At 40.7% G+C, this 72089-nt stretch overlaps 1 protein-coding gene across 1 annotated transcript; it reads left to right on the top strand.

Annotated features, from left to right (window-relative positions):
• The first annotated feature begins 45741 nt into the window (after window positions 1-45741).
• On the top strand, window positions 45742-55885 carry LOC129626943 (nonsense-mediated mRNA decay factor SMG5-like). Its single transcript, XM_055546410.1, has 2 exons — window positions 45742-46026; window positions 52419-55885. Exon 2 carries the CDS (start codon window positions 52456-52458, stop codon window positions 55405-55407), a length of 2952 nt encoding a protein of 983 aa, XP_055402385.1. The 5' UTR covers window positions 45742-46026; window positions 52419-52455; the 3' UTR covers window positions 55408-55885.
• Window positions 55886-72089: the final 16204 nt, after the last annotated feature.

Here is a 72089-nt window from a genome sequence, read left to right as displayed (position 1 = left end):
GTGTGGCTGTCTTATTCTGAGTCAAGGTTAATTATAAAACTCCTGAGTTCGGGATTCAAAGGGTAGGCAGTATAGACAGAAATTACTGATGACACAGAACACTCAGGGTTCGTGCAACACAAGCATTGATTTCCTTTATTGTTGAAGCAGGCAGCGAAGTGGTGGGGAGGGAAGGCTGATGGAGACACTCTGTTCAGGGAGATGGATCAGCATCTCATTACCTTGGCTGCTGTGGACTCTCAGCTGGTGTGTCAGGGACCTCAGCTAGCAAGCTCCCCTTCTGCCTAGGAAAAAAAAAATGTGTTAGTAGCTCTGTCGTGCCCAGCTCTTTGTGACCCTGTGGGCTGTAGCCTGCCAGATTCCTCTGTTCATGCAATTCTCCAAGAAAGAATACTGGAGTGGGTTGCCATTCCGTTCTCCAGGGGATCTTCCCAACCCAGGAATTAAACCCGGGTCTCCTTCATTGCAGGCAGATTTTTAACCATCTGAGCCACTAAGAAAACCCTCTACCTAGGAGGCATTGCACAAAACACACAAAAAAACCCAACCCAGTGTTCTCCTTTGGAAATACAAGGGGGTGGGGGCTCAGGCTCAGGGATGGTGTGGCGACCCAGCTTTTTTTTTTTTTCCAGTAAAAAGATGGTAGTCTGTTTATTCACAACTTCTAAAATTCTGGGTTATATCATTTAACATTGGCTAAGCATTTTCTTAATTTCTTTTTACTTTTAAAACATTTATTTTTAATGGGAGGATAATTGTTTTATGATATTGTGTTGGTTTCTGCCATACATCAACATGGATCAGCCATAGGTATACTATGTCCCCTTGTGACCCAGCTTTTATGGTAGCATTTCTCCTAGGGGACCAGGACTATAGCAAGAAGTGTTCACTCCATTAGGTTTTATTTAAATGCAAACGACTTTTTAGATTATTTACTTTTCTCATACAATCATGCTTTCCCGTTTTCAAAAATGTTTCTCAAACACATCATGTTCAAAACCAAGTTTTATAGAAATATATATAATGTGTTTGTATTTAGCAAAGTGGGGTCAAAACACGTCAAAACAAGCCCATTTGAGAAGAGCGCAGAATGTATCTATGAAAAATCCTCAAACCACACAAGTCACAATTGTACATAATCAAACGGTAGAAATGCAGGCAGAGCATTCCTAGCTCAGAGGTAAACCTTGTGAATGGTGAATAATTTCAGTCGTCTATTTATGCTTTTTAACAGACATATCTAATATATTTATTTTCAGTAAGTGGGGTCATATTTTGGCTACTTGCTCTTTAAAGTTGACAATGAACCTTGGAGGTATCTATAGGTTGAGTGAGTGAATGATAGTTGCTCAGTCGTGTCCGACCGTTTGCAACCCCATGGACTGTAGCCTGCCAGGCTCCTCTGTTCATGGAATTCTCCAGGCAAGAATAATGGAGTGGGTTGCCATTTCCTTCTCCAATCTACAGGTTAGAACCTATGAAAGTTGTATAGTATCCCAAAGCATGGGTGTATAATATCATAATTTCTTTACTCCCTTATTGGGCACTTAAATGTTGCTTATGTGTTATTGTAACAATACTATAAAGAGCAAAAATGTAGCTTGAGTGTTCATGCAACTATAAATTTAGGAGATGATTTTTTTAAAGGGGCACACTTTTTCTACTACACCAAAAATGGAAAAATTGGCGCCAATCAAAGGAGGGATACTCTGAGATCTTAAAAATTTCAACTCTGCATCATAATGTGAAATAAAAGAGGTCTCCTGGTAGCTGTAGTTTATAAAGAGGTTCTTTGAGGAGCATCTCCCAGAATTACCTTTACAGTCCTTGCATGTGTGTGGCTGTCCTTCAAGCTGATTGTGCTATTTCTCACGTTCCAGGGATAGCTTCATATTTCTGTAGTTTCCTTTCATGCTGTAACAATTATGGTTTTGCTTGGCTTCATAACTGTAGGACCTTACCCAAATATGTTCAATTTGCTTACTTAACTAGTCCAGAGGCCATCCTCCAGGGCAGGCGGATGAGTACCATGATATCTTTAAAGACCTGGGCTCCCCTTGTCTTCCTGCTGTATTATCCTTTTCACGTCTCTTTCATCCTCTTGGCTACAAAATGACTGCTCAGTCTACAGACATGGCATCTGCATTCTAGACTAGAACCTGGAGAAGGCTGAGGGCAAAGGACTAAGACAGAAGGTGGATGCCAGCTGAGGCTGTTGCTTTGTAAAGCATTGCCCCAGGAGTCCCAGCCAGTGGCCTCTGCTTACATCTTATTTTCCAGAACTGGAATAGATGGTTGTTCATAGTTGCAAAGATTTTAGGGAAGGTGAGCATATTTAACAGGGTCCTTTGTGACCAGAGTGTGAGTTTGGTTAGTGAAGATGGAGGGAAAATGGAGATTAAGTAGAAACTAGCCATGTCTGCCATTCTTGGCAATTCATGTGAAAATGTCTTGAAGAAAACCCTAAAAATGTGGAATATTCAACACTGATTCTGTTGAATATTCAGAAGGGCTAAAATAAATGGCATACATGACACTGTAAATAATACTGCAAATAAGAAATTACCTATAATTCTGCCTTCCTAAAAAAAGGATGGTTTTCATTTTCCTTCAGCTCATTCTGGTACCACTGAATATGCAATCATGATTTTTACATACCTTCAACCCAGAATAAATTAGACTTTATATTCTTTGCTTTTTGCTTAATCTAGCATAAGTATGTTAATACCTTAGTTGTCTAAATATTCATAAAACAGCTGCAGTGTATTCCACTAGCTAGATATTTATTTATTTCATTAAGTCTACAAAGACATTTAGATGATTTCCACTTTAAAAAGATAGTGTAGGATATGTTACAAAGACCATTTTTTTGTGTATTCCTTTTTATTTTTTTTTAAAGGATTCCTACTTTATGGAAACATTTTAATAAGATGAATTACATATGAACATTTTCATGACTCTTGCAAAAGGAACATGTTATTTTTGAAAACAATTTTTACCAATTTATGCTATTGTCTACACTGCCACTGTTGTACCCCTTTTAACGCCTTAAAAAAGAAAAAAAAAAAAAAAAAAAAAAAGAATGAGACATCCAGGATTGAATCAGCCCTGCCCTCTTGTGGTAAATCTTAAAATTTCAGGGCAAGCTTGTGCTCGCCCCAGGGCTATTTTTAGAGTGTTGCAGCAGAAAGCTGTTCTCATCAGCCACTGGTCTTTACAAACAGAATGTATGGATTTTGATAGCACTTGTACCGACTCAAAGAATGAGAATGGTCTGGACTTGAAGTCCATCCACATCGTTAACAAAGGAATCACCTTAAAAAAGATCTGTTTAGGAGCAGGCCTGGAGAACGCAATGGCACCCCACTCCAGTACTCTTGCCTGGAAAATCCCATGGACGGAGGAGCCTGCAGTCCATGGGGTCCCTAAGAGTCGGACACAACTGAGCGACTTCACTTTCACTTTTCACTTTCATGCATTGGAGAAGGAAATGGCAACCCACTCCAGTGTTCTTGCCTGGGGAATCCCAGGGACGGGGGAGCCTGGTGGGCTGCCGTCTATGAGGTCTCACAGAGTCAGACACGACTGAAGCGACTTAGCAGTGGCAGCAGCAGCATAGGAGCAGGCCAATTCTTATTCTATATGATTAGGTAATTGGTGGTATGACCTGGGGGGCAATCTTCTGAAAGGCTTGGTCCATAATGATGATTTAAGGAGTGACAATATGTGGTTGAGCACTGAGAAAAAAAAATTTTTTTCAGTCCAGAAGAAGCAGCAGGGATTGTCTAGCCCAATTATTTTAGTTTACAATTGAGGACATTAAGGATCAGGGCACTTAAATAGCTTTCCCCCCCAAAAAACACGTAGTGCCTATGGGCATCCGGTCAGCCCTGGCCTTTGGATCTTCACTGCACGGCCTTACCATCAGGCGTCTTCAAAAAGAGTTGTGAGTGAGCATCAAATGGGGAAATACACAGGACATGCTTTGAGAAATAATCAGTACAAACACAAGGAAGCAGAATTATTAGGGGAAATAATAGAGAGACAGTGCAATTTGAGCTAAGAAAGCTATCTTGCATTCATAACCCTGGGTTCGGGACTTCACCATTTTGTGTCTTGGACAAGTCACATAACTTCCTGAAGTGTCGATTTTTCTCATCTTTAAACTAGAGATGAAAATAAAATCATGAGTTCTTATTGTCTGTAATCTCAATTAGTCTACTTAAAATCACTGGAAATGGTGGAACTCAAAAGGCTCTTTAAAATTATCTTGTTTAGTCTATTCAACTTACAGGCCTCACTTAGCTAACATATATGAAGTGCTTGGCGCAGTGCTGAAGCTATAACTGTTACCATTATGTGCCTGTTACCCTACCTAAGTGCTTAACATATACTAACTCTTTCGGTTCCCATAACTACCCTAATGAAGTAGATTCTATTCATCGTTTTAATCTAATTTTACAGATGAGGAACCTGAGGCCTAGGGAGGTTAAGTAACTTGCTGTGGTCATAAAGATGTAAATGGCAGATCCAGGGTTTGACCCCAGGCCACCTGGCTGTCATCTGACTGTTTATCGTTTCCTAGTGCCGCGCTGAGTTGCTTCAGTCGTTTTGTACTCTTTGTGACCCCAAGCACTGTAGCCCACCAGGCCCCTTAAACCACTGTCTCTTTAAACCACTGTCTCCTTAAGCCACTTTTAATGGCTCACTCAGTGCTCAGGATAGAAGCCCATTTTCTGGCTACTATGCAACACACAATGTCATCTCTCTTTTGTATTTGTCTGTCTTTTACTGGAAACCAGGAGAAGGTCTCTCCAGAGCTTCCTAGACAAGCTACAGTGTGACTTCACTGAGAGTCCAAGATTTTCAAAAGGAAGTAATTGTTGCAACAGAAGAGTAAATATTTAATTTGCTTTCTACTTAGTCCTAGTGGTGGTGAAAGAGATTATCTTTCCTTTCTCAATAGTGGAGATTCCTTTTTCATTCAAAAGTCAACTAATACTTGCTGAGTGTCTTTTTAGCACAGAGACTGAGATTACTTTGATGAACAAGGCCCATGGGATCCTTGATATTAAGATGCTTAAACTGTTAAAGAGGAAATGAATATTAATTAGTTGACCACAATGTGATAATTGCTGTAAAAAAAAAAAAGCATATATGAGAGTATAGTTGTGATTCATCTTAATATGGAATGTTGGATAAGGTTTTCTGAGGAAGTAACATTTCAAAGGGAAGGAATAGCAAAACTGTCCCAGAAAGGACTATGTATCCATTAAGGGTCTGAAAGAAGATGACTGTGTCTGGAGCAGTACAGGGTAGGAGGGTGCAGGTGAGATGGAGTGTAGGTGATGGCCAGATCATACAAACAGCAGTGAAGAATGATCGGAGTGCTTCAAGCTCCAGGGTGTGTGTGTGTGTGTGTGTGTGTGTGAATTTTTTCAACAGTTGGAAGAATGGATTGGAAAGGAGCATTTACAGTGTAAATGCTAGGTAACTAATTTCCAGCATGAAGCAAACTCCACGCTTCCTTTTTTGAATTTTAGAATGATTATTTTTTGGATATTTTCAATATTCAGTTAGTTGAATTCCCAGATGTGAAACACATGGATACAGAGGCCTGACTGGTTGTACAGTGAAATATTCAGCCATGAGAAAGAAAGAAATCCTCTGTTTGTGTCAACTTATATGGATCTTGAGGACATTTTGCTAAGTAAAATAAAAGTCAAATAGAGACAGAGAGCATGGTGACTATAGTTAACAGTACTGTATTATATACTTGAATGTTACTGAGAGTAAATCTAAGTGTTCTAAACCACACACACAAAATAATAGTGATTACATCAGGTAATGGAGGTGTCATCCAGCCCTATGGTGATAATCATTTCACAATATATACATATACTGAATCATCAAATTATATACTTATACAGTGTTGTATATCAATTATATCTCAATAAAGCTGAAAAAATCCCTGCAAAGAAGATGCTTCTTTGTTTAGCAGGGCCTGTTGATAACTTTCTGGGTCTACAAAGATTGACCTGGATGGTGAGAGGAGTGAACTTAAAATGCTACTGTTCTGAATAAAGATGAGGAATTGGGAAGTGTGTACATAAATGGGAGGGTAATGGTGAAGGGGGAGGGGTAGATAGGCACCTAAGATGAATCATACTGTAGAGACGACAGAAGGTCAAGACCAGAGAAGAATTCCCTATGGAGATGGGTAATGGCAGATACATTCTGGGAACTCCAATATCCACTTTAAGTTGAAGCTCATTTATCTTCTATGGTATCTTCTACTCACAGGGCTTCCCTGGTGGCTCAGAAGTTAAGGAATCTGCCTGCAAGGCAGAAAACCTGGGTTCAATCCCTGAGTTGGGAAGATTCCCCTGGAGAAGGGGATGGCTTCCCACACTAGTACTCTTGCCTGGGAAATCCATAGACAGAGAACCTGGTGGACTATGGGTGGTGTACAGAGTAGAGGGAGCAAAGATCCCAAGTAGCAGGAGAGCTTTACTTGCAGTCCTACACAGGTCACACAGGAGGAGCAGTAAGCTTGGCCCACCAACCCAGTGTGCCAGGAGATATATCCAGCCTATGTGCTCTGAGGGTGGACCACATGCCAGGCTCTGAACCACACGTTTTACACATGTTTTTTATTCTCGTCCCCTCCCCAGTCACGCAGGGAGCTGAGGATATTATTATCCTCTTTTTACAGATGAGGAGATTAAGGCTCAGGGATGCCTAAAAAGAAAGTTTTCCAAATCACACAGCTGGTAATTACTCAGTTCAGTTCAGTTCAGTCGCTCAGTAGTGTTCGACTCTTTGCGACCCCATGAATCATGGTACGCCAGGCCTCCCTGTCCATCACCAACTCCCGGAGTTCACTCAGATTCACGTCCATCGAGTCAGTGATGCCATTCAGCCATCTCATCCTCCGTTATCCCCTTCTCCTCCTGCCCCCAATCCCTCCCAGCATCAGAGTCTTTTCCAATGAGTCAACTCTTCGCATGAGGTGGCCAAAGTACTGGAGTTTCAGCTTCAGCATCATTCCCTCCAAAGAAATCGCAGGGCTGATCTCCTTCAGAATGGACTGGTTGGATCTCCTTACAGTCCAAGAGACTCTCAAGAGTCTTCTCCAACACCACAGATTGAAAGCATCAATTCTTCGGTTCTCAGCCTTCTTCACAGTCCGACTCTCACATCCATACATGACCACTGGAAAAACCATAGCCTTGACTAGATGGACCTGTGTTGGCAAAGTAATATCTCTGCTTTTCAATATGCTATCTAGGTTGGTCATAACTTTCCTTCCAAGGAGTAAGTGTCTTTTAATTTCATGGCTGCAGTCACCATCTGCAGTGATTTTGGAGCCCCTGAAAATAAAGTCTGACACTGTTTCCACTGTTTCCCCATCTATTTCCCATGAAGTGATGGGACCAGATGCCATTATCTTTGTTTTCTGAATGTTGAACTTTAAGCCAACTTTAAGTTTTTAATCCCCAATCATGTTCAACCCAAAGCTTGCTCCTAGAGCCCCCATACCAGTGAGATGAGGCAACCCAAGACAGGGGAACAACCATGCCTCTGAAGCACCCAAAAGGTACGTGTCAATCTACTGGGCTCACAGTTAATTCTGTCAACTCCTATATGAGGTACAGAAGACTGTGTATGTCAAGTCATTCTCATTTAGTAGTTTGGAAGGCTGGGGGACAAAATGTTCTGCCTCTGTTGTAAAGAAATTGAGCAGCGAAGCCGATATTATCATGTTGTTCATTTCTAGGGTAGATTATTTATTTCTGCTGCATACTCCGCAGAATTGAGTTTCTACATACTTAATTGTTTTGGTCTCAGAAGAAACTAATCTGTGAATAATGACTATGTATTGCCATTCCTGAATAATAAAGTGAGAGATTCATTTTCCTGTTGTTTTATTCCATTGCTGTTAAGTTTACATAGAGATCAAGGGAACAAGGGTTTCAGATTAATTATGATAGAGCACTTTGAATAATGCAAGTCAGATGCTTCTTTATTCATGGGAAAACACCTTCATTGGGTCCTTTCAAAAGTAGGTTTTAAACAATACCCTCAAGGATTTATTTCCAGACTAAAAGAAAATGCATTTAATAATGCTAGTTGGGATTTTTTTTTTATCATTCAGTAATAGCCACAGAAGTGTCTTTTAGTGATGGCTCAGTGTTTGAGTATATCTCACACCCACAAGACTGGTGCATTAAAATCCGAATGTACACTGCCAGTCTGGTGCAAGAAGTCTGGGACTGATTGAGGCTGCTTCTAAGATCATATTTTAATTGTTGTGTCTGAGAACATGGCTCATTACCACTGCTTTCAGAATCTCCAGAAACTTGTTTCTTTTCTCATCCAGGTTTTCTAGATCTCTTCCTGGGCTTCATAACATCTGCTAAAATGTACACAGGAGTGCTTGTATATAGGGGCTAATCACTCTTATTTTTAGTAAGAAAATCTTACATTTCTTCTACAGCTAGCATATGAAAGAAACCTTGTGACTTTATGGTAAAATAATGAAGAAAAAGATTAAATCTATTATGAGGTGAATGAACACAAGTAATTAAAAGTGAATTTTCTTTCATTGCTCAGCCTCTGTTAGATCAGAATTCCAGCATTTGGAGAGATTTAATGATTGAGAAGGAGAAGCCTTATTTTATAAATACATACATACATAATACATGTATATATAGACAGACAAAGAGCAGATAAACAGGAGAAAAACAAATTTTACACAAGCAGGCGTTCAAAAGATATGACTCAAGGACAAGCTGGGCAGTTGAAGCGTGTTTGCTCTCCCGAGTTAGGGAATGGTAAGGGGCCTGGTGAAAGTGAGAGACGAGAGTGAAAACGTTGGCTTAAAGCTCAGCATTCAGAAAATGAAGATCATGGCATCTGGTCCCATCACTTCATGGGAAATAGATGGGGAAACAGTGGAAACAGTGTCAGACTTTATTTTCAGGGGCTCCAAAATCACTGCAGATGGTGACTGCAGCCATAAGATTAAAAGACGCTTACTCCTTGGAAGGAAAGTTATGACCAACCTAGACAGCATATTCAAAAGCAGAGACATTACTTTGCCAACAAAGGTCCGTCTAGTCAAGGCTATGGTTTTTCCAGTGGTCATGTATGGATGTGAGAGTTGGACTGTGAAGAAAGCTGAGCGCCAAAGAATTGATGCTTTTGAATTGTGGTGTTGGAGAAGACTCTTGAGCGTCCCTTGGACTGCCAGGAGATCCAACCAGTCCATTCTAAAGGAGGTCAGCCCTGGGTGTTCTTTGGAAGAAATGATGCTGAAGCTGAAACTCCACTTTGGCCACCTCATGCGAAGAGTTGACTCATTGGAAAAGATTCTGATGCTGGGAGGGATTGGAGGCAGGAGGAGAAGGGGACGACAGAGGATGAGATGGCCGGATGGCATCACTGACTCGATGGACGTGAGTCTGAGTGAACTCCGGGAGTTGGTGAAGGACAGGGAGGCCTGGCGTGCTGCGATTCATGGGGTCACAAAGAGTCAGACACGACTGAGCGACTGAATTGAACTGAACTTAAAGGGCCTGGGGCCTCAAAGGGGTGGAGGGTAACTCACAGATGAAAAGACCAGATGTTTGGTAATCAGAAGCTTACCCTGCTAGACATATAAGTCTTTTTGGGGAAAAGAAAGCTACTTTAATAGCTCTTTTTCTGGTCTAGGATTCCTGTCTAATTATTATTATTATTATTATTAATTAAAAAAATTTTTTGGCTGTGCTGGGTCTTTGTCGTGGTGCACGGTGCTTCCTTGTTGCACACGGGCTTTCCCTACTTTCAGCAAGCAGCAGCTACTCTCTAGTTGCAATGCGTAGGCTTCTCATCGCAGTGGCTTCTCTTCATTGCAGAGCACAGGCTCTAGAGCCTGGGCTCAGTAGTTGTGGCACACGGGCTTAGTTGCCCTGCAGCATGTGGGATCTTCCTGGATCAGGGATTGTACTGGTGTCCTCTGCATTGGCAGACAGATTCTTAACCACTGGCCCATCAGGGAAGTCCCTGAAATCTTTTAGGCAGTTAAGCAAGAGATAAACGCTTTCCCTGAGTCTGCTGGGTCAATTGCCTTCAGCTCAAAGTAATTCATGTGCCAAGGTGACATATTTTGGGGTGGCCTATTCTGCTCCCCTTAGATTGCTATCACTTAAGATGGACTCTGTGTACCTTACCTTATATCCCCAGGCCAAGATTTATAGCAAGGCCAAAGTTTATAAGCAAAGAATGCTGTCAACCATTCCAGTTCTACAAGGATCAGGTTGTTAGCTACTACAGTCCTGACCTACAAGTACACCTTGAAAAGAATTCAAGATGAAGCATTCTGTTTTGGATATATGGGCCCCTTGATGGCTAAAGTGTATATATAAGGATGAATTTCAACGAACTCAGATTCCTGTATCTTCCCTTACCTAGAAAAGCACTAAAATTGTTGACTAAGCATGTCTAGTTATGACTAGCAATAACTCTTCACCAAGATCTTGACAGTATGTTCCCCATAGCCAAAATTCACACACATATACATATATATATATATATATATATATATATATGCGCACGTGTGTGTGTGTGTGTGTGTGTGTGTGTGTGTGCATGAGCTCAGTCACTTCAATTGTGTCTGACTCTGACCCCATGAACTGTAGTCTGCTGAGCTCCTCTGTCCATGGGATTATTCTGGCAAGAATACTTGAGTGAGTTGCCATTTCCTCCTCTAGGGGATCTTCCCAACCCAGGGATTGAACCTGCTTCTCCTGTGGCTCCTGCATTGGCAGGAAGATTCCAGGGACAGGACCTATACCTTGGCACTTCCCTGATGGCTCAAGACGGGTAAAGAATGTGCCTCCAATGCAGGAGACTCAGCTATACATATATATACTGGCTTCTCCTCTACCATTTCAGAGCAGTTCCTAGGAGCTCTCTGAGAGGTTGCCTCCTGGGCTAGAGTCCTCAGTGAGACACTGAAAAACAACCAGCTCACAGTTCTTACATTGTGCATTTTTTAAAAAGCCGATAGATTATAGGAAAAAGAACAATTGTTTTAGAAACAGTTTGATTATTTAGGTGTCATTTCTCTAGGTATATTAACCTGACAGATTTTCCAGTTTCTTGACTTTTTTCTCCTTTCACTTTCCTGCTTTATTTCATTTTTGCCTTGCAGACTAAAATACTTGGTTTAAAACTCTCACAAGAGTAGGCAATTACTGCGAAAATGGAATAACAATTCATTAAAACTCTTGATCAGAATTAAGTCTTTCTTTAAACTCTGTCAGCCTTATCTCCCACATCTTTTAAAGGAATTTTGTATCTAAAATTTTCCTTTCTTTTTTTTCCCCCTCTATGTCTGGCCAGCCATATGACCTTGGGCAAGACACTTAACTTTGCTAAGGCAATTTCCCCTCATCTATAAAATAAGAACATAGTTTGTCATCTGCTCAGAGACTTTGAGGTTGAATGAGGAAGTGCATGCAAAGCTCTTTGTGAGCTGTGAAGCCTTATATAGGTGCCTATGAAATATTAATAAACTGCCTGCTCTGTTTTCTAATGTATGCACCTTTACTTCTTCCAATTTTGATGCCAAAAACATTATATCTCAGATAGGCTTCCATTAGTCAGTGTTGCTAAGAAAGTTCTCTAAAATGGTCTTGCGAAGCTACTGAGGAAATGGGACTTTGGCACACCTCAGCTGGTTGGAATCTGAATTTTGACCACCTCTGGTCTTAACCCAGCCATCCAGAATATGTATCCAATTTTTTAGAACTCAAATTACTTATTGGTCCCCTTGTTGTGTGTGTGTATGTTAGATGTTCAGTCATTTCCAGCTTTTTGCAAGCCCATGGATGGTAGCCCGTCAGGCTCCCCTGTCATGGAATTCTCCAGGCAAGAATACTGGAGTGGGTAGCCATTCCAGGGGATCTTCCTGACCCAGGGATAGAACCTGGGTCTCCCACATTGCAGGCAGATTCTTTACTATCTGAGCCACCAGAGAAGTCCTTAACCCTAAATAACTTGTGACAGCCTTTTCCTTAAGGACAAGCATTTTCTTTCTTGAGCCAGAATCAGTCATAATTCCTGCCAGAAGCTTTAACAACCTTGTGGTCTTTGCCTTTATAAACCTCTGCCGCTTTCCCTTCCCTGAACACTCTGGGTTTTACCGGAATCTGTGTCTCCCGAATTGCAATTCCTAAGACTCCAAATAAACTCTTATTTGCAGCCTTCTGGGTTTCTTGGTTGACAACATCTTAAGTCAAACATCCCTGAACCCCTCCCCAAATTCTCTCTGTAAAAATGTGCCTTGAGCTTCTCTGGTTCAGCCTGTCACTTTCCATCTCTGTGCTTGTCATCCACATGTCTAAACCTGGGACTGGTTTATGCCTTTTCAAAACTCTTTCAGAGAGCGAGTCAGTCATGCTTGCAGCTCATTACTTCTCAGTCTAGCTTTCCTTGTGTTTTTTTCCCCCTTAAAAAGGTAGAAACAGTGTTTCTAGTACCTTGTTTGCAAAGATCAGGCTCCTCACCAGGGGTATCCAATTCTTTTAAGACTATCTCATGGCCCTTCAGCCGTTTCTGCAGTGTGCTCACTATCTTCACAGAGCTACTCAAGCCTCAACAAAGCAGCTGAGTCTGCACATCTGACTTTGCGACAGAACCTCCTACAATGGCCTTATGACCACTAATGTGGTGGAAGGGAGCAAAATACACCACACCCCTAAATAGATCCCTGTAGTAGATGGATTACTTTGAGTTGGTTATTTTTAAGAAACAGCAGACACAAGTGAAGCTCAGCAACCTGAGTAGAAATTAACCTTTTGTAGGAGACATTTACATCTCTATGGGAAATGTCCATTTTAAGAATATCTCCCTCTTTCTGGGGCTTCCCTAGTGGCTCAGATGGTAAAGAATCTGCCTGCAATGCAGGAGACCCAGGTTCAGTTTCTGGGTCACAAAGATCCCCTGGAGAAGGGTATGGCAACCCACTCCACTATTCTTGCCTGGAGAATCCCATGGACAGAGGAACCTGGAAGGCTACAGTCCATGGGGTTGCAAAGAGTCAGACTGGATTGAGTGACTAACACTTTCACTCTCACTTCCCTCTTTCTACCAGGAAGAGAAAAAGGAAAGAACGTGAAGTCGCTCAGTTGTGTCCGACTCTTTGCAACACCATGGACTGTAGCCTACCAGGCTTCTCCGTCTTGGAATTTTCCATGCAAGAATAGTGGAATGGGTTGCCATTTCCTCCAGGAGACCTTCCTGACCTAGGGATTGAACCTGGGTCTCCCGTATTGAAGACAGATGCTTTACTGTCTAAGCCACTAGGGAAATCCACCAGGAAGAGAAGATGATCTAAATCTCCAGAAACTCTTATCAGTGGAGAAGGCAACAACTTAAGTCTGCATAACAAATTTATCCTTGTTTGTTGTGCTTTTCCTAGTAATCTCCCATAACTACACCCTACCCTAAGCTCTTCTTTTGTCTTTAGCTAGAGGTGGCATTTAAGGTGTTAGCTTGGGCCATTTTGGGGAGTTACTGTTTTCCTGAGGTCTTCCCAGGTGGCTCAGATGGTAAAGAATCTGCCTGCAATGCAGGAGACCTGAGTTTGATCCCTGGGTTGGGAAGATCCCCTGGAGAAGGAAACAGCAACCCACTCCAGTATTCTTGCTTGGATAACCCCATGGACAGAGGAATGGGGCTACAGTCCATGGGGTTGCAAAGAGTTGGACACGACTTAGCACAGCACAGCATGTTCTTCTTTTATTAACCTGTCTTTTATTACAGGTTTGGGTGGGTAGGGAGTGTCTCAGCCAAGAGCCTCAAAAGGCAGAGGACAGAGGAGCCTCTCCTGCAATGGAAAAGGCTTGACCTCCACAACAAAGTTTTGAAGCAAGATTATTAAAAAGAAGACTTGAAAAAAAAAATTAAAAGTAAAGATGATAACATGTACTATTGAGGTATTTTTTTCTATCAAGCATGAAAAACGCAGGGGTTATTTTTGATTACTGAATCAGTGACTAGAAACTACAGTTCTGTTTTATTAGTGTATTTTCTCTTGAGCTTAATATTATCTTGTAAGGAATGGAGTTTTATTGGTTCATTCAGTATTTAGAAAAAGGAACTTGTTGACATCCTGGAATTCCAGAATGTAACTTTTCTGGGAACTTGCTCAATGTGAGACACTGGGTAAGTGGAAATCATGAAACTTCTTAGAATTTATTTCATCTTTGGAGCCTTGGCTCTGTAGTGAAATGCAGTGGACGTTCACAGACACAGACCATTCACAGTCATGTCTAGACTGGAGAAAGGGATGGAACTTCTCACAGAGGTTGGGTGAAAAACTTATCACGTTTTTATTTCAGAAGTTCTATTGTTTTGTGATTTCACACATCTGATGCAAGCATTACTGCATAGTAACCACGAGATGGCAGGAGAGAACAACAGAAAAAGTACAACCTGCCTTAAGAACTTGTTCTCCATTGCCGCTCCCTCTCTCCCTTTTTATAATCTCTTGCCTTCCATCATTCCTCTCCTTTCCTTCTATTTTATTGTATTTGTATTTCTAGTTACAATTTTAACTAACGGATTCTCGAGTCATGTAACTGATTCTAAAGAATCAGATCTGAAAAGCAGGCTGCCCCCATGTACTTATAATTTGAGCACTAAAGCAAAAACTATTTTTTTCTAATTCAAGAGGTCTTTTATAACTGCTTCCACTTGAGCTGAGGATAAAGAGGTTTCAGAAATCCTCCTGTTTCAGTTGGATCCTCTCACCCTGGCAGGCGGAGGGAGTAGTGGTGTGCAGAAAAACAAGGCTGAAAGAATAGAAGGGAGGGGCCCTAAGACCTTTGGAGCATTGTGTAAACCAATAAGCTGTATTACTTTTCTGTGATACTATCAAAGGGGTGGTTTGATATGATCAAAGTGCTGTGCTGAAGCTATTCCAAGCGCGTGCACACATGCACACACACACACACACAATCCCAAACCCCCAAACATGGCCATAGGCAGGACTTGAGAAATGACCTAGTTTTACTAATACATTGGTGGCGCTAGTGGTAAAGAACCCACCTGCCAAAGCAGGAGACACAAGAGATGCTGGTTCAATCCCTGGGTTGGGAAGATCCCCTGGAGAAGGTCATGGCAACCCACTGCAGTATTCTTTCCTGGAGAATCCCATGGACTGAGGAGTATGGTGGGCTGCAGTCCACAGGGTCCCAAAGAGTCAGACACGACTAAAGTGGCTCAGCACTCACAGCGCTCGATGGAGGAAAGTTCATCGGTTTGAATTAACCGCCAGGCAACTGAGTTGCATGTTTGAGAGATGTGATTAGGTTCTCTCTCTCTCTTTCTTGGAGTCATTGTTCTTTGCTCAGCAAATCTTCCTTTCATTTTAAATTTTTTCTCTTCTCAAAGGCATCCCCTTTTGAAGACTAGGGTTCTGATTTCTTAAGTGCAGAATTTGAATTTTGTCCCCCAGTCTCTCAATCAGTCAGAAATAGGCTTCAGAGAGCCTCCTGAAGCAACACCTCATGGGGTGCTCCTTGTCCGTCACCATACTGGTAAGTCAGGGCTTTACAAGGTCTGTTGTTGTTATGTAGCGATTAAGTCATGTCTTTGTGACCTCATGGACTATAGCTTGCCAGGCTCCTCTGTCCATGGGATTCTCCAGGCAAGAATACTGGAGTGGGTTGCCATTTCCTCCTCCAGGGGATCTTCCCAACCCTGGGATCGAACCCAAGTTCCCTGCACTGGCAGGCAGATTCTTTACCACTGAGCCAATTTCAGATTTGGAAATTAAGAAACTGAACAGGAGCCAACCCTCCATCTCTCCGTCCTTCTCTCTGTTTCTCTCTCCCTCTCTCACATACACACAAAATACCACAAACATACAAAGGAGAGAAGGAAACACACTTCTTCTAGTGGAAAATTAAACCTTGCCAAAATAAATGGGATTATAAAAATCTCCTTTGAGATTGTCATCACCCTGTTGATTCATTTTCTCCTGTTGCAGAAGTTAAATGCCAGGAGTGGATAAAAGATTAAGAGACAGGAATAGGTTACAGAGTCAGGCAATTTCTGGGATTACTGGAAATTACTGATAGGAGCTACATAAGCTCCAACAAACCCCTGAGAATTCAGGATGCAATTCTTCCTTCCAACTCTTGTACGTCCAAATGGCAAAGCAGCACCTGCATAATTGATAAGATTATTTTAGTTGAGTTGACTAGTTAGCACTGTCATACTGTCACTTAAGGTAGGTTCTTAGTCAAGGCGCTTAACACGCTGAGCTACAGTTTTCTCATTTGTGAGACAAGGTTGATAATATCTACCCCATGGTGCTGTTTTGAGAGTGAAGTGAGAAGACATGTGTAGTGTCTGGCATTGTACTTGGTTCACAGTAGTGCTTAACGAACAGAAGTTACTAATTTGGGAGAAGTGATGGAGCAGGACTAGAAGGTGGCAGAGGAGTTAAACAGAACTAGGGTTAGGTCCTGTACTTTGCTCATCTCCCACAGACTGAGGATTTTGGGCCAGCCACTCAATTCTCACCTGTAAAATGGTGATAATGCCGCATTGTTCCCTCAGTTACTCTGCCTGCCATGTGGTAATAATTCTGTAACTGGTAATCAGCATTATTCACAGTATCTATTCTTTCCTTAAAGTGTTTATTGCCACTAAACCATGATATCTGTTTAGGACTGTATTGAATGGTAAGAGAGACTCTACAAAGAATCATCTGATGGTGTTTGCTTTCAAGGGACTAACAGCTCTGCTGAAGCGGAAAAAACAAGTGAAAACCTGGTCACTTAGTGTAGCAATGTGTCTGTAACTGAGTGTCTGTAAAAAAAAATGATAGAGTACATAGTCAAGTCTGAGAGATTTCAGAAACTGGAGAGAACGTTGGAGGTCACCATTGTTCGGGAGGACTTATAGTAAAGTTCTGGAGGGTTTTGCAGGATGAATAGGATTTGCAGATGTAGGGATTGAAATGGACAAATATAAAGGATGTCAGCTATATTTAAAATGGAGAACCAACAAGGACCTACTGTATAGCACAGGGAACTCTGCTCGATATTATGTAACAACCTAAATGGGAAAATAATGTAAATAAATAGATACACCTATCTGTATAACTGAATCACTTTTGCTGTACACCTGAAACCAATACAACGCTGTTAATCAACTATACTCCAATATAAAATAAAAAGTTTTTTTAAAAAGAAAAAAGTATGTTAAATAATGAAATGTGCTATGGAGAAAAATAAGAGAGAGGGAGCAGAGGGAGTGCTGGGTAGATGACAATTTTAAATGGGGGTGAAAGGGAAGACTTCACTGAGAAGTCCTCAGGAGAAGTCACCAATTGAGCAAAGGAGATGAGGGAGTGAACCAGGTGGACATCTGGGAAGAGAGAATTCCAGGCTGGGGAAACTTCAAGTGCAGAGTTCCTGAAGCAGAAGCATGCTTGGAATGTTGGCGAAATAACAAGGAGGTCAGTGGGACTGGAAGAGAGAGACAGCAGTGGGGAAAGGTGAAGGAGATGAGGATGGAGACGCAGTATTTTGGGGTGGGGTTTGAGAAGAGTGGGAAATGAGGTAGGGCATTGTGTTCCACTTTAAAGACTTTGGCTTAACGTTCAGTGAGATGGGAAATCATTGAAGGGTTTGAATGGAGGAATGGGAAGAGCTGACTTCTGTTTGCAAGGGACCATTCTGGATGCTGTTTTGAGAAAGAGCCTACAGAGAGCCAAGGGTAGAAGCAGAGAAGTCATGTAGGGGAAATTTGCAACAACTCAGGTGAGGGAACTGATGGTGTCTTGAAACAAAATATTAAAAGTGAGAAGAGTCTGGATTCTGAAATTCTGGATGTATTTAAAATTAGCAGGAAGAATCACACATAAACAATAAACTCATGAGGTACTTTTAATGTAGTTAACTTTTGAACCCTATGTTGTTCAGTTGCTCAGTCATGGCCAACTTTTTGTGACCCCGTGGACTGCAGCACGCCAGGCTTCCCTGTCCTTTCCCATCTTCCGGAGCTTGCTCAAACTCATGTTCATGGAGTTGGTGATGCCATCCAACCATCTCATCCTCTGTCATCCCCTTCTCTTGCCTTCATTGTTTCCCAGCACCAGGGTCTTTTCTAATGAGTCAGTTCTTCGCATCAGGTGGCCAAAGTATTGGAGCTTCAGCTTCAGCATCAGTCCTTCCAATGATTATTCAGGACTGATTTCCTTTAGGATGGACTGCTTTGATCTCCTTGCAGTTCAAGAGACTCTCAAGAGTCTTTTTCAACACCACAGTTCAAAAGAATCAATTTTTTGGCCCTCAGCCTTCTTTATAGTCCAACTGTCACATCCGTACATGACTACTGGAAAAACCATAGCTTTGATTAGATGGACCTTTGTCAGCAAAGTAATGTCTCTGCTTTTTAATATGCTGTCTAGGTTTGTCATAGCTTTTCTTCAAGGGAGCAAGTATCTTTTAATTTTGTGACTGCAGTCACCATCTGCAGTGATTTTGGAGCCCAAGAAAAAGTCTGTCAGTTTCTGTTGTTTCCCCATCTATTTGCCATGAAGTGATGGGACTGGATGCCATGATCTTAGTTTTTTGTATGTTGAGTTTTAAGCCAGCTGTTCACTCTCCTTTTTCATTTTCATCAAGAGGCTCTTTAGTTCCTCTTTGCTTTCTGCCATAAGGGTGGTGTCATCTGCATATCTGAGGTTATTGATATTTCTTCCAGCAATCTTGATTCCAGCTTGTGCTTTGAACCCTATAATGTAAATTTATAACATTTTAGAGGTGAGGAGAGACATTGTAGGTTTTTTGTGTTTATTTGATCAACATATTATAAAATTTTAAATTCTTTCTTTCTTTACTTTTATAGCACTGTTCTGGTTTGATCTCTCTCTCACCCTCCACCCTGTCTCCTTCATAGTATATCCATCATTCATCTTTCCATCCATTCATCCACCTCGCCATCCATTAATCCCTTTACCCTTTGGGAACCCATGATGTACTAAGTTTCAAAACTAGGGCTGGTGATTGAGAGATGAATATAGTGCTTAACTCAGCTATTAAAAAGCTCATAGTCTAATAATGGAGACAGGCAGGTAAATAAGAAAAAGTGAAACATTTTTGGCAGGAACTATGGTAGAGATTAAAGACATAATGGGGCACAAAGAAAATGTTTAACACTATCTGCACATCATAGAAGTCTTCTCAGCTGATGTTTTCCACATCCCCTTAAATGTAGACATTGATGAACATTTTGTCCTTCAACCTTTGTTTTCTTTCTCCTTTGAGGTCTCATTTGTAACCACAGCTTTATCTATTATCTCTATTATTATATTAAATCTTCCAAATCTTCATCTCTAGCCCTGACCTCTTTTGAATATCCTTAGTTAAGTTCTCAATAGTGTCTTCCTGGAATATTTAACCTCTCACCCTGATGGCTACTGTTTTTCTAGTGCACCAGTTCTATATTTCAGTCATCTTTGATCTTCCTGAGCTTCCTGTACCCAAGCAACTACGAAATCATGTAAAATCTACCTCTGCAGTGTCTTTCTTACCCATTCTCTCTTGCTGCATTCCTGTTGCCACCAATACATTACTCCTTGGATTGACTGCATCCTGAGTTTTCACTCTCAAACTGGTGTAAGCTTCTCGAGGTTAAAAATTGGGTCAATATCACTTAGCACAAAATAAGGTGCATGATAGATGCTCAACAACTATTTTTACATTGAAATTCTTTATCTTTTGGAACGTGGAATTGAAATCCAAACATGTTTGTTCTCAAATTTCTTGTACATGGAAATTATCAAAGGAAGTTTGTCAAAAATTCAGATTTATGGGGGCTACTCTGCAGACATTCTATTTCAGTTATTCCAGGGTGGGGCCCATAAAATTTCATTTTTAATAAGTATTCTAAGTGATTCTGTTGTAGGTGGTCTAAAATTGAGAAACAGTGCTTGACAATATGAGATGATTTGCTTAAATTCACTTAACACAGCTGGAAATCAAGTCTACACTCAACTTTATTTGGATATTAGGGACATCTAGGTAAAATATCTGTAAGTAATGATGTGAAGTGTGTGTTCTTCTCCTTTCTTACCTCTTGAAGCTTCACACACCTGGGGGGAGGGGGTGTTGCTTTTGTTTGTTTGCTTCCTGGTTACTCAGATCTTAGCTAAGAGACCTTATATCTTGGATATTTGGTTCTTTGAGCATGGCTTGTCTGGCCAGTATCATTTGGAATATGTCAATTTTGAAGGTAAACAAACTCTTGTGCCCTGTTGGTGCAACTATGGCAAACAAAACGGAAGTTCCTCAAAAAACTGAAAATAGAACTACCATAAGATAGAGAAGTTGCACTTATGGATATGTATCTGAAGGAAATGAAATCAGTATCTTAAAGAAGCATATGCACTCCCCTGTTTCTTGCAGCATTATTCACAACAGCTAAGATATGGAAACAACCTAAGGGCCTGTCAATGGAACAGTGGATAGAGAAGGTGTGGCATATACTCATGGGGCCTCCCAGGCGAACAGTGGTAAAGAACCTGCCAGCCAATGCAGGGGCTACTAGAGATCTGGGTTCATTCCATGGATTGGGAAGATCCCCTGGAAGAGGGCATGACAACCTACTCCAGTATTCTTGCCTGGAGAACTCCATGTACAGAGGAGCCTGATGGGCTACGGTCCATGGGGTTGCACAGAATCGGACATGACTGAAGCAACTTAGCACACACACATGGTATATATTCATACGTAGCACAGTGAAATATTACTCAGCCACGAGACAGAAGGAAGTCCTTCCATTTGCTATGACATAGATTAACCTTGGGGGAAGGCAATGGCAACCTACTTCAGTACTCTTGCCTGGAGAATCCCATGGATGGAGGAGCCTGGTAGGCTGCAGTCCATGGGGTTGCGAAGAGTTGGACACGACTGAGAGACTTCACTTTCACTTTCACTTTCATGCATTGGAGAAGGAAATGGCAACCCACTCCAGTGTTCTCACCTGGAGAATCCCAGGGTCAGCAGAGCCTGGTGGGCTGCCAACTATGGGGTCACACAGAGTCGGACATGACTGAAGTGACTTAGCAGCAGCAGCAGCAGCAGCAGCAGACTGACCTTGAGAGCATTGTGCTGAGTGAAATAAGTCAGACAGAGAAAGACAAATACTGTATGGTCTCACAATTATGTGGAATCTAAGAAGCCAAACCCACAGAAATAAGTATCTTGAATAGTAGTTCACAGGGGCTGAAGGGTGGGGGGAAATGGAGAGAGATTGGTCAAAGTGTACAAATTTCCAGTTGTCAGATGAATAAGTTCTGAGGATCTAATGTAAGACATGATAATTATAGTTAATAATACTATATTATATACTTGCAAGTAGTTAAGGGAGTAGATCCTAAACATTCTCACCATAAGAAAGAACTGGCAATTATGTGATATGATAGAGGTGTTAGCTAATGCTATGGTGGTAATCAGTTCACAATATATGAATGTATCAAGTCAACACCCTGTATACTCTAAACTCACACAGTGTTATTTGTCAATTATATCTCAATAAAGATGGAAAAAAGAAAATGGATAGAATCACCTAAGAATTTCAACATAATCATTTTGATCTCTACATTTTACCCTATTGACATAGAGTAGATGAAATATACTGGCACAGTGCATTTGCATTTTTATTTGAATTGTTAATTGTTCAAATGAATATGAACTAACACTTCTGTCTACAGAGCTCCATCAACCAGATAAAAGTGATTTTGTTTAAAATTTTTAACCTCTGGTCAATAGTAATAACAATTCTGAAGAAGAAAATAATGAGCCTGGAATAGATTTTAATTATTGTAAAAGGAAAAAATATCCCCTCATTTTGCAAAAGAACTCCTTAGTTTACTGGTCCTCTTTGGTGTAGAGAATAGGTGTGTTGTGTGTGTGTGTGTAAGAGAGAGACTCTTCTAAATTGTTGAGATGCCGAGTGCATGTGAATCAAACCTGGAGAAATAGAGTTGATATGTGCTTTCCCCCCACAGTAAAGTTTTTGTTGCTTGTACTTGAATTCAGCATTGTGTCGAGACACCACTGTCTTTCTAGTCTAACAACTGAAAATCCCAGTCTATATTGGATGGAGAGTATTACAATTTTAATTTTCACAACCTTGCCTTATCTTCCATCTCCTCTCAGGCCATTGTCCCAATAGGGAACCAATAGGAGAATAGAGAATTACCTTTTTTTTTTCTTTTTTTAATATAAACTCTTTCAAACCTCTTTTCACTTGCTTGCTGTTCCATTTAACTGACATACATGTCCTTCTCCTCTTGGGAGGATGTACTTCAGAACTCTGCCCCTTTTTTTGGCTGCATCGGGTCTTAGCTGCAGTATGCAGGATCTTCTGTTGTGTCATGCGGGATCTGTTGCTGTAGTGTATGGACTCTCTAGTTGTGGCAAGTGGGCTTGTAGCTGTGGTGTGTGGGCTTAGTTACTCTGAGGCATGTGAGATCTTAGTCCTTGGCCAGGGATCGAACTCACTTTCCCTGTGCGCTGCAAGGCAGATTCTTCACCACTGGACCACCAGGGAAGTCCCCACAATTACTTTTGAAGTTTCTACTAACAGTAGCAACAACAACAACAAAAACAAAAACCCAACAAAATTATTTACAGAGCAGTTACCTTGTGTCAGAAAATGTTTTATCATCAAAACAATCCTACAAAGTCCGTGTTCTTAAATTCTTATTCTTCAGGTGAAGAAACTTAGTAGACCAGAGAGGTTAAATGACCTGCTTAGGTCACACAGAGAGTAAGACTAAGAATCTGTTTGAACCCCATATGACTGAGTGTAAAGTTGATGGTTTTAACTACAGTTCTCTGATGTACAAATGTTCTCAGTGGCCAAGAGCTCACTGTTCAAATATGACCACAGATACTATCTTATCAGTTTCTCATTTTTACATGAGTTAGTAAGCTGTTTGAAAATATAGGGGTTTCCCTGGTGACTCAGACTGTAAGGAATTGAAGACTGAATGCTTGCAATTCAGAAGACCCAGGTTCGATCCCTGAGTCTGGAAGATCCCCTGGAGAAGAAAATGGCAACCCACTCCAGTGATCTTGCCTGGAGGATCCCATGGACAGAGGAGCCTGGTGGGCTACAACCCATGGAGTTGCAAAGAGTTTTAGCTTAATACCTGGACTACAATAGGTATCAAATAAATATGTACTAAATGAATTGGATGGATAAACATCCCTTAGATCCTTTTGAAACTCACAAATAAAGCATATTTTGAATTTTTGAAAGTGTTTTGGTCAGTGGTGAAAATATATTCTAATATTCAGAGTTTTTCTAAGTCCAACAAAGACCCCTGAAAACAACTGAATGAGGGAAAAGTTGGCAGGAAAATAATTGGAATCACTAATACTTCTTTACAATAATTATTGCTATTACTCATATGATTATAACTGCTATATGGCACTTTCCACTATTTCTGAGATAAATACTCATTTTGTTTCACCTAGAGATAAGTAGACAATAATTGTTATAAGTAAAGATATTAAACTTTTCTTTGGTGTTTGATATATCCAATACCCTTTGCTGATACATATTTATGTTTTTGAATTCTGAGTGATTCAACATTGAAAACTCTCTTGTTCAGTGAGTTATAAAGACTTTTATTTCTGACATGAATGTAATTTTAAATACAGTGTAAAACGTTCCAAAAGTTACACATCATGAAACCTGATATAGTATGTCCTGATGCGAAATTTTTGGAAAATGTCATCTCTATCTCCTTTTGTTTCCACTTTATGTTTTTATAGATTTCTATTTTTATTGATTCACAGTCAGTTTTCAGTATGGAAGCAGTTTCAATTTCCTAGCACTCTAAACAACATCTATCTCACAATGATTTTTTTTTATAGCAAATCATAGGCAAAAAATTATTATGTTGAAAAAAGGAGAGACATGCACATAAGGAAATAAGGAAATGGATACAAACGGAACCTTCTATCTATAATGAGACTCACAGTAGATCCCCTTTAAATTAACACTAGAGAAATGCCATATTATTTTACTGAGGGAAACAAAGCAAGTGTAAGTTTACAGGACATCTGGGACAATTCTTTGCTAGCAAGAGGCCTTGGGTAAATTTTTGTTGGTGAACAAATAAAATGAAATGGATATGTGAGGGAATGTTGGAGACTGACGCAAAATCACTGCCTCTGTCTGTAAGAACATTGGCTAAATGAGGGAACAGAGGTGAAACGAGAAATTTGGCTGATGAATAAGGTGTCTTGAATGTCGGATGTGGAGTTTCAGACTTTATTTGCCACAGAATGAGGAGTCAAACAAGGTTTCTCTGCAGAGAATTAGCATGATTAAAGCAATATTTTAGAGAAGATCAATTCAGTGTTGTATGTAGTACTGAGGATAAAAGACTCTGAGCACTTAACTGGAGAAAAATTGCAATAGTCTAATTGCTAGATATGGAAGGATAAACTGAAATAGAAGTTGACATTTCTGACTCTGGAGCCACAATCAAACAAACAAACAAAAATTTAAAAGGGATTCTTTAAAGTAGCGGAAGGAAAACACTTGAGTGCATTAATGTGTTCCCATTTATTCCTTGTGTCGCTTTTGAACGTTTACCATGAGCTATCCCTGTGTCTACCAAGGTTGAAGAGATGCATGAGATATTTTTACCTCTAAGGAGCTTATGGTCTAAGAAGGGAGAGAAAAAGATAATCCAATACTTGCATGCATTCAGAGGATTTTTTTTCCTTCTGGTAGTGACATAAGTTTTCTCTGGTAATCCTCATTTTTCCCTTTGGGTTTGTGCTCAGTGTATATGTGTGCTCAGTCATTCAGTTGTCTCCAATTCTTTGCGACCCCCTGGACTGTAGCCCACCAGACTCCTCTGTCCTTGGAATTTCCCAGCAAGAATATTGAAGTGGGTTGCCATTTCCTACTCCAGGGAATCTTCCCCACCCAGGGATTGAAATCACATCTCTTGCATCTCCCGCATTGTGCTTAATAGTGCTTAGTATTCTGACTGACCAGGATCAGGGTAAAGTCTGATGTGCAATCTATGTCAAGGAGTTGGTCTCCAGTTGTTTTAATGGGTATCTCTCAGATCCTACTTATAGCCTCAGGCTCCTTGGCTGCTGTTTAGCTAATGGTAAAGAAAGTCAGACAGCTGAGGATAAAAGAAGTGAAGGAGAGAGAAGGGGAAACCATCAAACTGAACATACACACCTAATTGGCTACTTCCCAAAATTTCCTTCGGCTTCTTCAAGCTTTGATGAAGCGTTAAGATCTTGTTTTCAGGGATTGAATGTCTTTCAGATGGATGATAGATCCTCTTGTTAGTATTTAAAAAAGAGAATAGAATGAGCTCACTTAGCCCACTCCTGTCATCATTTCACTTTATTTGAACAGCAATCAACCAGTGAAGAGGGCTCAGGCTTCTAAAAAAAAAGGGAAGAAAAGTATTTGTTACTCAACAGTTGTTGGACTCTGCCAGAAACACTGAGGGCACTTGCTAAGTAAAATGATTTAGCAGGTGGAAGGGAGTTTTAAGTGCAATATCCACCCCTTTTTCCCTGAGAGTAGATGATGACTCAGACAGTGACCATATATCAGGATGTAAATGAGATTCTCTGGGGACTTCTTGCTGCCTTGCTCACTGGTGCAACGTGGGGCTCAGTGTTGCATTGGCTGGGTTTTAGGAATGCAATGAAATGTGTGAAAAGGGTGTGGATGAGTTCCAGGCACATAGTAGGTGCTCAGTTAGCCCTCTTGGGAGGCTACGGGGTGTATCCTTGATTGATATCCCTTTAGGGTCTTTTTTTAAAACTGTTGCAGAAGTACAACAGAGTGACATTTAGATGCTCCAAAAGGATCATGTAATTGGGCGTGCAGTTATATAGTGATCAGCAGTGTGTAGGATATTCCAACTTTCTAATTATACTTACAGCTAAAGTTACTATTCCTGTTTCCAAAAAGAAAAACAATACATTTAATAATATCTGCTCTATAAGGGACTCTTCATGCCTGGGTACAAAACTCACATGGCCAGGACAGCTAATTACTTCTGTAGATATTAAGCCAAATATAAGAGACTTCAGTTAGATTTCAACATTCACATTCCTCTCAAATTTTTTTAGACGGAAGAATTACTGTCAGTTCAGTTCAGTTCAGTCTCTCAGTCATGTCTGACTCTTTGCAACCCCATGAACAGCAGCACGCCAGGCCTCCCTGTCCATCACCAACTCTTGGAGTTCACTCAGACTCACGTCCATCGAGTCGGTGATGCCATCCAAGCATCTCATCCTCTGTCGTCCCCTTCTCCTCCTGCCCCCAATCCCTCCCAGCATCAGAGTCTTTTCCAGTGAGTCAACTCTTCACATGAGGTGGCCAAAGTATTGGCATTTCAGCTTTAGCATCAGTCCTTCCAAAGAACACCCAGGACTGATCTCCTTTAGAATGGACTGGTTGGATCTCCTTGCAGTCCAAGGGACTCTCAAGAGTCTTCTCCAACACCACAGTTCAAAAGCGTTAGTTCTTCGGCACTCAGCTGAAAAGCAGAGAATTACCCTGGGAGCACTTAAAAATTCAAATTCCCGTGCTTCTTCCACAGAGACTCTGGTCTTATAGGTCTGGTTCTGGGGTCTGTATCTTCAGCTGTTGTTGAGGACACGGATACTCCCCTTTGAGGAACATTCAGAAAATCAACCCTGAATATTCATTAGAAGGACTGATGCTAAAGCTGAAGCTCCAGTACTTTGGCCACCTGATGTGAAGAGCTGACTCATTAGGAAAGACCCTGATTGCTGGGAAAGACTGAAGGTGGGAGGAGAAGGGGCAACAGAGAATGAAATGGTTGGACAGCATCACTGATTCAATGGACATGAGTTTGAGTAAACTCTGGGAGATGGTGAAGGACAGGGAAACCTGGCATGCTGCAGTCAGTGGGGTCACAAATAGTTGGGCAGACTGAGCAACTGAACAACAACCACTGGACTCTCAGACCTGCTCTTCAGGCAAATCTCACATGCTCATTGTTCCAATATGCCTCTTACCTCTCATGACATTCTTTTCCTCTGTGAAAATGTAAACGTCATCAAATGATATTCTTGTTAAAGAATAAAGTGATTCATTTTTGTGGGTTTCATGTTGTTCTGTAATTCTTCATACATTTAGGAGCAGCCTTCATGACTTTAATTTCTTAGTTTAAAATGTGCATGCAAGTAAAGAAATTTCTTATGGATAATTCAAATGTAGATAAGATAGTAATCTTCTGCCACTCACAGACTTGACCACAGTATTTCAGAAATGGAGGAAAATCTACAGAGTTTCTTTAGGAAAGGAAAGCTTTTGGAATAATCTAGAATTTATGTGGGGCCATTTTGGGTTGTTAAAAAATGTTATATGTTGATTAAATTTAGTAATGTGACTTTTTTTTCTTTCAAAAATCAAGTTTAATTTCACTTTGATGAAGGTCAATGGGAAGCTGAAAAATGTGAAAGTAAAATTTGAAAGGAGGTTCTTTCTGCCAGAAAATACATGAGGTGTTTGTAATTGAAATGAGCCACCTGTTATATTTTACAATTTGAGAGAATTATAAAGTTGAGCTTCCTTAGACTTTCTAGAAGAAGGTGCTACCTGATTTCTAGAATATTCTGGACTGGCACTGTCCAATAGAACTTTGTGTAATGGCAAAACTATTCTGTATCTATATTGTGCAATATAGTAGCTACTAACCATACTTGTTCTTGAAGTGTGATAGGGGCGCTGAATTTTTAATTTTACTTAATGTTAATAATTTAAATCTAAGTAGACCTATTGGCTAATAACTGCTGAAATGGACAGCACAGGTCTAGGTAAATATACTTAGAATTCATCTACAGCCTTATATTGGGTTGGCCAGAACATTCATTATGGAAAAATGATATTATAGTATTTCCATTATGGAAAAACCCAAACGAACTTTTAGGCCAATCCAATACTTTAAAGTTACACATACTAAGAAAGTGTGAAAGAAAGTGAAAGTTGCTCAGTCGTGTCCAACTCTTTGCGACCCCGTGGACTATACAGTTCATAGAATTCTCCAGGCCAGAATACTGGAATGGGTAGCCTTTCCCTTCTCCAGGGGATCTTCCCAACCCAGGGATCAAACCCAGGTCTCCCACATTGCAGGTGGATTCTTTGCCAGCTGAGCCACAAGGGAAGGCCACAAAAGGGAAGCCCACACAAGGGAAGCCCACACAAAATTCAAAGTTCTTTAAAAACTTCATGTTTAAAATATAAGTAACTGGAATGCACGCATGTGTGCTCAGTCGTGTCTGACACTTTGGACTCCAAGGACTGTTGCCCTGTCAGGCTCCTCTGTCCATGGAATTCTCCAGGCAGGAATACTGGAGTGGTTGCCATTTCCTTCTTCAGGGGATCTTCTCATCCCAGAGATCAAACATGCTTTGCTTGCATCTCCGGCATTGGCAGGTGGATTCTTTACCAAGTGTGCCACCTGGGAAGTCCCAGTTAACTGGGATAGTGATTATTAAATGAATCATTTAAGAGGAGACACTTAGCCTTTAGGTCTTTATTTTCCTCAGTAGAATGAGAAGGAATGTGGCCCCATAACCTTTAAGGTTTCCCCAGCTTTAATGCTTTATGATTTACATTTAGATTGCTTCTAAGTACTTAAAGTAAAGTATCTTCTTTACATTTCTTTTCCCCCCTGAAAATGTTCAGGCACATTGCCCACCCCACGTTAAGGCAGAACAGGGAGAAATCTAGCATACATTTTTCTTGACTTGCTGCTGTTTTATGTCTATAGATTGTGTGTCAGGAAGATCCCCTGGATAAGGGAATGGTAACCAACTCCAGTATTCTTGCCTGGAGAATTCCAAGGACAGAGGAGACTGGCGGGTTACAACCCCTGGGGTCACATACTGTGGACTCAACTGATTGACTAACACTTTCACTTTCACTTTTATCCAATAGGGCTGTTGTCCTCATAAGAAGAGATTAGGACATAGACACACACCGTAGGAAGACCACAGGGAGAAGACAGTCATCTATAAGCCAGAGAGAACTCAGAAGAAAACGCTGCTAAAATACAGATCTTGGACTTCTAGCCTCCAGAATTGTGAGAATATAAGTGTTGTTTAAATTCTCCAGTCTGTGGTACTTTGTTCAGGCAGCCCTAGCAAATTAATATAAAGTTTAAACCACTAAACGATATTTTTCATCAGATTACATATTATTTAAACCTTCTTTGGGCTTCCTTGGTGACTCAGAAGGTAAAGAATCTGCCTGCAATGTGGAAGATCTGGGTTTGATCCCTGGGTCGGGAAGATCCCCTGGAGAAGGGAATGGAAACCCACTCCTGTATTCTTGTCTGGAGAATTCCATGGACAGAGAAGCCTGGTGGGCTACAGTCTATGGGGCAGCAAAGAGTCGTAAACAACTGAGTAACTTAACACTTTCACAAACCTGCTTTACTTCTTTTTTTCCTTAAATGGTACAGGCAATATTGCCCATACAAATAAGCAAATCTTTAAATAAAGTGTTACAGTTTTTTAAAGATTTAAAGTCTGGTGTTTCTATTACTTATTCCTTATCTCCTGTTTTTGATAAATCTTGCTTGCCTTGCTTTACTGCTGAGATTTCACTTTCTTAGAATCTCTATTTCTTCTTCTTTTTTTAATTGATACTTTTATTTTTAAAATATTTATTTATTTGGCTCTGTCAGGTCTTAATTGAGGCACACAGGATCTTCAATCTTTGTTGTGGCATGCGGAATCTAGTTCCCTGATCAAAGATCAAACACAGTCCCCCTGCATTGGGAGCATGGAGTCTTAGCCACTGGATCACCAGGAAAGTCCTTCTATTTCTTCTTTCATACTTGTTCTAATTCTAATTAACTTCTAAGATCTGGTTCAGGTGGTCTCTGAATTCAGCCTGAGCTGCCACTGTTCTAAACTTACGTTGTATTTTGCATAGCACTCTATATAGTTTATTTACTTGAGTACAGTGTTCCTGTCTTGCTGATTTAAAAAAAATTGTTTCCCAGCACTGTGGGAACTCCCACAGTGATAAATTGATATTTAATAGGCACTACAGAAACATTTTTGGAAATAAAAGTGTAATAGTATTGATTCTTTGGATCCAAAATTTCTGAATGGTTAATCTTTCTCATATTCTTCAAATAGTCAGTGTTTATTGAGCATTTACTATATGGAAGGCACTGTAATTATTAACTGTTCACTCTACTTGGGCTGTACACAAAACTTTAGTTGACATATGTTTTCCTTTTTGCTGGATTGCTTGGTTGGGTAACCATTCAAGCATAAGAAGCATCACTTGATTGCACATTTAATACTTGATGTATTTAATACTGATTTGAACTGAGTTACTAGTGGGAGGAGTGAATAACTGAAATAGTTTTATTTGTACTGAAATAAGAAACACAAGCTGGAATCAAGATTGCCGGGAGAAATATCAATAACCTCAGATATACAGATGACACCACCCTATGGCAGAAAGTGAAGAGGAACTAAAAAGCCTCTTGATGAAAGTGAAAGTGAAGAGTGAAAAAGTTGGTTTAAAGCTCAACATTCAGAAAATGAAGATCATGGCATCTGGTCCCATCACTTCATGGGAAATAGATGGGGAAACAGTGGAAACAGTGTCAGACTTTATTTTTCTGGGCTCCAAAATCACTGCAGATGGTGACTGCAGCCATGAAATTAAAAGATGCTTACTCCTTGGAAGGAAAGTTATGTCCAACCTAGATAGCATATTCAAAAGCAGAGACATTGCCAACAAAGGTCCGTCTAGTCAAGGCTATGGTTTTTCCTGTGGTCATGTATGGATGTGAGAGTTGGACTGTGAAGAAGGCTGAGTGCCGAAGAATTGATGCTTTTGAACTATGGTGTTGGAGAAGACTCTTGAGCGTCCCTTGGACTGCAAGGAGATCCAACCAGTCCATTCTAAAGGAGATCAGCCCTGGGATTTCTTTGGAAGGAATGATGCTAAAGTTAAAATTCCAGTACTTTGGCCACCTCATGTGAAGAGTTGACTCATTGTAAAAGACTCTGATGGTGGGAGGGATTGGGGGCAGGAGGAGAAGGGGACGACAGAGGATGAGATGGCTGGATGGTATTACTGACTCGATGGATGTGAGTCTGAGTGAACTCCGGGAGTTGGTGATGGACAGGGAGGCCTGGCGTGCTGCGATTCATGGGGTCGCAAAGAGTTAGACACGACTAAGTGACTGAACTGAACTGAACTGAACTGAGTGTGCTCATAAATGTGTCTTTCCCTTTAGTATTCATTATGGAAATAAGATATACAATAGTTGATTAAAATAAGTCCTAAGTTAGTTTGGAAAATCAGAATTTAATATCACTTCCAGGCAGGCTGAGTTCAGTCTATTAAAGTTGGGTTTTATTTTATTTGCAAATGACCATTTTGGCTTTATCATACAAGCATAATGTTTCTGAGCTAAATGTTCTAAGAAATTTAATAGAAGAAATATTGTGTTGTATGTCATATTGAGTGATATATGCTGTAGTGATCTCTTTTAATTTAATAATGTATTCTTTTCTTATTTGGCTTATACACATTGCTGGAAAGAAGAGCTCAAAGTGGGAGTAAAGGAAGGCTTGAGAAATAAGGGTGTCTCAGTGTGCAGTTTCTGTAAATTGAAAAGCATATGGGAATTCCGCCAGGAAATAAGATTAAAAAAGAAAATTGGGAACAATAAAAGAGAAGAGAAAAACTCAATCTCCCTGTTTGGTTCACATAGGGCATAAAGCCATAGAATTCATTTGCTTGAAATTCTGTTGATTTGGTATATAATTTAAAAAATCATGAGATATATCTATCTAATCATAGCCTCTGCATCTTCTCTCAACAAAAGGAGAAGGATATTCCTTATGTATTCAGTGTTAGGATCAGGGCAGAGTAATTTTGAATTTATTAACCATTTCTGTCTTCAGCATCACACATCACGGCATATGAGTCTTAAGAGGACATCTAGTTCAGTTCTCTTAACATATGAGAAAAAGGAGACTCAAAGGAGTTATAATTGCAACACACTGTACCTGGCAGGATGGTGTGGTCATTAAGATCATGGTGGAGTCTGCCACACCTGAGTCCAAATTCAGACCAAATCATTACAAGTCATATGAATTTGTCAGTATCTGCCTTAAATTGGGAACAATATAACTTTCAAGAATGTACTCACGCATACGGAATATGCTTAGGACACAGATAGAAAGCCTTTACAATGTCACCTAATGATCTCCCATCACTTCATGGCAAATCGATGGGGAAACTGAAAACAGTGGCTGACTTAATTTTTGTGGGCTCCAAAATCACTGCAGATGGTGATTGCAGCCATGAAATTAAAAGACGCTTACTCCTTGGAAGGAAAGTTTTCACCAACCTAGATAGCATATTCAAAAGCAGAGACATTACTTTGTCAACAAAGGTCCATCTGGTCAAGGCTATGGTTTTTCCAGTGGTCATGTATGGATGTGAGGGTTGGACTATAAAGAAAGCTGAATGCTGAAGAATTGATGCTTTTGAACAGTGGTGTTGGAGAAGACTCTTGAGCGTCCCTTGGACTGCAAGGAGATCCAACCTGTCCATCCTGAAGGAGATCAGTCCTGGGTGTTCATTGGAAGGACTGATGTTGAAGCTGAAACTCCAATACTTTGGCCATCTGATGCGGAGAGCTGACTCATTTGAAAAGACCCTGATGCTGGGAAAGATTGAGGGCAGGAGGAGAAGGGGACAACAGAGGATGAAATAGTTGGATGACATCACTGACTCAATGGACATGGGTTTGGGTGGACTCCGGGAGTTGGTGATGGACAGGGAGGCCTGGTGTGCTGCAGTTCATGGGGTCGCAAAGAGTCGGACATGACTGAGAGAGTGAACTGAACTGAACTGAACTAATGATCTTACTTCTTGGCATTCTTGCCCTTGTGCAAACTTCTCCCCTTGCCCATGGACTGTGCCTAGTGACTTGCTTCTAACCAACATCTGGGAAAAGGTGGTGGGATTGTTTAGTTGCTAAGTTGTGTCCAACTCTTTTGGGACCCCATGGGCTGTTGCCCACCAGGCTCCTCTGTTCGTGGGATTTCCAAGGCAAGAATACTGGAGTGGGTTGCCATTTCCTTCTCCAGGGGATCATCCCAACCTAGGGATCAAACCCATCTCTGCTCCATTTGCAGGTGGGTTTCTTATCACTGAGCCACCAGGGAAGCCCCATTTCCATGGTTAGGTTGTACAATACTGTGGTTTCCATCTTGCTGGCAGACTTTCTCCTTTGTGGGTTTTTGATGGAATAAGAGGCATATTACAGAGGCTCATGTAGCAAGGAACCCTCAGTTCAGCAGCCTTCAAGGAACTGAATTCTGCTAACAAGCACTGAGTGAGTTTGGAAGTGGATTGTTCCTCAATTGAAGCTGATTTCAGCCTTGTGAGAGGCCCTGAAGTAGAGGACCCATCTCAATCATACTTGGACTCCTGACCCACATAAACTGTGAGATAATGTGTGCTGTTTTAAGCCACTGAATTTTGGGGTAACTTGTTAAGCAGCAATAGATAAATAATACAAACAGTGCTTAACAAAGTAGTGAGGTAGATGATAAGGGCAGCTACTATTTTAGAAAGAGTTTAAAGAGATAGGAATGAAGAGCACTGAAGGGCCTTCCTGAGAGTCATGAGAAGCCCATTATAAACAGAGAGAATAGTATAAGCATAGCCCCTAAAGTGAATCTTTGAGTGTTTGAAGAAAAGAAGGGATATAAGAATGACTGGGAAGATGGTTGTCATGGGCTTAGGAGCAAGTTAATGTAGTGTTTTATAGGTCATGGAGAGGATCTGGATGTTAAAAATAAATGTGTGATGGGAAATGGAATAATCTGGTTAATATTTTGGCTGTTGTGTGGAGAACTGAATGGGTGTGTATTTGTGGTGGCGGAATAGGAATGTTAGCAGAGAGACTCATCTAGTGAGGAATCCAGACAAGAGATCATGGCAGCTGGGACTGTGGGTGGCACAGCAGTGAGGATGGGAAATTGTCGAGCATGTAGTTTGGAGGCTTCAGGGATAAATATGCTGATGGGTGGCTGGTTGTAAAGCGTCACAAGAAGAAAAGGAGTCAAGGATACTCTAAGGTTTTTGGTCTGAGAAACTTGGCAAACAAGTCTACTGAGATAGAAAAGGTATAATGGAGAATCATAGGTTTCTGAAGAAGATTATGAGCTCATAGATGCCAAGCAGATATCCAAGTGGAGAAACTGAGAAGGCAGATTTATATGGGTCTGGGATTTAGAGAGGTGGGGTGAGGGACATAGATTTGGGTGTCATCAGTGTCTAGAAAGTGTACATGGGCCTAGAATGAGTGCAGACAGAGAAGAGACCTGAAGTGTGAACCCAGAGGCACTCCAGCACGGGGGTGTGGGCAAAAGGAGGAGGAGTCAATGAAGGATACTTGGGAAGAGCAGCCTCAGAGGTCACAGGAAAGCCAGGGGGTATGTTCTCCCAGAGGCCTAAGATAGCTGTTCTGTTGTTCTCAATTTTCTAGGTCAATGATTCTAACTTGAGTGTACATCGCAATCACCTAGAGGGCTTTTCTTTCTTTCTTTTTTTAAAAAGAACCTACTTTATTTTTTTAGAATATTATTTGTTTATTTATTTTTGGCCATGCAGCATATGGGATTTTAGTTCCCCAACCAGGGATTGAACCCATGCCCCCTGCAGTAGAAGGGTGGAGTCTCAACCACTGGACCAAGAGGGAAGCCCCTAGAGAGTATTTTAAATCCCAGATTGCTAGGTGCCTCCTCCTAGAGTTTCTGACTCAGTAGGTCTTGAGTATGATCCAAGAATTTGTATTTGGAAAAAGCTCTCAGGGGATGCTCAGGCCACTTATTCAGGCACCAAATTATGAGGCCACTGTTATTAATCAAAAGTTATCTAACTATGGTCCATGGTATATTTGTGATCCATTTAATACTTTGTTGATTTTTAGAAAGTTAAAGTTATTGTGCTAGGCACTAGGGATACAAAAGGATTCAGTATCAAGTAGAGGAATTACATATAAACATTTTATTTACAGTGCAACTTGGTAAGTACAATGTGAGAGGCATGAGCAAGGCAGAGCGGTGATGTGGTGGTAAAGGAGTCAGAGAACGTTTAAGATGCAGACTTTGGAAGAGCAGGTAATGTTTTATCTTAGTCATGAGTAAGGGTTAGGTAGTCATGGGGGGAAATGCATTCCAGGGATTAGTATGCATAATGGGGAGGCATGAATAGACATGGTGTGTTCATGCGGCGCTAGTGGTAAAGAACCTGCCTGCCAACGCAGGAGACGTAAGAGATGCAGGTTCCATCCCTGGGTTGGGAGGATCCCCTGGAGCAGGGCATGGCAAGTCACTCCAGTATTCTTGCCTGGAGAATCCCATTGACAGAAGAGCCTGGCAGGCTATAGTCCATAGGCTCGCAGAGTCAGACACAACTGAAGCGACTTAGCACCCAGCACACACGTTCATGAGATTTAGGGCATTGTGAGAAATCGAATTTAGTGGTTTTTAGAGACTGGAAGGACAGTAAAAGGGGATGAGGTTAAATTTAGGCAGATGTCAAGATGTGGTCCAGTGGTAAAAATTCTGAGCTTCCACTACAGAGGACATGGGTTTGATCCCTGCTTGGGAAGGTTCTGCATGCCTCACCAAGTGGCCACCACCCCCCAAAAAAGATAGACTTGGGCAGATATGTTATCATTTGTATTTGTTCTATTGTTTAACTTCTTCTCAACATTCAATTAAGTTTGGAGTTTATACGAACAACAATATTTATTTGAAAATCAATATGGCTTAAACCATGAGGGCTGTCCCAATCAGAGATTTTAAAAACTCAAGCAGTTAGAGTGATTTCCTTCAGAAGGGACCTAAAAAGCAACACAAACATACCATATGATCCTATTTATAGGAAATATCTAGAATAGGTAAACACAGAGAGACAGAAAGACAAAAAGCTATTGCCAGAGGCAGGGGAGGCGGGGACTAGAAAGTGACTGTGTAAATGGGTACAGGATCTCTTTCAGGGTTGATGAAATTAAAAAAAAAAATGTTTATCTTATATTGGAGTATAGTTGATTTACAGTGCTGTGTTATGATGAAAATATTTTGAAACTAGATAGAGGTGATTGTCTCACACCATTGTGAATATACTAAATGCTAAATACTAAAGGCCACTGCTGCTGCTGCTAAGTCACTTCAGTCGTGTCAGACTCTGTGCGACCCCAGAGACGGCAGCCCACCAGGCTCCCCCGTCCCTGGGATTCTCCAGGCAAGAACACTGGAGTGGGTTGCCATTTCCTTCTCCAATGCATGAAAGTGAAAAGTGAAAGTGAAGTCGCTCAGTCGTGTCCGACTCTCAGCGACCCCATGGACTGCAGCCTACCAGGCTCCTCAGTCCACGGGATTTTCCAGGCAAGAGTCCTGGAGTGGGGTGCCATCGCCTTCTCCGAAATGCTACTACATTATTCTTTAAAATAGCTAATTTTGTGTTATGGGGATTTCATCTCAATTAAAAATTTATTGGCTCAATAATACAAAATTTAAATACAATATTCAAAAATAATGTGCTGTCAAGAATGCAGATTGGGACTGTTTCTAATTTTCACATGTATCTAGAGAGAAATGTCAGGCAATTTGATCTAACAATATAAAGGTTGTTCATCATTAACCTGGTTGAACATTAGAAAAGGAGTTTTTGATGAATAAAACAAAGCAACTGACACAAGTTTCAGAAGCTTAGATAATTTAAATGGTGACAATGTTTCTCTTTTTTTTGATGATATTTACTGACTGAAAAGTCTGTATCTTTATCTTAAGGATTAATGTCTCAAAATGGCATTGCATCGTTGAAGGTATTGTTTTCCTTGTGATTCATAACTGCAAAAAATTCAGTTCAATACTGGAAATTATAAATTGATTAAAGTCAGATTATCTGAGCATATAAATAACTTCCTGAAGGAAACCATTCATTTGGCTAAGATATTATTATAAATTGAAAAATTACAGTGTTTTAAAATTATGGGCAAAATGTCCATAAATTTATCCTGTACTAGAACAACTACTATTTTCTGTATTTCTTTACAGTTTTTAAAAATAGGATTCTTTTAAAAAGGATCTTATTTTTGGTCCTCAGAGGCAGAGACCTGAGTTTATTATACTTCTTGTCGTAATGAAGTACATCAATGATCTGTTCAAGGCCTTTCTCATTTTCTTTTCTTTTTCTTTTTCATTTCATCCGTACTCCAATTTCAATCCCCTTAGTCATTCTATTCTTTTATCTATGTTTTTGAGTTGTATACATGCACACATTTTGGGACTATCTATTGTGTTGTTTTGTTTATCTGTGCTTTTATTTTATATAAATAGTATCATTCAGATCTCATCCATTCCCCCAACTCTATTTTTAAGGGGCTGTCTTCATAGCATTATCCTTTCTGTTTTTCAACTCCCCCTTTGAGTTTTTTATTTCAATGATTATATTTTTCGTATGCAGAATCTCCAGATTCTGGCTCCTTATCTCACATGCTAGTACTGCTGCTGCTGCTAAGTCGCTCAGTCGTGTCCGACTCTGTGTGACCCCATAGACGTCAGCCCACCAGGCTCCCCCGTCCCTGGGATTCTCCAGGCAAGAACACTGGAGTGGGTTGCCATTTCCTTCTCCAATGCATGAAAGTGAAAAAGAGAAAATGAAGTCGCTCAGTGGTGTACGACTCTTAGCGACCCCACGGACTGCAGCCTACCAGGCTCCTCCATCCATGGGATTTTCCAGGCAAGAGGACTGGAGTGGGGTGCCATTGCCTTCTCCGACATGCTAGTACAGTAATGCTCAAAATTCTCCAAGCCAGACTTCAGCAATACATGAACTGTGAACTTCCTGATGTTCAAGCTGGTTTTAGAAAAGGCAGAGGAACCAGAGACCAAATTGCCAACATCCGCTGGATCATGGAAAAAGCAAGAGAGTTCCAGAAAAACATCTATTTCTGCTTTATTGACTATGCCAAAGCCTTTGTGTGGATCACAATAAACTGTGGAAAATTCTTCAAGAGATGGGAATACCAGACCACCTGACCTGCCTCCTGAGAAACCTATATGCAGGTCAGGAGACAACAGTTAGAACTGGACATGGAACAACAGACTGGTTCCAAATAGGAAAAGGAGTCCATCAAGGCTGTATACTGTCATCCTGCTTATTTAACTTATATGCAGAGTACATCATGAGAAACACAGGGCTGGAAGAAGTACAAGCTGGAATCAAGATTGCTGGGAGAAATATCAATAACCTCAGATATGCAGATGACACCACCCTTATGGCAGAAAGTGAAGAGGAACTAAAAAGCCTCTTGATGAAAGTGAAAGAGGAGAGTGAAAAAGTTGGCTTAAAGCTCAACATTCAGAAAATGAAGATCATGGCATCTGGTCCCATCACTTCATGGGAAATAGATGGGGGAACAGTGGAAACAATGTCAGACTTCATTTTTGGGGGCTCCAAAATCACTGCAGATGGTGATTGCAGCCATGAAATTAAAAGACGCTTACTCCTTTGAAGGAAAGTTTTGACCAACCTAGATAGCATATTCAAAAGCAGAGACATTACTTTGCCAACAAAGGTCCATCTAGTCAAGGCTATGGTTTTTCCAGTAGTCATGTATGGATGGGAGAGTTGGACTGTGAAGAAACCTGAGCCCCGAAGAATTGATCTTTTGAACTGTGGTGTTGGAGAAGACTCTTGAGAGTCCCTTGGACTGCAAGGAGATCCAACCAGTCCATTCTAAAGGAGATCAGTCCTGGGTGTTCATTGGAAGGACTGATGCTAAAGCTGAAACTCCAGTACTTTGGCCGCCTCATGTGAAGAGTTGACTCACTGGAAAACAGTCTGATGCTGGGAGGGATTGGGGGCAGGAGAAGGGGACAACAGAGGATGAGATGGCTGGTTGGCATCACTGACTTGATGGACGTGAGTCTGAGTAGACTCCGGGAGTTGGTGATGGACAGGGAGGCCTGATGTGCTGCAGTTCACGGGGTTGCAAAGAGTTGGACACCACTGAGTGACTGAACTGAACTGATGATTCTGTTCCTGGTTCCTGTTTAACATTCTGTTGTTTCTTTGAGGATAAATATTTTCTTTAAATTTTTTTAACTTAAAATCTTGATTTTAGCCAATCCATTAATTTGGCTTCTTCTACTACAGAGTGTTGAGTTTGTTGTCTTTCTACTATAGAACTTGTATTCCTCTAGCTGAATTTAGGGAGTAGGTTCTGAGGAAATCAGATGTTACCAGTGGTAAATCTGATATTACCACTTGGACTAAACCATACCCTCTTTACATTTCTTCCTCCCCCACACCTGACACCCCACACTTGATAGGGCCTGACCTCCCAGTGACCCGCTCTCTCTCTCTCCCCTTCAGGGCACAGTTCTTTCCCAATGATTGCTTGTCTTGGATGAAATCACCTAGACCAGTGATTCTATAACTTTAGTGTGTATCAAAATCATCAGGCATGCTTGTTAAAACATAGAATGCTGGGTCCCCCACTCCCTAGACTTTCTGATATGTTAAGTTTGCGATGGAGAAGAGTATTTACATTTCTAAGAAGTTACCAGTTGATGCTGATAATGCTAATCAAGAACCCTGTTTTGAGAACTATGGACTTAGCACGATGGAAGGAGAAGAAAGTACACAAATAATTAGGGGTTAATCCACCTGTCTCTGGGCTTCCCTGGTGACTCAGTGGTAAAGAATCTACCTACAATGAAGAAGACGTGGGTTCGATTCCTGAGTCAAGAAGATTCCCCTGAAGAAGGAAATGGCAATCCAGTCCAATCTTCTTGTCTGGAGAAACCCACAGACAGAGGAGGCTGAAGGATGACAGTCCATGGGGCCGCAAAAGAGTCAGATGTGACTTGGCGACTAAACAACCACCACCACATAACTGCACCTCTTGTTTTCTGCCCTTCCTCACTAGTTCCAGGGTCCATGCCTGCCTGGATATTACCCTGAAGCCTCTATTTAGCTCTGGCTGGTCCTGACTGGTCCTCCTGCTATTATGCTGCCTATGATCCAGGACTGTGTGAGGTAGGATCAAAGATTGGACAAGGGAGTTCTCAGTCTGTTCCCACAATGGTGGTTTTGGAGGCTCTTCTGTTCTAGGCTGCCCATGTCTCTTCCCTCATTACCTCCATCTGATTGGGACCCAACCAACTTGTTTTCTCAGAGGTTTCTGATGGTTATATGCTAAAATTTATTTATTTCTTTATTTATTTTTGGCTAATAAAAACTGTATTTATTTAGGGTATATAGCATGTTTTGATAAAGGCATACATTGTAAAATGATACCATAATCACATTAATTAACATATCCATCATCTTCCATAGTTGCTATTTTCTGTGTTGAGAACACTTGAGATTCTTAGCAAATTTAAGTACACAATACATTGTTATTACAGTCACCATGCTGTATATTCAATCTCCAAACTTCTTTACCTTATAACTGAAAGCTTGTATCTTATCATCAGTATCTCCTCTTTTCCCCTCTGCCCCCCAACCTCTGGTAACCACCTTTCTGCTCTCTCGTATTGTGAGTCTTGTTTGGTTCCATATGGATTTTAGGATTTTCTTTTTCTATAAAAATTCCATTAGAATATTGATAGGGGTTTTAATTGAATCTATAGATCATTTGGGTAGAACAGACATTTTGACAATATTAAATCTTCCAATCAATGAACATGGGTTATCTTTCCATTTATTTGTGTTTTCTTTGATTTCTTCCATCAGTGTTTTATAGTTTTCAATTTTTCATGTCCTTGGTTAAATTTATTTATAAACATTTTGTTGTTGTTGTCAATGGGATTGTTTTCTTTATTCTTATTTTTTGGGGATTTTGTTTGTTATTGGTGTATATAAACACAACTGATGTGTTTTTTTTTTTTTTTTTGGTCGTGTTGTTCTTTGTTGTTGTGTGAGTGTTCTCTAGTTGCGGTTAGCAGGGGCCGCTCTTTGTTGCCTTGTGTGGGCTTCTCATTGCGGTGGCTTCTCTTGTTGTGACGCACGGGCTCCAGGTGCTTGGGCCTCCGTAGCTGCAGCACGTGGGCTCGGTAGTTGCAGTTTCCAGGCTCTAGAGCGTGGACTCAGTAGTTGTGGCATGTGGGCTTAGTTGCTGCATGGCATGTGGGATCTTCCTCGACCAGGGATTGAACCTGTGTCCCCTGCATTGGCAGGTGGGCTCTTAACCACTGAACAACCAGGGAAGTCCCAGACTTTACTGAATGTATCCTAGACCTTACTGAATGCTTTGATTAATTTTAACAGTTATTTGATGTGTAAGATGATACCACCTGCACAGTTTCATGTTCCTGGACCCACCCATCTCCCGCTTCTTTCTGCAGCTTCTCTAGGGTCAAACACAGGTGCACAGCCAGCATCTCGTGGGAGCCTGCCGTCTTGTCTGACCTTCTAATATTTTTGTGTATATTTAAAAAATATGACAAACCTATAGTTTTATAAAGTTTTACTGTCTACCTAGCACCAGTCATTGCTATTTTAAGGTTTATGGTTATGACACATAATGAATGTAACAATTTCAGAATACTATAATATTACATTACTTGGATAAATTGTAATTTATTAATTACCCCCTAATGTTGGACACTTGGAATGCTTTCCATTGTCCCAACATGAGTTGTAGCATTAATTGTATTAAATTTTCATACCTACAGAAGTATTTTTGGATATTTTCCTTTTTTTGTTGTTGTTTCCCTGTATCGTGAAAGAGTTAAGGCAGCTTTCAGAGTGCTTTAAGTTCTGGGAGAATCTGCCTCTTTGTGTCTGATTCATTTTCTGAGTGGGTGGTGTACTGCTTTAACCTTGTCACTGACAGGAAAGTTCAGATTTCATCCTGCAAAAGAGGTCTGTCCTTGCAGTTCTCTTCACTGAAGTGTTTGCCTTTCTGCAATGATTGTACACACTCTTCCATCAATACACTGGTACTCGCTAGTGTCAGTTCTCCTTTTGAATTGAAATTGCAATTTCCTTTGTTCATCTGGGCTATTTTTAAACTGGCAGCTTTTATTTGAACGCCATAGATTGTGTTCCAGATTAACCCCTGTCCAAATTTGGTCATGATGATTAAACCACTGAGGGTAATCAAAATAATCAAATGAAGGAAAAGCACTTCTTTTCTAACTTCTCTGGCTAAAATGAATGTTCAGATAATGTGACTTTAGTTTTTATATAAATCCATAGCATTTTTGTAAGCAGCTTCTGAAAATAGATTAATGAATCATCATGGGAGAAGACTTGAGAATCTTTGATTTAAAACGAATGTTAGCAGTCATTTAAGACAGTCTACCACACAAAAGCAAAACTCATCTACAGAGTGCCTAATAGTCCATCTGTTTTGATGGACTATCAAACCCCTATTAAACCCCTTCCATGGGGCTTCCCTGGTGGCTCAGACAGTAAGGAATCTGCCTGCAATGCAGGAGACTGGGATTCAATCCCTGGGTCAGGAAGATCCCCTGAAGAAGGAAATGGCAACCCACTCCAGTATTCTTGCCTGGAGAATTCCATGGACAGAGGAGCCTGGTGGGGTATAGTCGATGGGGTTATGAAGAGTCAGACACGACTGAGAGACTTTTACTCACTCACGCATTCATGGCTAGAAGATAACCACCTCATCAATCAGCTCATTTATTTTTGGATAGCTTTAATGAAAAGTTCTCCTTTTATTTTTTTTCTTGAATTGAAACCTGTCTTTTTAACATCTATATAAAGATATGCTGACTTCCCTTTGTGCCACACGGAAAAAGGTATATTTCTTCTTATCATAGTCTTCTGAATATTTGAAGACATCTGTATGGTTTCCCCTAAGTGTTCTTTTTTAGAATAAATGTCCTTAGGCCATTCAGGCTTTTTCCCCTTCTTAAAATGATATCTGTATCACTAATCATCTCAAACACTTTCCTGGATATTTCTCAATTTATTCATGTTCTTAAAATAAGGGTTGTAGGGCAGAAAACAGTGGCTCCCAGACATAGTGGAATCACTTTACATTCCTGTGATCTTGATTTGGGGTGTTTTGCTTTGCAAATATCTGTTAGAGACTTCCTCCAAAGTTCATTATGTAGGACTTCCCTGTGATATACCTATAGGTACATATTGTTTTCAACAGTCTTATTCTAGAACATAGTCTCCAAGAGATGGCAACCATACTCCTGATAATTAGGTGTAAAAGTGATAATCATTAAGCTCTTTCATAAGGGCTATCGCATAAAGCCACATTGCTTTCAAAAGGAAATACGATTTGTAGAAATAGATGAAAACATTATCCTTTACACCTGAGAGCTCATCTTTAATCACAGCTTGAATTTCATGGCCCATGATGGGAGAAAATAAAATAAGAATGTGTCACTACACTACAACTAGCAATAGGCAATGTTTTGTGCTACACCTGGAAGGTTTGTGCTCTAATTATTTGTAAAGCATGTTAGACTTGGACTGAAAGGGATCTTACACATCATACCCTCCTAATTGTATTATACAAGTGACTGACCACTCATTGATCTCAACTATCTGGGAATCATTGTATTTTGACAGATTATTTGAGGTAATTGTACTCTTTTATTTTCTTTACTTTTTGTTTTTTTAGTTCCTGCTCTACACAAAAAATTGTTTTGATCATTTGGAACATCTTGATTAGATTAAATCAATCTATCTATTTAACAGAAAACAAAATCAGTTAATGTTTAATGATATTTATTATTTGTTAGCCATGTCACCCTCTCTCTCTCTCTCTCTCTATATATATATATATATATATATATATATATATAATGTGTGTGTGTGCTCAGTCACTCAGTTGTGTCTGACTCTTTGAGACCTTATGGACTGTAGCCTGCTAGTTTCCTTTGTTCATGGAATTTTCCAGGCATGAATACAGGAGGGGGTTGCCATTTCCTCCTGCAGGGAATCTGCCCAATCCAGGGACTGGACCTGAGTCTCTTGCTTCTCCTGCATTGGCAGGATGATTCTTTACCACTGTGCCACCTAGGAAGCCTATATAACACACACACACACACATATAGTTTATGCTATATATAACATATATATATATATATATATCCATCCCACATTCTGATCCAAGAAATAGATATCATTAGTGCTAAAATCATCCTTCCTTCAATCTGTACACCTCCTGATTCAGCCCTGTTCCCAACAACTGCCCAGTCCAAAATGCAATCTGAGCCTTTGTGATAATCATTCCTTTACTTTTATGTTTTCACCTTCTCAGTATGTATCCATAGGCAATACTTTGCCTTAGTTTTGCCTAATTTGGGCCTTGGTATAAATACCCTCATATTTTATATATTTTCCTATTGCTTACTGCTTTCGTTCAACACTGTGTAATACATCCATATGGATATATGCAGCATGTTTCATTTATTTTTACCACTGTATGGTAAAAACATGTACTGCTGTATGTATTACAATTTATTTATTCAACAACTTACTATTGGTATTTAATCAGGTTATTTCCGGGCTTCCCAGGTGGCAGTAGTGGTAAAGAACCAGCCTGCCAATGCAGGAGACAAAGAGATGCAGGTTAGATCCCTGGGTTGGGAAGATCCCAAGATCATGGCAACACACTCCAGTATTCTTGCTTGGAGAATTCCATAGACAGAGGAGCCTGGTGGGATACAGTCCATGGGGTCACAAACAGACATGACTGAGCAACTTTTACTCACTCACCATTCAAGACTAGAATATAACCACCTCATCAGTCAGCTCATTTATTTTTGGATAGCTTTAATGAAAAGTTCACCTTTTATTTATTTATTTTTCTTGAATTGAAACCTGTCTTTTAAACATCTATGTAAAGATACAATGACTTCCCTTTGTGCCATACAGAAGATGTGTTTCTCCTTATCATAGTCTTCTGAATATTTGAAGACATCTTATGGTTTCCCCTAAGTGTTCTCTCACAAAGAGTTGGACATGACTGAAGTGACTTAGCACAGTATTTTGGGGCTTCCCGAGTGGCTCAGATGGTAAAGAATCTGCCCACAGTTTGGGAGACCTGGGTTGGATCCCTGGGTCAGGAAGGTCCCCTGGAGAAGGGAATGACAATCTACTCCAGTATTCTTGCCTGAGGAAACCCCATGGACAGAGGAGCCTGATGGGCTACCGTCCATAGAGTCACAAAGAGTCAGACACAACTGAGTGACTAACACACACACATGCTCCATGAGCTGTTAGAATTTTCTCCTTTTTCTTAGAGCTATGGACTTTTCTTAATTTTTTTAAATTTTTAAAATTATTATTATTATTATTATTTTTTACTTTACAATATTGTATTGGTTTTGCCATACATCACCATGCATCTGCCACAGGTGTACATGTGTTCCCCATCCTGAACCCCCCTCCCACCTCCCTATGGACTTTTCAAATCTTTCAGGTTTATATCTGGTCCTGAGTTACCTGTCTGAGGGAGCAGCTGAGTCAGCCTTCTTGGCCAGAGTTGTACCCAGCTGATGCCAATTATGCAGAGTCAAACCAGGTGTGTTAACAAAGTAATAGACCAAAGGCTTTAAGAGCCTAGCATGTGGGATCCAAACCTGGGGTACCAGCAGGTTGAGCAGGAGTATGCTGTAGAGGTTGGGACATACTGGTGAGTTCAGATGTATGGTCCAGAGGAGAGTCTCCTTTACATCCATCTCAAGAAGGGGATTTAATGCTGTTCATCTGTGGACTTCACGAGTTTTAGTCCAGGTTTCACAGAATTGTTTCTGACTGCTCCCTGGCTTCATTGGGAACAGCTGTGCTTAGTTGCCTTATATCAGGAAGCCTGCTGGGAAACTTATCCAAATGTCCTCCAAGGAAGACAGAGTTCTGGTAAGTAAGTGATTACATGGGCATAATCATTAGCGTTGGAGTAAAACACAGCCAGGAGTCAGCTGACTTTTATGTTCATTCAGAGAGAATGGATCATTCCTAGAAATTTTTCAGACTGGAAAAGTTTAACTTGGAGAAAATTCTTCTGTTAATTTATGCCTGTCTTTGTTTTCAGAGCTGGCAAACTTGGGAGTTTGGGAGATGTCTTTAAGCCTATTTGTGAGCTTTGTCCAACCCTGGTGGATGTAGGCCTATTGTCTTGGGACAACAGGTTTCCCACAGTCATCCTAGGAGGGTTTCTGGGGGTTGTTGTCATCTGAGGTCAATAGGTGTAGTTAGAGGTTAAGAGGAAAGGAGAAAAGGCCAGTAACTATGACTTCAGTCCACTCCTATTGGTATTTGCCTTTCAAATTGAATCCATGTCTTCCAAAATAGTATAATAAATTTGGAGGCTTAGATTTTTTCTCTCCCTATCTTGAGCTGTCTGGCTTCTGACTCTTAGGCTTGATGTTATTGTTTCATTGTTAAGTCATGTCTGATTCTTTTGAGACCCAGTGGGGTGTAGCCCCACAGGCTCCTCTGTCCTCAGAATTTCCCAGGCAAAAATACTGCAGTGGTTTGCCATTTTCTTCTCCAGGGGACCTTCCCAACCCAGGAACTGAAACCAATTATCTTACATCTCCTACATTGGCAGATAGGTTCTTTACCACTGAGCCTCCTGGGAAGCCCCTTAGACTTGATTGGGAGTGAAATTTCCTTTAGAAAAAGTGTGCGTGTGTGTGTCTTTGAATCTAACCTAGATCCTTCTCCTCCAGGTGTTTTCTCAGTACCTTCTCCCTTCACTCAGCTTTCTCAAGACTGAGAAAGGCTGGGCTAACCATTATGTACCATTCCAGGAAAAGCCTCGTGTTGGTTGATGGAGATTTTGCTTTGGAGATTTGAAAATTCTAGCGACTGCTCATTCAATTTCTCTATTTTGGCTGCTTCCTTGTTCTCCTGCCCAAATTCCTTCTCTTACTCTGCCCCCATCCTTCTTTCTCTCAAATTTTCACATCCTACTAACCAACAGATCATAGATATTTTGTATGCTGTTCTAGCTCTCTGTATACTCTGTGTGTTCAATGAGTCTTATGTATTTGACATTTAATGATAATTATTCTGGTTACTGAATCAAAGTTTTAAAGTATTTGCTTAATTACTATTTTTTTTTTACTTTTTAAAAATGCTAGTCATACGAAAATGTAGATTCATAAATTGTAACAACTAAGAAGTTGCATTAGAATGACTGATTATAGCAGTATTAAGGAACTTTGGGGGAGAAAACCCCAGTCATTATCACATGAATCTCTTAATAGTTACATATTCTATTTTAGTTTTTGAAGATGTAATTTTCCAGTTTATATATTATTTCATATTCTACTTTTTCCAAGTAATTATTTTTATAAATCTATAATTATTATATTAATGGACACAATGACTTTCTGTCATATATATAGATATGTATGAGCAATTCATTGATGACAGACTATTTTGGTTAATTTTAATTCCATCCGTCCCTCCGTCCCTTCCTTTTCTCTCCCTCTCTCCTTTCCTTTCTTCCTTCTTCCTTTCCTTTATTAGATATACATTTGGAACAGACCTCTTACTAATGTAGCTTTTTGCTTTTTTATTTTTTTTAATTTTTATTTTATTTTTAAACTTTACAAAATTGTATTAGTTTTGACAAATATCAAAATGCATCCGCCACAGGTATATATGTGTTCCCCATCCTGAACCCTCCTCCCTCCTCCCTCCCCACACCATCCCTCTGGGTCGTCCCAGTGCACTAGCCCCAAGCATCCAGTATCGTGCATCAAACCTGGACTGGTGACTCGTTTCATACATGATATTTTACATGTTTCAATGCCATTTTCCCAAATCTTCCCACCCTCTCCCTCTCCCACAGAGTCCATAAGACTGTTTTATATATCAGTGTCTCTTTTGCTGTCTCGTACACAGGGTTATTGTTACCATCTTTCTAAATTCCATATATATGCGTTAGTATACTGTATTGGTGTTTTTCTTTCTGGCTTACTTCACTCTGTATAATAGGCTCCAGTTTCATCCACCTCATTAGAACTGATTCAAATGTATTCTTTGTAATGGCTGAGTAATACTCCATTGTGTATATGTACCACTGCTTTCTTATCCATTCATCTGCTGATGGACATCTAGGTTGCTTCCATGTCCTGGCTATTATAAACAGTGCTGTGATGAACATTGGGGTACACGTGTCTCTTTCCCTTCTGGTTTCCTCAGTGTGTATGCCCAGCAGTGGGATTGCTGGATCATAAGGCAGTTCTATTTCCAGTTTTTTAAGGAATCTCCACACTGTTCTCCATAGTGGCTGTACTAGTTTGCATTCTCACCAACAGTGTAAGAGGGTTCCCTTTTCTCCACATCCTCTCCAGCATTTATTACTTGTAGACTTTTGGATCGCAGCCATTCTGACTGGTGTGAAATGGTACCTCAGAGTGGTTTTGATTTGCATTTCTCTGATAATGAGGGATGTTGAGCATCTTTTCATGTGTTTGTTAGCCATCTGTATGTCTTCTTTGGAGAAATGTCTATTTAGTTCTTTGGCCCATTTTTTGATTGGGTCATTTATTTTTCTGGAGTTGCGCTGTAGGAGTTGCTTGTATATTTTTGAGATTAGTTGTTTGTCAGTTGCTTCATTTGTTATTATCTTCTCCCATTCTGAAGGCTGTCTTTTCACCTTGCTAATAGTTTCCTTTGATGTGCAGAAGCTTTTAAGTTTAATTAGGTCCCATTTGTTTATTTTTGCTTTCATTTCCAATATTTTGGGAGGTGGGTCATAGAGGATCCTGCTGTGATATATGTCAGAGAGTGTTTTCTCTATGTTCTCCTCTAGGAGTTTTATAGTTTCTGGCCTTATGTTGAGATCTTTAATCCATTTTGAGTTTATTTTTGTGTATAATGTTAGAAAGTGTTCTAGTCTCATTCTTTTACAAGTGGTTGACCAGATTTCCCAGCACCTCTTGTTAAAGAGATTGTCTTTAATCCATTGTATATTCTTGCCTCCTTTGTCAAAGATAAGGTGTCCATATGTGCGTGGATTTATCTCTGGGCTTTCTATTTTGTTCCATTGATCTATATTTCTGTCTTTGTGCCAGTACCATACTGTCTTGATAACTGTGGCTTTGTAGTAGAGCCTGAAGTCTGGTAGGTTGATTCCTCCAGTTCCATTCTTCTTTCTCAAGATTGCTTTGGCTATTCGAGGTTTTTTGTATTTCCATACAAATTGTGAAATTATTTGTTCTAGCTCTGTGAAGAATACTGTTGGTAGCTTGATAGGGATTGCATTGAATCTATAAATTGCTTTGGGTAGTATACTCATTTTCACTATATTGATTCTTCCAATCCATGAACATGGTATATTTCTCCATCTATTAGTGTCCTCTTTGATTTCTTTCACCAGTGTTTTATAGTTTTCTATATATAGGTCTTTAGTTTCTTTAGGTAGATATATTCCTAAGTATTTTATTCTTTGCGTTGCAATGGTGAATGGAATTGTTTCCTTAATTTCTCTTTCTGTTTTCTCATTATTAGTGTATAGGAATGCAAGGGATTTCTGTGTGTTGATTTTATATCCTGCAACTTTACTATAGTCATTGATTAGTTCTAGTAGTTTTCTGGTGGAGTCTTTAGGGTTTTCTATGTAGAGGATCATGTCATCTGCAAACAGTGAGAGCTTTACTTCTTCTTTTCCAATTTGGATTCCTTTTATTTCTTTTTCTGCTCTGATTGCTGTGGCCAAAACTTCCAAAACTATGTTGAATAGTAATGGTGAAAGTGGGCACCCTTGTCTTGTTCCTGACTTTAGAGGAAATGCTTTCAATTTTTCACCATTGAGGATAATGTTTGCTGTGGGTTTGTCATATAAAGTTTTTATTATGTTGAGGTATGTTCCTTCTATTCCTGCTTTCTGGAGAGTTTTTATCATAAATGGATGTTGAATTTTGTCAAAGGCTTTCTCTGCATCTATTGAGATAATCATATGGTTTTTATTTTTCAATTTGTTAATGTGGTGTATTACATTGATTTGCGGATATTGAAGAATCCTTGCATCCCTGGGATAAAGCCCACTTGGTCATGGTGTATGATCTTTTTAATGTGTTGTTGGATTCTGATCGCTAGAATCCTGTTAAGGATTTTTGCATCTATGTTCATCAGTGATATTGGCTTGTAGTTTTCTTTTTTTGTGGGATCTTTGTCAGGTTTTGGTATTAGGGTGATGGTGGCCTCATAGAATGAGTTTGGAAGTTTACCTTCCTCTGCAATTTTCTGGAAGAGTTTGAGCAGGATAGGTGTTAGCTCTTCTCTAAATTTTTGGTAGAATTCAGCTGTGAAGCCGTCTGGACCTGGGCTTTTGTTTGCTGGAAGATTTTTGATTACAGTTTCAATTTCCGTGCTTGTGATGGGTCTGTTAAGATTATCTATTTCTTCCTGGTCCAGTTTTGGAAAGTTGTACTTTTCTAAGAATTTGTCCATTTCTTCCACGTTGTCCATTTTATTGGCATATAATTGTTGATAGTACTCTCTTATGATCTTTTGTATTTCTGTGTTGTCTGTTGTGATCTCTCCATTTTCATTTCTAATTTTATTGATTTGATTTTTCTCCCTTTGTTTCTTGATGAGTCTGGCTAATGGTTTGTCAATTTTATTTATCCTTTCAAAGAACCAGCTTTTGGCTTTGTTGATTTTTGCTATGGTCTCTTTTGTTTCTTTTGCATTTATTTCTGCTCTAATTTTTAAGATTTCTTTCCTTCTACTAACCCTGGGGTTCTTCATTTCTTCCTTTTCTAGTTGCTTTAGGTGTAGAGTTAGGTTATTTATTTGACTTTTTTCTTGTTTCTTGAGGTATGCCTGTATTGCTATGAACTTTCCCCTTAGGACTGCTTTTACCGTGTCCCACAGGTTTTGGGTTGTTGTGTTTTCATTTTCATTCGTTTCTATGCAAATTTTGATTAGCTTTTTGCGTTTGTTAAATTTCCTTAGGCATCATTCCTATGAATAAAGTTGCTGGTTAAAGAATATGAACATAAATGGTTTTACAAACTTAAAAGTATTTTCAAAGCTTTTAATGCTTCCAGTTATGTAAAGTCTATATAAAGTTTCACCATGACTTTGAACATCATGTATTATAATTTACAAAATGCTTTACTCCTTTGATGTAATTAAATTATTGTTTGTAGTTTGTTTTAAATTGCTTTTTCTTTAGTATGAGAAAGCAGGACATTTTCTGTTTTGTGTTTGCTCTTTGTATTTTCTTTTATATGAACTCTGTTTGTATTATAAGATATATTTCTCTTCTCCATCCTGAGAGTCTAAAAGTAAATTCTGCTGAGAGATAAGGAATTTTATAATTTTTTGCATTGAATATTATTTAACATATTTTATTTAAGTATTAATCTATTTAAATATATTTATACTACAAATACTTTCACTAAGTAGAATCTAGGTCAAATTCTCAAAAAAAAAAAAAAAAAAACCACAACCTTGATTATAAATTTACATTATAAAAATGATAACATTTCTTATCTCAGTATTTAAATTAATTTTAACTAATTTAATTAAATTTAATTTTGATATGGAATTTAAAATTTTTTATTGCAGTTATGGAGACTACGTTGTATTTTATTTCACTCAGGCATATATTTTAAATAGTATAATGGAGTGCTCTGATACATTATAATCATTGAATTGGAAATGGATAATTGAGGAACTGACTTTTGAAATAGCCTTCATTTACTTACTGTTTTTTACTGAGCTTCCTCTTGAACTAGGTATTGTTTGGTACTAAGAACCAAATGGTAAATTAATTTCAACCTTTCTCTGAGAGAACTTTGTGGTCCAATGTGGAAGCAAGAATGATAGATAATTATAATGGATGTTCTATGGTAGGAGAAATACAGTCAAGAAAAATTCACAACCAGTTGAGTCCCAGAAACCCAAAGGAGGCCAGTTCCTCTGGGGAGGGGAGGCATCTAACTGAACTTTAGACAAAGTAGTATTTAAACTGAGATCTGAAGGTGTTGCTTCCTTCATACAAAGGACCTCATACATCCCCACTGTGTTGCTCTGGTGACTATTATTGTTATTGTCCTTGGTCTCTGCGTTATTGTTCAATCGCTCAGTCATGTCTGACTCTTCGCGACCCTGTGGACTGCAGCACTCCAGGATTCCCTCTACTTCACCATCTCCCCCGGAGCTTCCTCAAACTCGTGTTCACTAAGTTGATGATGCCATCCAACCATCTTGTCCTCTGTCATCCCTTTCTCCTCCTGACTCTGTGAGTGAGTACTAATATATAGTTTTTGTCTTTTTCTCAGAAGACACAAATCGGTGTCGTAGGAAGAGTCCAGCCCTATGGAGAGCAGCCAGGTAGAAGCCCTGAAGGCCAGACTCCTCTACCAGGATGTTTGCAGGGCAGCTCGGCGTCTCGACCATTTCCTTCTAAAAGGAAATTCCCACGAAGAGCTTTTCAAGCCTCATGTCCTGGCCCTCAGGGATAGGGTCCAGCAAGTCTGCATTAAACTCATGTTCCTGCACCCAGTGGATTATGGGAGGAAAGCAGAAGAGCTGCTCTGGAGGAAAACGTATTCTGACGTGGTTCTGCTGCTGCTGAAGCCCAACAGAAAAAACACGGATTCCTCCGAGGAACAGTGGGAAGGCCCCCTGCGGGCGCATCTGAAGGGTGGCCTCAGGTTCTATGAACACCTTTTCCTGTTCCTGCAGGAGCACTACCAGCTGGGCTTGTCGAGCTACATCGACTGGCCTCACAGTGCCATCCACTTCATCGGCTGCAAAAGAGCAGATCCTGCGTCAGAGGAAGAGGTGGACTGGGCACGGATGGCCTGCTACCGCTGCCTGCTGTACTTGGGAGACTTGTTCCGCTTTCAGAATGAGTTCCTGGCCCTGCACACCAAGGACCTGGCAGAGAGGTGTTATTACGGAGCCCTGTCAGTGGCACCACACATGGGCATGCCCTTCAACCAGCTGGGAACTCTCACGGGGAGCAAGTACTATGGTGTGGAAGCCACATACTTCTACCAGCGCTGCCTCCATTCGGAAGTGCCTTTTAAAGGGGCGTCTTGGAACCTCAAACAACTCTACCATCATGCGGGAAAAAGATATAGCCGGCTGAAGAGGTACCAGGGGAAGAAGCTCTCTCCCAGCCAGAGGCGGTGTTGGGATAACAAAAGGTTACTGGTTAGTTTCCTCTACCTTCAGAGCCTCTTGCAGCCTCAGAGGAAATTCAGAGCCACCAGGCTCATGGCCTTGTGCCAGCTGGTTCTGGAAGACTTCCGTCTCTGTCTTTCCTATCGGCCCTGCCCATCCGACCAGAGCCAGGCCTCCAGAGAGAGAAAGCCCGCAAGAGGCTACCAGTTCCTCCCCGACCTCCTCATCTTCCACATGGTGGTCCTCTGCCTCATGAGCGTGCACAGCCTGAGGACAGCGGGCTCCAAGCAGCACAGGACAGCGGTCACCTTCACCTTGACCCTTTTCTCCCATTTAATTCAACACGTGACGACACGCCTCCAGGCTGAGCTCCAGAAAGGGAAGCTGACTCCAGAGGTGGACGTCCCCAGGGACAAGGAAGACCAACAGAAGATGGAGGCTGGGGAGGGGCAACAAGATGGTCTAGCCCCCTCCCCTGGGCCCCGCCACAGCAAATCTCAGAAAACCCACAGGTCATCTCACGTTTCCAGTGAGGGTGACAACCCAGAAGCCAGTTTTCATTCTTGCTGTGACTGGGATGAGACAGAAGAAGATGAAAACACATCCTTATGCTCACAAGTCAGCTCAGAACTCAGCAGTGAAACCACTTATTCAGACACAACTGATGATGAGGAAAGTGGCTCCCTGAATCCACAAGCAATGCAGGAGGGTGGAGCCAAATCCAAAGATAGAATTTCCCCTCCCAGGGATAAGCTGAAGACGTGTCAACTTCCCAGTCATCTCCTAGGTCTCTTAAAAACAACCAGTTCCGCTAGCCTGTCAGCCCCGTCGAGCCACAAGCTTCCAGGCAAACATGGCTTTCACTTGGCTCCTGTCTTCAGCCACAGTTTCTTGATGCCTCCTAGTCCTGCCTCCAGCAAAGCATCTGTCACAGAGGATGACGTGAGCAGCTGTCTCAAGACAGAGCCTCCTGCTGGCTGCAACTTGGGGCAGAATGCCTCCATCAGCCAACCCTACAGCAATCTCCAGACCATTCAGAAGAAACTGCAGGTCCTCTCTGCAGAGGGGCTGCTGCCCACGGTCAAGGTGATACTGGGCTGGCTCCGTGCCAACTGCAGTCTCCTCACCGCACATCAGTGGAGCCTGTTTAGCCTGTGGGACCACCTGTCTATGCTGCTGAACCTGCTGCCCTCTGTGCGAGACCTTCAGGAGCCAGGCCTGGGCCTGTCCCACCATCTCCGTGAGCTACTGCAGAGCTGCAAGGGCCCACACCTTCCCCAGTTCCTGCAGCTCCCAGAGGACATTGCCCTGGGCCAGCACTGGCTGCAGCAGGCTTCCCAGGAGAGGGAGGGCTTGGAGCAGGACCCACCTCCACTCAGCTCCCAAGATGAAGCTGCTGTGCGCGTCTGTTTCCTCAGAAACTTTGGCCACTTCGCCACGACACTCCCTGGGCAGTTCCTGAGGTATGACTCTCATTCAGGGGTCTTTATGAGCACTGGGTTTGAAGGACCAGACAACCCATCTCAGCAGTTGCTAGAGAAAACTTCCAGGATCAGATTTTTCAAAGACATAGTACAATTGTGGCTTCAAAGCGAGGTGGTGCTGCTGGAGAAAACTCTCAGGCACATCCAGATCCGGTCAGCTTTGACCCTTTACCTGTTCCCTGACCCCCGGGCCCTCTGTGAGCACCTGCCAGTCATCCGGCAGCTTGCCACCAGCGGTCAGTTTCTCCTCATCGTACCCAACATCGTGGTGGACATATTGTATATCCTGAGAAGGGAGGACAAGCGGGCTTCAGCAGCCATCACCTTCCTAGAGGGGGAGCTGAAGAGAGGGAACCAGTACCTTCTCTGCCAGTCCTGTGTGTCTGTGACGTTGGTGAGACCCAGGATGACCAGGCCAGACTCTGATGCCTGGGACCTCTATAACATGCTTGGCATCTGCAGAGGTCTGCTGGACTCATCCTGGCTAGGGACCCCCGACCACAGGAATATGATCACCATCCTCACGGGCATCTGTTTAGACAACCCTAGGAATCTCTCATACCCCCTGCAGCTGGTGCTGGGGACGGCAACTGAAGCTGGTGTGGAAGTCAAGAATGTCCTGCGCTTCTATAGGAAGTGGAAGATGGTCAGCTGATGTGGTCATATGTCCCTACTTCTCCCTCAGCACTTACACATCAAGCTCAGTCTGTTCACCTCTCTTGTTTGCACCTAATGTTAAAGGTAGCCGTTGTGTAAACTCATATCTGTACCTACCTACCTATGGGTAGAGTCTCGGTGGACTATCTCCCAGAGGCCTTCATGTTTCCTTCTTTGTTGTCTTGACTTGATATCACATTCTCTGTCTGAAAAATATCTCTAGATTAAACTAACTCAGTATTTGGTGTTTTTGTGGTAAAGCAGCAACTTAAGGAGGCATTTCTGAGTCCCTTCTCAGCTGGTGGAACTGTTAATTTGTTTTTCTCTGTTTTTTTTTTTTTTTTTTTTTTTTTGCTTTGCTCTACTTTGTAACATGAAACTTTTTAATGCTATTTTATTGTGATGGATCATGCCTATTATGTAAGGTAGGCTTGGCCATCTGTGAAAGCTCAATAAATGGAAAGTTAAAATTCTGATTGGAGTGAAGGGTTTTATTGCAATTCCTGGTTACTTCTTCACTGTCTTTTATGCTCCATTCAGGTTTTTCCCTTTTGGCTAGGACTAGGCCAGTAGCCCAGAACGTTGTGGTAGGATTTCATTTGCTCCCTCTAATATGATAGCAATAACCCCAAGGATCAGTTGATCTGGTTCCAGTTATCTTCCACTGGAAGATAATCTACTTCCCAGATTATCTGGGAGTAGGTACTATTTAGTGGTACAGTATTGGTAAAGTTTCTAATTTGGCTACTATGACATTGTCTCTTGCTTTTTCCCTGGCTCTCAGATTCTTTTGGGACCTCTTGTCAACATCCTACTGATGTATACTCCGGAGAGTAACTCTTTTCCTTCATTAGCAGAGTTTGAATGTGGACCCTGTAAATACTGGCCACAAGTGAATATCTACCAATTTACTCAGATTGACATGCATTACAAGTATTAACATTAATCTCCTCCCCTCCTCCCATCCCCAGAGTTCTTCCTGGTAAACCATCGCATTTCAAGGCCAAACTTAATCTTCTTTTAGGATCCTAAGTTCTTGAGGCATCTGAATCCTTCTCTGTCTGGATATGTTCCTCCCTAAGTCAACCTCAGGTCTAATTTATCCAGAAGCAGAAATTACCTTCTGAGCTTTTTCCTGACTCATGGGTTCTCATTTCTCAGTTGTCCTAAGCTAAGCCTTTGTGTTTCAGTTAAACTTCTATCACTTTCCCTTTTCCATGCTTTTTAAAGTATTTTATTGTATTTATTAGAGAAATTTCAACACATGGAAGAAAATCTTAAAAAAGAGAAAAACCCAAAGGTTGTTATACCCTAATATTAGCGTTTTGTTTTCAGTTTATTTATAACTTGTCATTCTTCCTCTGCATACATGTTTTTCTTAGTTATATTCTATAAACACCTTTTTATTTTTTAAAAACCTTTAGTGGTGGATATCTTTATTGCTTTATTATTATTAAAATTTTAATTTTGTATTGAGATATAGCTGATTAACAAGCAATGAAGTGATAGTTTCAGGTGAGCAGCAAAGGGACTCAGCCGTACATATACGTGTATCCATTCTCCCCCAAACTCCCCTCCCACCCAGGCTGCCACATAACATTGAGCAGAGTTCCATGAGCTGCACAGTAGATCCTTGTTGGTTATCTGTTTTAAACACAGCAGTGTGTACATAAAAATCTTTTTAACTTCCGTTTCTTCAAATTACAGGCACTTCTTATATTATTGCATCATCTTCATTGCCCCTTTAATAGCACCTTCCTGTTACTGTTTGCTTAAGCGTTAACCTTTTTTCTAATATTTTAGCATTAAATTATTAATAATTATGTGTTAAAGCCTGAGTGCACGTGCACACACACAGAGGTCTCTGTATCTGCTAGGATTAGTTCCTTAGGATAGGTGAACAGAAATTGATTTACTGAGTTAAAAACTACATATGTACATAAGTTTACATTATATTTATGTGTTTATATATATGTATATGGAAGTGCCTGTCATGTCTGACTCTTTGGGACCCTATGGCCCATCGCTTGCCAGGCTTCTCTGTCCATGGGATTCTCCAGGCAAGAATACTAGAGTGGGTTGCCATGCTCTCCTCCAGAGGATCTTTCCAACCCAGGGATCGAACCCAAGTCTCTTATGTCTCCTGCATTGGCAAGTGATTTCTTTACCACTAGTGCCACCTGGGAAGCCATATACGTATATGTACATATGCATGTAAATATAACTTTTTATGAAATATTGACAAATGGCTTTCCACAAAGGAATTTATTTCCAGGAGAGGAATAAACATTTAACATGGTTTCATAGCCACATTTTCCACCAAATACATTATGATAATTTTCATAATAATCATTTTTTAAAGATGATTTTTAAAAGTGACCATGTTATGCATATTCCATAATTTGCATAACCATTGTCCTGTTTTCAGATATTTGTTTCTTCACTTTTTCCATTATAAATAATGTAAATAAATTTTTTTATGTGTTTTTGATTATTAGAGCAAATTCCTAGAAGTAGAATTGCTGAGGCAAAGGATCAGAACGTCAGGGCCCTTAATGATTCTAAAAATGATACTAAATTGGCTTCCTAAAAGGCTATAAGAACACTTACTCCTAGAAGTATGAATGTGCATATTTCATTGCATTCAATTCAGATAATTTCAATTTTTTTCTTGCCAATTTGAAAAGTAAAATTCTCCTTGTCTTATTGACTGTAGAAGATTGAAATAAATAGCCAAGTGGCTGTATTACCAATTTTAAGCTTTTTTTTTTTTTTTGCTTATCTCATTTCACTTTAAATCTTTTTCTTATTTCTTATTGATAATTTTTTTCTTATTTCATATTGTTATAATCTGCAATTAACCTACAATATATGAGAGCACAAATTTAATTCGACCCTAAATATAATTGTCTAAATCAGATAGCTGACTGCCCTTTTATTCTTTGCCTTGCTTGTTGTAACCTGCCAGATAGAGTATTCTATTTGTATGAGAGCTGATAATAATTGGTAGCTTGAGAGGAGTGAAAAAGTAACTCAAAGCATGCAATGGAGCAGAAAAGAATAAAAGAACAAGAATAAATTATTATTTTTTAAAATTTACCTTATAATTAGAAGAAAATCACTTTGCAGCATTGTGTTGGCTTCTGCCATACAAAAGTGTGAATCAGCCATAATTATACATATAATCCCCTCCCTCTTGATCCTTTCCCCCCACACACCCCTAGGTCATCACAGCACACCAGGCTGGGCTTCTTGTGCTATAGAGAAACTTTACCAGCTATCTATTTCACACATGATGGTGTATATATGTCAATGCTACTTTCTCTATTTGTCCCACTCTCTCCTTCCTCCACTGTGTCTACTGTTTACAATAGCCAGAACATGGAAGAAACCTAGATGTCCACTGACAGATGAATAGATAAAGAAGTGGTCGTATATACAAAAAATAAATTATTTTTTAAGATGCAAACAGGTTTTTCTCATAGGACATATTTGATGTTTTCACATATGAAAATAAATAAGCATTTGTCACTATGGAAAATCCTTCCTTCAATAAGCTTGGATGGGAGGCTCCAAATTCTATTTGGGAGGTTCTAGTTTAAATGATATCAGGGTGAGGTGAGGGCAAGAAAAACTAGAGCAGTGCTGTTAACACATTTAGATATTGCATTGTATCTCACAGTGGGTTTTGGTTCTTTGAGGCCCAGAAGTTAGCCCCATTCTCATTCTGACTGTTAAAAATGAGTCATTTCAATATGTCTTGGCAGCCTCAGATGCTAATGCAGGAGACATTTTCAGAAAGAGGCAGTTGTATCAGCAGACACACCACCATAGTTCTGCTAATTTTTCATTTTTTACGTATAGAAATCATTCTCCCTGAGAAAGCCTCCTGTTGGGTTCTGTGATATTTCCTTGCTTTCCCTTGTAGAAGTTTTGAAAGTACAGATGTTCAGCTGATTATCAGCAGACACCCCAGGTCTAGACTTAGGTAAAGACTGAGAAATGCCAGGCAGGGGGCTGCCTTGAAGATGTCACTGCTGTGAATTCATGACATATGTCACAGATGTCTCCTGCGTGGAGAACCTGCTGATTCTTGGTATAAATAATCTTGCTGATTCTGTGGAAGAACTAAGAGGCAAAGAAAGCATATTATTGTTATTAAATGACTGGACTTCATTGGCTTACTTAGAGAATAAGCACCAATGAAGTCAGTCCCTGCCAGTTAGAACCACCCAGGCAAAGCCCTTTAAAGAAACACTTAGATGACATTGTTTCTACTCATCTAAAGGGTTTCTCTAATAGCTCAGTGGTAAAGAAGCTGCCTGCCAGTGCAGGAGGTGAAGGTTTGATCCTTGGGTCATGAAGATCCCTGGAGAAGGAAATGACAACCCACTCCAGTATTCTTGCCTGGGAAATCCCATGGACAGAGGAGCCTGGTGGGCTATAGATCATGGGGTCGCAAAAGAGTCGGACACGACTTAGTGACTAAACAACAACAACTCATCCTAAAAGTTTTTGTCTTCTAAAAGTGCAGTCTTTTCTCTTAGACCTGTGGGATTGTGGACAAAATCCTATATAGTAGAAGACTTGATTTTCTTATAGTTTTTACTTCTCTTCATCACTGCACATCAGGAATGATATAAAATAATAGGAATAATATTTAACAGTATAGGGCCTAAATCTTTGTGTACAGAGACTCAGCTGAGGAAAAGAACTCTCGAAGTTTTATTATCACCCGAGATTCTGTTAAGGAGAGCCTTATTTGTTTGATGCATAAGAATTTATCACTGGGTGTGGCTATTCCTTTGGTGGGATAGGCACATTCTTAATTCTTCTGTCTGCTCTCTGATGGATGAAGATAAGAAGCTTGTGTGAGCTTCCTGATGGGAGGCACTGGCTGTGGGGAAAATTGGATCTTGCTCTGGTAGGCAGGGCCAAGCTCAGTTCAGTTCAGTTCAGTCACTCAGTTGTGTCGGACTCTTTGTGACCCCATGAATCATAGCATGCCAGGCCTCCCTGTCTATCACTAACTCCTGGAGTTCACTTAAACTCATGTCCATCGAGTTAGTGATGCCATCCAGCCATCTCATCCTCTGTCGTCCCCTTCTCCTCCTGCCCTCAATCCCTCCCAGAATCAGGGTCTTTTCCAATGAGTCAACTCTTCACATCAGGTGGCCAAAGTATTGGAGTTTCAGCTTCAGCATCAGTCCTCCCAATGAACACCCAAGACTAATCTCCTTTAGGATGGACTGGTTGGATCTCCTTGCAGTCCAAGGGACTCTCAAGAGTCTAATCCAACACAACAGTTCAAAAGCATCAATTCTTCAGTGCTCAGCTTTCTTCACAGTCCAACTCTCACATCCATACATGACCACTGGAAAAACCATAGCCTTGACGAGATGGACCTTTGTTGGCAAAGTAATATCTCTGCTTTTGAATATGCTATCTAGGTTGGTCATAACTTTCCTTCCAAGGAGTAAGCGTCTTTTAATTTCATGGCTTCAGTCACCATCTGAAGTGATTTAGGAGCCCCCAAAAATAAAGTCTGACACTGTTTCCACTGTTTCCCCATCTATTTCCCATGAAGTGATGGGACCAGATGCCAATATCTTCATTTTCTGAATGCTGAGTTTTAAGCCAACTTTTTCACTCTCCTCTTTCATTTTCATCAAGAGGCTTTTTAGTTCCTCTTCACTTTCTGCCATAAGGGTGGTGTCATCTGCATATTTGAGGTTATTGATATTTCTCCTAGCAATCTTGATTCCAGCTTGTGTTTCTTCTGGCCCAGCGCTTCTCATGATGTACTCTGCATAGAAGTTAAATAAGCAGGGTGACAATATACAGCCTTGATGTACTCCTTTTCCTATTTGGAACCAGTCTGTTGTTCCATGTCCAGTTCTAACTGTTGCTTCCTGACCTGCATATAGGTTTCTCAGGAGGCAGGTCAGGTGGTCTGGTATTCCCATCTCTTTCAGAATTTTCCACAGTTTATTGTGATCCACACAGTCAAAGGCTTTGGCATAGTCAATAAAGCAGAAATAGATATTTTTCTGGAACTCTCTTGCTTTTTCAATGATCCAGCAGATGTTGGCAATTTGAAATCTGGTTCCTCTGCCTTTTCTAAAACCAGCTTGAACATCTGGAAGTTTACACTTCATGTATTGCTGAATTCTCCTGGCTTGGAGAATTTTGAGCATTACTTTACTAGCATGTGAGATGAATGCAATTGTGTGGTAGTTTGAACATTTTTTGGCATTGCCTTTCTTTAAAAAATGGCAAAAAAAAAAAAAAGGTGGTACTAGATTATTGACATCTGAGACACTCTACAGTGAGGCAACAGATACAGATTTCTTATTGAGAATCACAGTTTTCTGCAAGATTATTATAAAAATAAGAATGACCCTTGAACTAACAAGTCACAGCCGATCCCCCGGAGAAGGAAATGACAACCCACTCCAAAGTTCTTCCCTGGGAAATCCCATGGATAGAGGAGCCTGGTAGGCTACAGACCATGGGATCACAAAGAGTCAGTACACAACTGAACGACTGAACACACACACACACACACACACACACACACATACATGTCACAGTATGTGACTCAGAGTTTGAATCCTGTTTCTGCCACTGGCTCTGGCTGCATGAATCTGAAAGAGTCTCCTTGGACCTTCCCAGTCCTGTGGCTGGTGAGCTTCCTACCACTTCCTCTCCCTGCTTCACGTGAGAAGGAGAGAATGCGTTTGTGAATCCTCAGCTCAGTAAATCTTTAATTCAGTTGTCTGCTGATGGGTGGCACTGTGTCCCCTCCCTGTTAGTAGTTTGACCTGAGGTGACCCAGTCCTGGAGTCTACAGGCTCTATGGTAGGGCTACTGGTGACCTCCAAAAGGACATGCCACCCAGGTCTGCTGCTGCCAGTGCTCCTGGCCCCACGGCAGGCCACTGCTGACCACGTCTCTGCAGGAGACCCTCAAACAGTCATGGCAGGTCTGGCTCAGTCTCTTGTGGGTCACTACTCCTTTCCCCTGGGTCTTGGTGCACACAGGATTTTTTGTGTGTGTGTGTGTGCCCTCCAAGAGTCTCTGTTTCCCCCAGTCCTTTGGGAGTTGAGAAATTAAATCCCTCTGTCCTTCAAAGTCAGATTCCCTGGGGATTCCCAATCCCTTTGCCAGAGCCCCAGGTTGGGAAACCTGCTTTTGGGTCTAGAACCTTTGCAGCTTCTTTGGTACTATTGTTCTCCAGTTTGTGGGTTGTGCACCTGGAGGATATGGGATTTGATTTTTATCATGGCTTCCCCCTCTCCTACCTTCTCATTGAGGCTTCTCTTCTGTCCTTGAACACAGGGTATCTTTTTTTGGGGGAGGGGTTCCAGCATCCTCCTGTCGATGGTTGTTCAACACCCCGTTGCAATTTTGGTGTTCTCACAGGAGAAGATGAGCACACATCCTTCTATTCCACCATCTTGATGGACCATTCTATGGATATGTGTGTTATAGTCACTCAGTTGTGTCTGACTCTTTGTGACCCCATGGGCTGTAGCCTGACAGGCTCCACTGGCCATGGAATTCTCCAGGCAAGAATACTGGAGTGGCCTTGCCAAGAGGAAGGAGATCTTCCCGACCCAGGGATTGAACCTGGGTCTCCTGCACTGCAGGCAGATGCTTTACTGTCTGAAGTATAAGAGGAACCCATTCTATGGATGATCACTTTCTAATTTGCCTTTTACTCTGGAAAGTAGAGAAGAACTCAGTGTTTCAAGTTAGTAAGATATCTACCAAGTTAAGCAACTTCCCAAAGGCCTGCAGTTACTAAGTGACTTACCTGAGATTCGATTCCAGATATATCTAGCTCAAATCTATCCCATGTAGATCTGGCTCACTTAAATGCACACTAATTATCCCAGTGAGGGTCAGTGACAACCTAAAGGGCAGCTTGTGGGACACAGAAACAACCTTCACTCTTCCCCCATCTGATTGTCCTGGTGATGTGCAAACTTCCAGAAGGAAAAGTTTACGGAGGGAGAAACAACCCTGATGGGGAGTTTCAACTCTGACTTGAGAAGATATTTCTCAAAAAGAAATTGCTTTATTTATTTTTTCTACTAAAGTATAGTTTCAGGCTTCCCAGGTGGCTCAGTAGAAAAGAATCCGCTTGCCAATGCAGGAGCCGTAGGTGTCCTGGGTTCAATGGTTTGGGAAGCTTCCCTGGAGTAAGAAATGGCAACCCACTCCAGTATTCTTGCCTGGGAACTCCCATGGACAGCAGAGCCTGGTGAGTTACAGGTCATGGGCTCACAGAGTTGGACACGACTGAGTGACTGAGCATGCGCATAGTTGTTCTACAGTGTTGTGCCAATCTCTGTTTTAAATAAGAAGACACTGAGTTATTTTACTAGGCAAGTTTTACACTGAGCTTTTACAAGACAAGTTTTACATTTTGAGTGGAATAGGTTAGAAGGTAAGTTATGTTTTGACAATAGCTAGAGCTAGATTTTTCTTTTCTATATATGAGTTATGGTGTGTAAATTTCAGCCTCACTGTGAATGCGCGTTATATGTGCTTTTTAGGCAGCCAGAAACTATATTTATTCTGGCTGAATAATATATTTAGACTATAATAATTTCTCTTAAGAGCTTAAGACTCTTATTTCCATCTGCCTCCTCTACATATCCCCAGGAATTCTCCATTATATGAAATTCCACATCTAGAAGTGAAGCCTCTATTTCCACCTGAACTGTTTTATCCTTGTTTTTATTTTGATCAGTGGCATTTACCTAAGTTTCAAACAGTGGTTCTATTCTCTTCTAACTCCCCTTCCTCTCCTTCGACCAAAAGGTTTAATTGTAAATACATGAAGAATTGGGCTTTCCCGGTGGCTCAGCAGTAAAGAACCTGCCTGCAATGCAGGGGACATGGCTTCGATCCTTGGGTCAGGAAGATCCCCTGGAGAAGGAAATGGCAAGCCACTCCAGTATTCTTGCCTGGAAAATCCCATGGACAGAGGAGCCTGGTAGGCTACAGTCCAGAGGGTCACAAAGAGTTGGACATGACTGATGTGACTGAGCACACATGCACATAAAGAGTAATATAGATGGAATTTGATAAATAGGAACTCACTTATGCAAGTAGGGACTGGGAAGTCTCAAATTTGTAGGACAGGCTGGCAGGCTGGAAACTCTTGGGCAAGACCTGGTACTGGAAGCCTCAAGGCAGAGGTTCTTTTTTCTCATGGAAATTAGTTTTCCTTTATGATCTTTCAACTGATTGATTAAAGCCCACCTCATTATCCTCATTGTGGATGAAATCAACTTCGCTTAAAGTCAATTGACTTAAGTGTTTGTGTGCTCATGAAGCTACTTCCTGAATAGTGATTTTACGGAGCCTGCATCTATGGAAGACAACTCATTCCACCATAAGATCATTTCTGTATGATTTTGGAGGAGATTTTTTTTCTTCTCTCTTCATGGTCTATGAGGAAAAGAAATTACATTACCTATTCACTAAGAGAGTTAGGAAATATGTACATTCCTTTCTTGTTTGGGTCTGTTGAATCAATATTCAGTTCAGTTCGGTTCAGTTCAGTCACTCAGTCGTGTCCGACTCTTTGCAACCCCATGAATTGCAGCACAACAGGCCTCCCTGTCCATCACCAACTCCTGGAGTTCACTCAGACTCACCTGCATTGAGTCAGTGATGCCATCCAGCCATCTCATCCTCTGTTGTCCCCTTCTCCTCCTGCCCCCAATCCCTCCCAGCATCAGAGTCTTTTCCAATGAGTCAACTCTTCGCATCAGGTGGCCAAAGTACTGGAGTTTCAGCTTTAGCATCATTCCTTCAAAAGAAATCCCAGGGCTGATCGCCTTCAGAATGGACTGGTTGGATCTCCTTGCAGTCCAAGGGACTCTCAAAAGTCTTCTCCAACACCACAGTTCAAAAGCATCAATTCTTTGGTGCTCAGCTTTCTTCATAGTCCAACTCTCACATCCATACATGATCACTGGAAAAACCATAGCCTTGACTAAGATGGACCTTTGTTGGCAAAGTAATGTCTCTGCTTTTCAATATGCTATCTAGGTAGGCATAACTTTCCTTCCAAGGAGTAAGCGTCTTTTAATTTCATGGCTGCAGTCATCATCTGCAGTGATTTTGGAGCCCAAAAAAATAAAGTCTGACACTGTTTCCACTGTTTCCCCCTCTATTTCCCATGAAGTGATGGGACCAGATGCCATGATCTTCGTTTTCTGAACGTTGAGTTTTAAGCCAACTTTTTCACTCTCCTCTTTCACTTTCATCAAGAGGCTTTTTAGTTCCTCTTCACTTTCTGCCATAAGGGTGGTGTCATCTGCATATCTGAGGTTATTGATATTTCTCCTGGCAATCTTGATTCCAGCTTCTGTTTCTTCCAGCCCCACATTTCTCATGATGTACTCTGCATAGAAGTTAAATAAGCAGGGTGACAATATACAGCCTTGATGTACTCCTTTTCCTATTTGGAACCAGTCTATTATTCCATGTCCATTTATAGCTGTGTTGCTTCCTGACCTGCATACAAATTTCTCAAGAGGCAGGTCAGGTGGAGGTGATGGAATTCCAGTTGAGCTATTTCAAATCCTGAAAGATGATGCTGTGGAAGTGCTACACTCAATATACCAGCAAATTTGGAAAACTCAGCAGTGGCCACAGGACTGGAAAAGGTCAGTTTTCATTCCAATCCCAAAGAAAGGCAATGCCAAAGAATACTCAAACTACCGCACAATTGCACTCATCTCACATGCTAGTAAAGTAATGCTCAAAATTCTCAAAGCTAGACTTCAATAATACGTGAACCGTGAACTTCCAGATGTTCAAGTTGGTTTTAGAAAAGGCAGAGGAACCAGAGACCAAATTGCCAACATCCGCTGGATCATGGAAAAAGCAAGAGAGTTCCAGAAAAACATCTATTTCTGCTTTATTGACTATGCCAAAGCCTTTGACTGTGTGGATCACAATAAACTGTGGAATCAATATTAAGGGACATTAAATCCAGATGATATATCCTGTTTGGTATTTTATTACATGGCCATTTACCATCTTTTTCTCCTTATCACTGTGTATCTGAGGTTGAAGGATTAGGCAATAGGAATTGAGTTTTATTAAAGTGCAGATGAAATATTTCAGATAAAATATGTGCTTTAAAACACTTAGTGAGCTTGTACCTAACATATGTCATGCAAAATAAACAGAAGATATGGTATCTATTCTCAGATAGCTTGCAGGGTACTGGTGTATTGAAATATTCTAATATGAGAACAATAATAACCTTATTAAGAAATGAAAAAAATACATTGCCTTACTTTTATAGATTAGATATATTAAAATAGCAAATTTCATAAAACAAATTGATAGTCATGACATTTGAGGTCTCTTTACACAGGAAAAAATGTTAATGCTAATCTATTATAGATTTAAAGGAAATTAATTAATTATGTTCATGGGGTTCTCAAGGTAAGAATAATGAAGTGGTTTACCATTCCCTTCTCCAGTGGACCACATTCTGTCAGACCTCTCCACCATGACTTGTCTGTCATGCCCCACATGGCATGGTTCAGTTTCATTGAGTTAGACAAGGCTGTGGTCCATGTGATAAGATTGGCCTGTTGTCTGTGATTGTGGTTTCAGTCTGTCTGCCCTCTGATGCCCTCTCTCAGTGCCTACTGCCTTACTTGGGTTTCTCTTACCTTGGGCGTGGGGTATCTCTTCACAGCTGCTCCAGCAAAGTGCAGCCGCTGCTCCTTACCTCAGACGTGGGGTGGCTCCTCTCGGCTTTATGTAGCGTGCTACTGCTAAGTCACTTCAGTTGTGTCCGACTCTGTGCGACCCCCGTCCCTGGGATTCTCCAGGCAAGAACACTGGAGTGGGTTGCCATTTCCTTCTCCAATGCATGAAAGTGAAAAGTGAAAGTGAAGTCGCTCAGTCGTGTCCGACTCTTAGCGACCCCATGGACTGCAGCCCACCAGGCTCCTCCATCCATGGGATTTTCCAGGCAAGAGTACTGGAGTGGGGTGCCATTGCCTTCTCTGAAACTATTAACTCTCTGCTTGAAGCATGCCTTCCTCCAAAGCCATTAACCCTCTGCTGGGGCCACAGCACCAGGAGCGGGTGCAGCATGGCTCCTCTTCGCCTCCCATGAAATTAAAAGACACTTACTCCTTGGAAGGAAAGTTATGACCAACCTAGATAGCATATTCAAAAGCAGAGACATTACTTTGTCAACAAAGGTCTGTCTAGTCAAGGCTATGGTTTTTCCAGTGGTCATGTATGGAAGTGAGAGTTGGACTATAAAGAAAGCTGAGCACCAAAGAATTGATGCTTTTGAACTGTGGTGTTGGAAAAGACTCTTGAGAGTCCCTTGGACTGCAAGGAGATCCAACTAGTCCATCCTAAAAGAGATCAGTCTTGAGTGTTCATTGGAAGGACTGATGTTGAAGCTGAAACTCCAATACTTTGGCCACCTGATGTGAAGAGCTGACTCATTGGAAAAGACCCTGATGCTGGGAAAGATTGAGGGCAGGAGGAGAAGGGGACGGCAGAGGATAAGATGATTGGATGGCATCACCGACTCAATGGACATGGGTTTGGGTGGACTCTGGGAGTTGGTGATGGACAGGGAGGCCTGGCGTGTTGCGGTTCATGGGGTCACAAAGAGTCGGGCACGACTGAGTGACTGAACTGAACTGAATTAATTATGATTCTCAAAATAAGTCATATCTACAGAAAAAAAATTGATCCTACTAAAAATTCTGGTCCCTTTCGGCAAGCTTTCTAAGGAATATTTTGTTGTTGTTATTGTTACCTGATCTTTTAAATCGAACCTATGCTTTTATCATTCTCCAAGAAAATCTGAGATCACATTAATACAACTGGGCATTCCTGAAGTTATTTTGCAACCAAAACAAATTTTTATGTACCAGGTAGAATTGCTTGTCTTTTTCAAATAGTGACTATCTTAAATGACTATTTCAAATGCATTGTTTACAACACTCTATTGGATTTTTTTGAATAGTGTTGGAGAACACTAGCAGTTCATCTCAAGGATGTCCGTCTTGATTTTTCTGCACATGTGTTAGTACTTCTTGGTTCCTCAGGAAATGCCAACACAACTTTTTCCTACTGAAAGGCTGTGCCCAATGTAAGTATTTTATTATTTCCCTAATTAAGTTACTATAATGTAGTTCTGAAGAGCATGGGGTTTGAGCCAGAGATTCTTGCCTCAGTCACTTCTGAGAGCCAGATAATGGGTGAGCTTCTGATTTTTCTGAATTGATTTCCTCACAGAGCTGGCATGCAGATCAAATGAGCCAATATGTGTAAAGTACTTTGCAGGATGCCAGGCACATAGTGGCATAAATATAGCTAAGAGTTATGACTCTTGAATTATAACTAGCTAGAAAATCTGAATGGTTTGTTCTCTATCAAAACCGAATGGAGATGATCCTAGGCAGAATATTTTTAAGTTAATGTTTCTATAGTCCCAGTTTTATTAAAAGGCAAAAGACAAACAAAAAGCCTTTAACTCGTAAAATGAAATAACCCAGAACTGGATGTCAAAACAAAAAATGGTGATCATTGAATAATTATTGAATGTTAGAGCTGCAAGGATCCATACAAATAATCTAGGGCAATCTCCTCTCCTTAAAAATAAGGCATTGGAGACCTAGAGCAACTTATCCATGGTTATAGTATAGCTTAGAGAGCAGTAAGGTAGAAAGCCCCTTTTTGACTCATTCTTGGAGAGAAACATGACACAACTTTTTGCCTTCTTAGCCTCTTTATTTAAATTATATTTTTAATTGGAGGATAATTTTTTTATACTATTGTGTTGGTTTCTTCCATACATGAATCAGCCATAGGAATACATATGTCCCCTCCTTCTTGAAACTTTCTCCCACTTCCCATCCCATCCCACCCCTCTAGGTTGTCAGAATACAGGGTTTGGGCTCCCTGCATCATATAGCAAATTCCCACTGGCTATCTGTTTTACACAAGGTAATGTATGTGTTTCAGTGTCATTCTCTCAGTTTGTCCCTCCCTCTCCTTCCCGCACTGTGTCCACGAGTCTGTTCTCTGTGTCTGCATCTGCACTGCTGCCCTGCAAATAGGTTCATCACTACCATCTTTCTAGATTCCATATATATGCATTAATATATAATACTTGTTTTTCTATTTCTGACTTACTTTGCTCTGTATAATAGGCTCTAGGTTCATCCACCTCACTATACCTGGCTCAGATGCATTCCTCTTTATGGCTGAATAATATTCCATCATGTACATGTGCCCCAATTTCTTTATCCATTTGTTTGTCAATGGACATCTACCTTGCTTCCATGTCCTAGCTATTGTAAATAGTGCTGCAATGAACATTGGGGGTACGTGTGTCTTTTTCAATTATGGTTTCCTCATCTCCTTAGCTTTTTAGTGAAGCAGATTTATCTATTTAATAGAGGAAACTATATTTTTCAAATGAGTTAAAAATTCTATCTATACAACATTTAAATTATTAAAGACACATAAGAATGAATAAAACATGTTACAGAGCAGCTCCCCACTGCTAATTTATTCTGATTATTTTCTCATAAAGTGGAGGTATTTCAGATTGGATTAGTTTATTTGTAACTAGCTGACTGATTAATTTATATGGTGCCCGATTTAGGCACTCCCACACTTTGCTCTCTGAGGGCTTGGTATCAGGAAGGAAAGCTGGCATTAAAGTCAGAACAACAGGAAGTCAGGAGTCAGATGAGCAACCTCTTCTCCTCTCTAGCTTGGCTTGAGCTATTGGTATAATCACTAGTCTACTCTTAACACTAAATTTTGGGATCACTGCCTTAAAAAATAGAAACATTCAGAATGAGACTCCGGTTCTGAAATCCTGTCCCCAATCAGATGATTCTTGTATTTGGCTGACTTGAAATTCTGGGAGTAGCAGACAGATCGGGTAAGCACATGGTTAGTATAATTTCTCTTGTTTGTGTGAGATCATGAGTGTTGTCTCCATTACGAAGGCTCTCCACTGATGACTTACACCTTGCACATAATGCTTATTCTATGGGTTCACGCCTGATTTTATTTCATCTTCTGGATGTATAATACTTATTTGCCAAATGAGATTGAGGTGGCTGCTTATTGCATGTGATCTTTTCATTTTGAGTCTCTTAGGCAAGTTTAAGCAAGCAGCAAATGCTAAAATGAGTTTCCCCAAAGTTTATAATGGTTTATAGCATCTGTCCAACTTGGTGGAGCAATATTTTCATGCTAGCTGAGCAGATTTTGTGGAGTCTTCTTAGAGTTTTCAGTTTGATTTCTCTGTTGTCATTTTGTTTAGCCATTTCTATTTATTATGCTTTAAAAGAAGAAGAGACATGATTTCAACAGTAAAAACTTAGTGCAGTATTCTGGAAGAGCCTCGGAAAATCATATAAGTGTCAAAATGTTGAGTTGCAAACAGGGCATCACAAACCTAAGGGTAGTATCCTTATTTGAAGTAGGGATAAAATGAAGACTTAGCTATTTGAATTTAGGAAATGAAGCTTGTCACTTAAACATTAGAAGGTGGATCAAATAATCTAGAAATCAATGAGAGAATCTCACTTTAACTATGAGAGTAACAAATGTCAAATTTTTGAGAGAAGGATGTCATTAGGAATTTTTACAATGTATATCCCAGTACAAAACAGCTTCTTTGCATCTTCATGAAGTGCCTCCAAACTGTCTTTGGGCTCCCCTCATGTTTTGGGCTCCAAAATCACTGCAGATGGTGATTGCAGCCATGAAATTAAAAGATACTTATTCCTTGGAAGAAAAGTTATGACCAATCTAGATAGCATATTCAAAAGCAGAGACATTACTTTGCCAACAAAGGTCCATTTAGTCAAGGCTATGGTTTTTCCAGTAGTCATGTATGGATGTTAAAGTTGGACTGTGAAGAAAGCTGAACACTGAAGAATTGATGCTTTTGAACTGTGGTGTTGGAGAAGACTCCTGAGAGTCCCTTGGACTGCAAGGAGATCCAACCAGTCCATTCTAAAGGAGATCAGTCCTGCGTGTTCTTTGGAAGGAATGATGCTAAAGCTGAAACTCCAATACTTGGCCATTTCATGAGAAGAGTTGACTCATTGGAAAAGACTCTGATGCTGGGAGGGATTGGGGGCAGGAGGAGAAGGGGACGACAGAGGATGAGATGGTTGGATGGCATCACCGACTCGATGGACATGAGTTTCAGTGAACTCCGGGAGTTGGTGATGGACAGGGAGGCCTGGCGTTCTATGATACATGGGGCGGCAAAGAGTCGGACACGATTGAGCAACTGAACTGAACTGAACTGAACATGTATCAGGATCTCTGGGTCTGAAATGAGATCAGATTTTTAAGTTACCACTAAGTGAACATCATTTAGCATTTTCATTCCTCTAAATGAGCTCATCAAATAATTGCCTTCTAATGGCAGGCAAGCATGATGACAAGCAGGATGAGGCATCAAGAAGCTAATGAAAATTTAAAGTGGTCTCCATTTTCCATTGGCTTGGGAGAAGTTTATCAGAGCAATTACACACCCCACAGAAAATGATATGTCTCCTAGAATGATTGAAGCAAAGACATACAGAACCAGGATAAGTCATCTGGTTTCCCAAAGCATAGCAGTGGGTA

This window comes from Bubalus kerabau, chromosome 14 (assembly GCF_029407905.1).
Source record: "Bubalus kerabau isolate K-KA32 ecotype Philippines breed swamp buffalo chromosome 14, PCC_UOA_SB_1v2, whole genome shotgun sequence".
NCBI classification, from domain to species: domain Eukaryota; kingdom Metazoa; phylum Chordata; class Mammalia; order Artiodactyla; family Bovidae; genus Bubalus; species Bubalus kerabau.
The sequence above is the reverse complement of the archived record's forward strand: the minus strand, read 5'-3'. Positions and strand labels throughout refer to the sequence as shown.

Coding starts and splice junctions, on each gene's coding strand:
- LOC129626943 (XM_055546410.1), top strand. CDS start 52,456: ATGGAGAGCAGCCAGGTAGAAGCCCTGAAGGCCAGACTCCTCTACCAG.